The sequence below is a fragment of the Schistocerca gregaria genome, chromosome 3 (assembly GCF_023897955.1).
Source record: "Schistocerca gregaria isolate iqSchGreg1 chromosome 3, iqSchGreg1.2, whole genome shotgun sequence".
NCBI classification, from domain to species: Eukaryota; Metazoa; Arthropoda; class Insecta; order Orthoptera; family Acrididae; genus Schistocerca; species Schistocerca gregaria.
Genome location: NC_064922.1, coordinates 279,609,794 through 279,681,882, shown reverse-complemented (window position 1 = coordinate 279,681,882; position 72,089 = coordinate 279,609,794).

Below are 72,089 nucleotides of genomic sequence, written 5' to 3'. Positions count from 1 at the left end.
GAAAGATGGACAAACACAGAAAAATTTTCGAATGGTTGGTTGATTTGGAGGAGCAGACAAAACGAGGTCGTGGGTTCCATCGGATGAAAGAAAGATAGAGAAGGAAATCGGTCATGCCCTTTGAAAGGAATCATCCTAGGATTTACCTGAAGCGATTTAGGGAAACCGCGGGAAACCGAACTCAGAATGGCTGCACGCGGGTTTGAAACGACGTCCTCCCGAATGCTAATCTAGTGTGCCAACCACTGCGCCAGCTCGCTCGCTAAAAATTTTCGAAAAAGTTTGAAATTATGTCTAAAGTAAGCTTCGTTTTCATATCTCATTATATAAAATATTTATCTACCCATCATATTACGCATTAATAATGGAAGTTTCAGACCAACTACTAAATGCGCAAGATGTAGAGGCCTAAACCGGTCGTCGACTTACATGAAGTACTGGGGCGGCCTTTCATTAACTAAATGTACACCTGCGGGATAGCAGCATTTCCAAACATGGACAAACTAAGTATCTGACTGTTTTATCTCTTTAGTCTTTGAATTTTTCGCTGAGTGGAAAATCTGTGTGTAAATTTACAAAGATTTCGAACAAAAATTAGTTATTTGTAACTATGGGTCAATATTTGATAGGAATAAGAAAACCGATTTCAATTAACTGGGACTCCTTCTTTGTACGCAGACCTGCCATGAACATTGATGGACGTGTCTCGACACGTGGCGAGGCAGTCTTGAGTTGCAGTGTAACAAGTATAGTACTGGGGGAAACAAATGGAACACCCTAAAGTACTGTTTCAGTGGCACCTGACTATAATGTGTGAACACTGAGAGGTTATAGTGTTAATGGCTCATTTCTGACGGCCATGGGCGATCAGTTATGTCTCAGGAGGGCTGTCTGTACAGCCTTAGTATTGACTCTGCAGGCAGTAACTGTGCTGAGTTCAGAGGTGAACAGTGTTTGCAAAATTCATTCTGGGATTCAACCATGCCCTGCCGACGAGCACGTGCTCCTGCTCAACAGCTTCAGCGATCTGAATGGGGTCGCACTGTGGGCCTCCCCGAAGCTGGACGGACGTATCGGCGGATTGCTCCACATGGTGGGCGCAAGGCATCGGTGATGTGTCGCTGCTTCCAACGTGGTATCTTGGACATTCCCATATTTATACACTCCTGGAAATTGAAATAAGAACACCGTGAATTCATTGTCCCAGGAAGGGGAAACTTTATTGACACATTCCTGGAGTCAGATACATCACATGATCACACTGACAGAACCACAGGCACATAGACACAGGCAAAAGAGCATGCACAATGTCGGCACTAGTACTGTGTACATCCCCCTTCCGCAGCAATGCAAGCTGCTATTCTCCCATGGAGACGATCGTAGAGATGCTGGATGTAGTCCTGTGAAACGACTTGCCATGCCATTTCCACCTGGCGCCTCAGTTGGACCAGCGTTCATGCTGGACGTGCAGACCGCGTGAGACGACGCTTCATCCAGTCCCAAACATGCTCAATGGGGGACAGATCCGGAGATCTTGCTGGCCAGGGTAGTTGACTTACACCTTCTAGAGCACGTTGGGTGGCACGGGATACATGCGGACGTGCATTGTCCTGTCGGAACAGCAAGTTCCCTTGCCGGTCTAGGAATGGTAGAACGATGGGTTCGATGACGGTTTGGATGTACCGTGCACTATTCAGTGTCCCCTCGACGATCACCAGAGGTGTACGGCCAGTGTAGGAGATCGCTCCCCACACCATGATGCCGGGTGTTGGCCCTGTGTGCCTCGGTCGTATGCAGTCCTGATTGTGGCGCTCACCTGCATGGCGCCAAACACGCATACGACCATCATTGGCACCAAGGCAGAAGCGACTCTCATCGCTGAAGACGACACGTCTCCATTCGTCCCTCCATTCACGCCTGGCGCGACACCACTGGAGGCGGGCTGCACGATGTTGGGGCGTGAGCGGAAGACGGCCTAACGGTGTGCGGGACCATAGCCCAGCTTCATGGAGACGGTTGCGAATGGTCCTCGCCAATACCCCAGGAGCAACAGTGTCCCTAATTTGCTGGGAAGTGGCGGTGCGGTCCCCTACGGCACTGCGTAGGATCCTACGGTCTTGGCGTGCATCCGTGCGTCGCTGCGGTCCGGTCCCAGGTCGACGGGCACGTGCACCTTCCGCCGACCACTGGCGACAACATCGATGTACTGTGGAGACCTCACGCCCCACGTGTTGAGCAATTCGGCGGTACGTCCACCCGGCCTCCCGCATGCCCACTATACGCCCTCGCTCAAAGTCCGTCAACTGCACATAGGGTTCACGTCCACGCTGTCGCGGCATGCTACCAGTGTTAAAGACTGCGATGGAGCTCCGTATGCCACGGCAAACTGGCTGACACTGACGGCGGCGGTGCACAAATGCTGCGCAGCTAGCGCCATTCGACGGCCATCACCGCGGTTCCTGGTGTGTCCGCTGTGCCGTGCGTGTGATCATTGCTTGTACAGCCCTCTCGCAGTGTCCGGAGCAAGTATGGTGGGTCTGACACAGCGGTGTCAATGTGTTCTTTTTTCCATTTCCAGGAGTTTAGATCAGTAAGTGGACGTTCGCGCAGTACAGACGCACATCAATAGCACTCCGTTGTCTTCAGTGATGACAGTAAGTTCTGTATGCATGACAATTATCCTAGATCTGGTTAGCTGCCCATTCCGGTGAGTGTGGTCACAATTACAACTCGCTGTCACATATGCTTTTCCTTAAGGGTAAAGTAATCAGTGCCCGCTACACTGCACCGAGCCAGGTGGCGCAGTGGTTAGCACACTAGACTCGCATTCGGGAGGACGACAGTTCAAACCCACGTCCGGCCATCCTGATTTAGGTTTTCCGTGATTTCCTTCAATCGCTTCGGGCAAATACCCCGACGGTTCCAATGAGAGGTCACGGCCGTCTTCCTTACCCATTCTTACTTAATCCGATGGGACAGATGACCTCGCTGTTTGGTACCCTCCACGAATCAAACAACCAACCGCTAGAATGAGATTTTCACACTGCAGGAGTGTGCGCTGATATGAAACTTCCTGGCAGATTGAAACTGTGTGCCGGACCGGGACTCGAACTCGAGACCTTTTCCTTTCGCGGGCAAGTGCTCTACCAACTGAGCTACCCAAGCACGACTCACGGCCCGTTCTCACAGCTTTACTTCTGCCAGTATCTTCCGAGTTCGAGTGTCGGTCCGGCACGCAGTTTTAATCTGCCAGGAAGTTTCATATCAGCGCACACTCCGCTGCAGAGTGAAAATCTCATTATGTAAACATCCCCCAGGCTGTGGCTAAGCCACGTCTCTGCAATATCCTTTCTTTCAGGAGTGCTAGTTCTGCAAGGTTCACAGGAGAGCGTCTGTAAAACTTGGATGGTAGGAGACGAGGTACTGGCAGAAGTAAAGCTGTGAGGACGGGGCGTGAGTTGTGCTTGGGTAGCTCAGCTGGTGCAGCACTTGCTCGCGAAAGGAAAAGGTCCCGAGTTCGAGTATCGGTCCGGCACACAGTTTTAATCTGTCAGGAAGTTTCAACCAACCGCTACATTGCACAGACTGTTAAACCCGTGCTGGGGCCATTTCTTCGAGAGCAAGTTGATGCGGTTTCTCTGCAGCACAATGCGCGCGTACATGTGTCTCCTGCGATGCAACGTGCGCTTCGTAGTTTGCAACTGACCTAACCAGCTAGACCACCAGATCTCCTACCAGTTGAACAATATGGTTCAAATGGCTCTGAGCAGTATGGGACCTTCTGAGGTCATCAGTCCCCTAGAACTTAGAACTACTTAAACCTAACTAACCTAAGGACGCCACACACATCCATACCAGAGGCAGGATTCGAATCTGCGACCGTAGCGGTCGCGCGGTTCCAGACTGAAGCACCTAGAACAGCTCGGCCACTCCGGCTGGCCCAGTTGAACATGTATGGAATATTATGAAGTTGAAACTTACGTGTTTTGTAGTGCCTCTAAGAACCATTGCCGAGTTGCATCGAAAGCAGCAAGATGGGCGGGGCAATTTAATACATGATGCCATTCGTCAACTTTATGATCGTTTTCATGTGAGAATCTAGGCCTACGTTGCCATTAAAGGGGTGAAGTATGTATACGACTGTCTGGACACCCTTTACTGTGACAGGTTTTTTTTTGATTTGGTCTCAGTTCGTTATCACATACTCTAGAATGGTGAACTACCTTGTAGCTCGCTTTTTAATGAAATGACCTTGTCCTTAGGGATGTTGCAATTTTTTCCGACAAAAAGGAAGGACAGAGGGAGGGGGGCAGAACTACAGCTGATAGCAAATGGTGTTCCCGGTGCTGGAACTGCTCCGTCGAGAGATGTCTCAGCAGCGAGCGACCCGTGGAGCAGGTACGCGCCGGTGGGGCTGTGCGGGCTCCGTTTGTGCGGCTGCTGCGGTGAGCGCGCCTCGCCTTTGACGGCGGCCCCTGCGTTGTTGCGGCGTGCTCTGGCAGCTGAGGCACAGGGCGGCCAGGCTCCTGCGGTGTCCGCGCCAAAGACCAAAGACTCGCCCTGCTCCTGACGCCGTAATTACAGACTACACGGCCAGAGTTTGTCCAGGGCGCGCACCAATAAAAAAAGAAGTAGTCTGGCTCGTAGCGGTGTCGCATGGCCTCTTCATTTTACTCCAGCCTGCCCCTACGGCCTAATCGGTATAGCACCAGTTTGCACGGTAGCCTATATCACTGCCAGGAGGGCATCCTAGGGGACGGGGGTGGGAGGTTATGAGGATCATAACCAACCAAAAGTTTTTAGTAACGCGATTGTTTTTATTACGTCCATAAATTTCGAAAATTTCCAGCTTATTTTCGGAGAATAAGGTATAATGAAAACTAAGAGTCCCAGATGCGGCAAATGGCAAGGAACTAAAAAGTACGAAGTGCATCTAAACCAGGAAACGTTTTAGTTGTAATTCTTCATGCTTTCCCGGCGATCTGATGACATCTTGGATATTCCGGAATCCCGCCGGATATTCGCGTCGTTCTCGCACGATATTTCAACAGCGAGGCTCGCTGTCTTCTTCAGGTGCTACCTGAGACTGGTCCTTGGGTCGATCGAGTCAAGTATTTATGCCTGGAAGGAGCTGGGCGTTCCCTAATCGGTCCGCGCCGAATAGAGTGCTCCTGCTGTGGTCCGCGCCCGCCAGACTCGGCTTCAATAGACGCCTCCAATCGCGGAAGTTCCGACTGCCGTCCCCGCCCGTTTCTGCCGTACTCAGCGGTTGTGGTCGTCATCTGAGGTGTGTCAGACCCGATCTGAGACGTTGGGTACTCTGTCTCATGACTGTTACTATGATTTCCACGTTTGTTTCGTGCTGGGCGCTGCCTAATCGGTCCGCGCCGCGTCGTGTGTTCCATCTGAGCTCCGCGCCCGCCAGACGCGGCTACATTGTCCGTCTCTTGTCGCCGGTGTTCACCCCGCCGTCCGCGCCCGGCTTGGCCGACTTCTGAAGTCGAGTCCATGATCTGGGGTGTGTCAAATCTGGTCTCTAATGTCAGACACCTTGTGTCACGGCTGTTCTCTCGGTCTCCTATTTCTTGTAGAATCCCGGAGTGTCCTGCGTTGAGTTTTCACAAGCTCAAGCGCTGGATTCCAGGCAGTGCTGGTTTGATATCCCGAGTCACGGTTGTTTAGATTATCTGTGACCTTAATCTCAATGGCTTCTTTAATGACACTGTCCCAAAATCTTCAGGTCTTTATCACGATCTTGATGTCATTGTAATCCATTGAATGACCAAGTTTCCGACAATGCTCTGCAATGGCTGATTTAGTTGCCTGTCTGAGTCTGGTAAATCTCTGGTGTTCTTTACACCTGATGTCCACAGTTCTGATGGTCTGGCCAATGTATGACATCCCACACTGGCATGGTAAATACCTAGCTTCCGTAGCCCCAGTTCGTCTTTTACATTCCCCAGCATAGCCCCAATTTTGGTGGGTAGGCAAAATATGCTCTTGATATCATATTTCTGGAGAATCCTGTTGATTTTGGCAGGCTGGATTCCCGAATATCCAAGATGTCAACCTTTTATTTGCTTGCACGGTAGCCTGGTAAAGCATTCCATCCAGGGAAAGATACACATTCACTAACTTACCACTCCCGCAACCAACAACGAACACAGAGACAACTGGGAAACCACGGGAAGTAGAGGAAGGGAAGACTGAAAGCGAAATATCCTCGACAAAGGTAAAAAGTCACAAATTGTCAGAGCTCTCCAACGTAGATGGAAACGGCCACAGGAAACAGTATTTCTCTGTTACACACATTCATAGCCATGACCTGCTGACTTGAGTTCACAGTCGTTATGGTAAGAGAAATACGGACAATGGTGAAGCAAGACTTCTCTTTCATGTTCAATAGATAATGAGATCAAAGTCACGAGAGTTTGTTTCTCATATAGTTCTTAAATTAATAAATTAACTACATGACACACTTACTTCTCAAATTTGGGAACGAATGCTTTCAAAATGGTCCATTTCACTCAAATGAAACTTCTTGGAACTTGTAGAATATCAGTTGTATAATCGCTGAAGTAAATAAATTATTGTATTAAAATATTTTGTACAGAGTGTTTGAAAATTCATGTTAAAGGCTTCTATGTGTTGTAAAGAGGCTTAGTGGATAATTTTTTGGTAAGGACTTCATCTCATGAAATGTAGCGTTTGAATATCAAATAAGGTTCAAATTCGGATCATTTTCAAATATCCCATACCACGATACTCACAAAAACTGAGAAGAGGCCACATTCCCGTGTCCTTGTGGTAATTATGTTATCACAGACCATTTTCGCCCGACCACAAGAACGCCTGCAAGAAATTGGTACTTTTTCAAGTAATAGAGTTGACTATGCTTCTCCATGGACAGGCTGCATTTCGGAATATGAATACGACGCCTTTCGACACGTAAAAAGGAACCCGTTAACAAGTAATCGAGACATTTGCCCATGCAATGAGTCCTGTGGATTACACAGATCACAGCTCATTTTTCTGCTGAGCACGTACCAGAAAGCGGGAGGTTTGAAAGTCATCCGACCTTTAAACATATTTTACATCTCAACGGCAAATTTACAGACGTAAGTTCCTCGTCAGAACTTTATGTAATAAGTCTCTTCTAAAATTCTTTGAAGCATGTGAAACATCCTGTATATTTTACTATCGTTATTAGTAAACACACTAAAAAAAGGTTGACTGTGGATATTGTATCACAGACACAGTCACTTTGTTCAGAGATGTCACTAAACCCGCCCAAAGATGTAAACAACCATGCAAGAGCAGCGCCTATTAGACGGAGCGGATCCGACAGCCTATCAGTTCCAGTCATTCCACCAGGATGGAGGTACACGGCTCCTGCTGTCTGTAGTTCAACCATGCCTAGACGGTAAATACCGAGGTTCGACCGCGTCCGCATTGTTACTTTGTGCCAGGAAGGGCATTCAACAAGGTAAGTGTCCAGGCGTCTCAGAGTGAACCAAAGCGACGTTGTTCGGACATGGAGAAGATACAGAGAGATAGCAACTGTCGATGACATGACTCACTCAGGCCGTCCAAGGGCTACTACTCCAGTGGATGACAGCTACCTACGGATTATGGCTCGGAGGACAATGACAGCAACGACACTATGTTGGTTAATACTTTTCGTGCAGCCACAGGACGTCCTGTTAAGACTCAAACTGTGCGCAATAGGCTGCATGATGCGCAACTTCACTCCGAATGTCCATGGCGTGGTCCATCTTTCCAACCACGACACCATGCAAAACGGTACAGATGTGCCCAACATCATGCCGAATGGACCGCTCAAGATTGGCATCACGTTCTCTTCACCGATGAGTGTCGCATAACCAGCCAAGCACCGGAGACGTGTTTGGAGGCAACCCGATCAATCGCTCGAATAGACTGGGCAGCATATTTTCCAGACATGAGCCCTATCGAAAATGCCTGGGATAGATTGAAAAGGGCTGTTTATGGACGACGTGACCCACCAACCACTCTGAGGGATGTACGCCGAATCGCCGTTGAGGAGTGGGACAATCTGGACCTTGATGAACTTGTGGATAGTATGCCACGACGAATACAGGCATGCATCAATGCAGTAGAGCGTGCTACTGGGTATTAGGGATACCGGTGTGTACAGCAATCTGGACCATCACCTGTGAAGATCTCGCTGTATGGTTGTACAACACGCAATGTGTGGTTCTAGTGAGCAATAAAATGGGCGTAAATGATGTTTATGTTCATCTGTATTCCAATTTTCTGTACAGGTTCCGGAACTCTCGGAACCGAGTTGATGCAAAACTTTTTTGGATGTGTCTATTATATCAAGGTAAGCCTTAATGGTTTTACAAAAATTAGAAGAAAATCTTCTAACGTAAAAATTTACTGACGATCCGATCGAGTTAATGGGCTGTGTTTATCAGCAGGCCTTCTGTACTACTAATATGTGTTACTTCCGATTCATTTCATGAATGTGTTAGAAGACAGAGGTGGTGTTCTAAGTTAAAGGTGGCCTTGATAGAACAGTCAAAAATAATCATTTATTAGGTGTGGTGACTGTTGTATTGCACACAAAAGCTATTTTCTCAGTTATTCGAGGTGGCTACATAACTACAGACTGACAGACCTGAATCAAAGTCACCATATTTATTAACATAAAGCACGCAGATCAACTAATGGTCACTTGTTTGCAAAGTCCTAAAGAAAGTATTTGATCATCCCAGATTCTAAGTTCACTCGAGGAACGTTGGCATTTAGGGCGTCATCTAAGAAGAAGAGACTCGTAGGCCACAGTAGAGCCCTCCGTGACACAAGCATACAGCTCGTAATAGACTCGTAGGCAACTAGTACATAAGTCCAAGAAAACTAGGGAAGAAGTCGTAATCAGCTCATAATAAACTGGTAGACATCTTGTAGACCATTTTTAGACATCTCGTAGAGAATTGATAGCAATCTTTTAGACAAGTCGTAGATAAATCTAAGCCAACTCCTTTTTTATTTACATCAAATATTGACCGGTTTCAGTCACAGACCGTCCTCATCGATTAGGTTTAAAACAGTTTACGCTACATCACATATGTCATTACTTAAATAATGGCCACGTCTAATATGTAGAGCATGTCGTGAATTCCAGTATAACACACAAGAATTTTGAAGGTAAACATATATGACTTAATAGCTCCTGTGTGCTATAATGGAATTCATGGCATACTCTGCATACGTGGCCGGAGTAATGACAGGTGTGATGTTGTGGCATAAATTGTTTTAACCGTAATACGTGAAGATGGCCTTGATTAAAACTGGTCGATATTTGTGTCTTAAATAAAAAAGCAGTTTATGCGTGAAGATGGTCTTGATTAAAACCGGCCTATATTTGTGTCTTAAATAAAAAAGCAGTTTATGGTCAAACATGCATTTTATACATTAACTGATGACTGTTAGTAGTCAACTTCCAGAAACACTCTAAGCCAACTCGCTGTCACTGGGCGGCGCGGACCATTAAAAACCCGACGAGTGGAAGAGTACTGTCACGCTCTCCTTCTGCGCACGTGACTAGCGGCCTAAAGCAGTGCTTGTCTCGGGCAGAATTGGTGCTATCTGTGAGCCTAACGGGAGCTATGATTATATGCTGTGGTTACGCAGTTTACGCCTGGAGAGCAGGCAACCCTGGACGGCTGTACTGCTGGAGATCGCAGCGCTCCTTGACTACAATCCCAGTCTTACACTGCCGGCATTTACATCCATGGCAATTTCTGTTGTATAGGCACTAGGCCGCGGTTTAAGGCATGTTTCTGTCCGTGACGTTTCGTCTCCTGATGCTGCAGATATTATCAGAGGCTATAAAGATGTAGATAGTTTATTTTCTAATTTAAACAAGCTTATCTATCTGAAATGTCACATATAAGCAGTTTGGCTTGATGAGTTTGCTTAACTTTAAATATCAACTAGCTACGAATATGTAACCTTCAAGAATGTGTCCAACATTAAGAGATGAAACGTTAGGCACTGGAAAATACGTTACATGACAACCTAATGCTTACAATTGGGACTACCAACAATGAAAAATAACTGCTCTGATACACGGTACGAACACAAGATATCATTACATTGCCAGCTGGGAGACTCTTCATCTGCAGCAAATCGACGGCCACGAATGTCATCCTTCAGACCTTCAAAATATGGAAATTGCTTAGAGAGATATCGGGACTGCACGGAAAATGTGTAAGGGCTTCCCAACGAAACTTCCGCAGCGTACCCGAAGTAATCTTGACCACATGCGGGAGGATGAAAACATGCACGCCTGTGTACTATCATGGTTCCGTAGGCAACTGCAAACATTTTCTCATCAAGAGATTGACGTTTTTGCCCCAAAATGGATAAGCGTATTAAGAGTTATGGCGCTTATTTTGAAGTAGTAAATGGTTTACTTGCTTTTTTTTCCCGTCTGTCTCGTTTTCATTAGACTTCCCGTACAGTATAGAAGCAGAGGAGAGAAAAATTCGGGATGATGAAGATGCTACATGCAGTTGCAAAAAGGAATGATGCTTAAAGTATAGTAACTCACATTGCTTACAGTCTTCGATATGTAAAAAGCGGTTAATACAGAGAGAGAGAAACTGCATTACCGTTACAAGTGGCAATTAGCCTCAACTGGCCGAGCTGTCGATCGCTGCTGGTCGATCGGAACTGAATTGGCGGAATTTTCTTCTCTCTCGAAAGAGCAACACGGGAAACAGGGAGACTGTTCAACCTAAACTTTGTCAGAGCAAACTAAGTTACTTCCGATTCCGCGTCTAAGAGTGCGAATTGCGCTGACCGTTTCGCAGCAATGTGGCTCTTACCCAAGCTCTACATTCCCGGAAAAAATAAAACGCCTCTGAAAGCAATTAATACGTAAACTCACGGGATAAACCAGTAAAATCCCCACCCTCGATGTTAGATGAACGGTGAGCTCTGAAACACTTGTGCCTGCATTGGCATTGTACTCTGTCGTCATGACCCACACGACGACACATGAATTACAAGGTTGGCGAAGCGACGTTCTGTGAAAGGGGCGAAGGGGGGGAGGGTGAAGGAATAGAAGTCACACACCTCGTCGTTTACTCGTGTTTTCAACCTCATTCAGCTGCCATCCATAGATGCTCACAACAGTAACAGGTGAACAGCCGATCGGGGTTCGCGTTTTCGAGATGCTCGTTCCCAAGAGCCGGGACATAGGAATTTGTTCGTAGGCAGAACTGTTTATATCTGTGGATTTATCCATTTACATCCCGTATCGTCGCTTTATGGTTCCTCATTCGCCCCTGGTACAGGGTGTCTATAAATTATCTTTACAGCTTAAGACTTTAACTCCTTTTAAACTATACTAGATAATAACAAATGGATTTCAACATGCGATAAGATATCTCACAAAGTTTTGTTTCTCATTCGTACACATCAACGTGTGCGCTCTTCGTAGCGCGGATAATCTCTAGACGGAAGTCTATTCCTCTTCACGTACGATTCAAGGTCTCGACGATGACATGCTCAAATGCACTACGAATGCGTGCATTCAAGTCCTGTTGACCTCTAATCCTGGTCCAGTACACCAGATCGTTTACAAAATCTCGCAGGTAGATGTCCAGTGGTGTCGGGTCAGGGGATCTTGGGGGCCATCGAATTGGACCATCTCATCAGGTCCGTCTGTACGGAAATTTTTCGTCTACATATTGACGGGCATTTAAAGATCACTGGGGTGGTGCTCCATCCTGATCGAACATAAGATGAGGTTGCAGGTGTTCCAGTTGAGACACAGCAAACTCTTGTAACATGTCCAGCGGACCACTACCGTTAATTGCAGAGTTGATGGAAAAAATAGTCCGCATTGAACATACACCTTGGGACTTTTTCTTTCCATTTCACGTCTAACATGAGGAACGTTATGACGATTATCTGCAACGAATTGACTCATGGTGCAGGGAATGGCAATTGAATGTCAATGTAGAAGGCGTAATGTGCTGCGAATACATAGAAAGAAAATCCTTTATCATTTATCTACAATATAGCAAGTCAGCGACTGGAAACAGTTAATTCCATAAATTATCTGGGAGTAGGCAATAGGAGTGATTTAAAATGAAATGACCATATAAAATTAATCGTCGGTAAATCAGATGCCAGACTGAGATTCATTGGAAGAATCCTAAGGAAATGCAGTCCGAAAACAAAGGAAGTAGATTACAGTACACTTGTTCGCCCAGTCCTTGAATAATGCTCAGCAGTGTGGGATCCGTACCAGATAGGGTTGATGGAAGAGATAGAGAAGATCCAACGGAGAGCAGCGCGCTTCGTTACAGGATCATTTAGTAATCGCGAAAGCTCTGCAAGAGAGACACTCAGTAGTTCAGTACAGGATTTTGTTGAAGTTTCGAGAACATACCTTCACCGAGGAGTCAAGCAGTATATTGCTCCCTCCTACGTATATCTCGCGAAGAGACCATGAGTATAAAATCAGAGAGACTAGAGCCCACACAGAGGCATACCGACAGTCATTCTTTCCGGGAACAATACGAGACTGGAATACAAGGGAGAACCGATTGATGTACTCAAGGTATCCTCCGCCACACACCGTCAGGTGGCTTGCGGAATAGGATGTAGATGTAGACGTAGATATCGGAGAAACAAATCTTTTCCAAAAAGTTATTATTTGCGTGAGCCTTGCATAGCATATCCTCTGCAAACTGTTCAACGCTGAGGTTGGTCTGTAACAGTTTCACCTTGTAAGGACATAGCTGCAACCTCTTAGACAAGACATTGTTCACCATCGATCGCCTCATTTCCAGCTCTCTGGCTGCCGTAAGCGCCGATTTTGTCGGACTCCTTCCAAACGCCTGCCGTAGCTTGTCCACGTAGGCGTCTGCAACAGATGGGCGACCCGTCCACTTCTAATGGAGAACACTACCTGTTTCCAGAAGTGGCGTATGCCAAGCCCGAATAGTTGGTCGGGACGGTGACGTCTTTCATATCGTGTTCGAAACTTTCGTTGCACTTGGGTATCGGACGTCATCTGTTTGAATCAGGCTGCACACAGAGCTTTCTCCTGTGGCATGCATATTCTGTCACGTTTTCAAGTTCAGTTTTGCGCCAAAATTGCGTCACCTGGAAGTACAAAAACCTTATGAGTTATCTTATCACTTGTTGAAAACCAGTTGTTAACATCTAGTATAGTTTTAAAGGTAATTAAGTCCTAAGTTATAAAGATAATTTATGGACACCCCGTACTTTCCTTATCCTTTCACGTGCCCGAAAGTCCACCAGACGTCATTCATTCTCTCGGTGGGCGGCGATCATAATATTTTCGTTCGTCTGAATACAATTCTTGTGTGAGTAGTGTTATCAGCTCTCCATCTGCTCCTACCGTCTAATAGAAGCTGTGATCACATTAATTGTGGATGGACAACGATGTGGGGTTAACTACACCTGTTGAAAGGAAACCAATGCTGCTGCCTAGGTCGCGGTCAGAATAGGAAAGCTATTACGCTGGTTCCCACTTTAGCAGGGCTTCACAGCACACGGGAGAGAATACTGGCCTTCAGCGAGTATAACACGGCCGGTTTTTTCCCCTTTGGTACGTGTGTTGAGCCCTATCACGTTTCAGTGTCAATGCGCGAGTGCACCCAACTGTTGACTTTGGGAAACAATGAACAGACTGAGCACAGGTCACTGCATATGCGTGATTTAACGCCACTTCAGCTTTCTCTGAGATTGTCAGGTGAGTGGTTTTCATCATTCTAATTGCTACCAGAGCTGACTGCTCGAATCAACGATGCGTTTTGCGACAGAGGACAGAATCGCGCCGTGAGCGGTGGAATTGGATGGTCATCCCTGCGAAAGTATCACGCATGTACTGAAGCTCTGGACAGACATGATTTTAACTGCACTCGACATGGCTTTCACAAAATGTACAAACGGCATTATTCGTTCCAGAACCTTTAGAAATAAAATGTGCAAAACTTGTAAATGATGAATGGCAAAGAATATGTTCCGTAACAAAAACCGATCTTTTGTGTGCAACTTACCTTTATGCTACGTATATGTTTTGCTAACTTCAATACATGTAAATAAAAGCAGCTCTAATCGCTCATTTCTGAAAGGACCTATTCTGACACAGGGTAGTTTTGAGAAAAACACAGAACTCTCTCAGAATCAAACTATTGGTCACAGACCAACTTTTGTAATCACAGAATACAGAATAAAGAAAAATTCGTGCACTCGAATTTCGCAGCGCTATTCCCTAACACAACAATACGAAAATGTCTCTCACAAAATTTCGTCCTCCGCATATTTACGGCAGTAAATGGACGTTAAAGAACGGCAACCTGCAACTCTGTAATCACATGTACCGTAACCACCTCAGCATGTAGAAGTAGTGATGTGCAGCTGGTGCAGTGGACAGCGTTTTGGGTTTGCATGCAAGAGGACGACGGTTCGATTCTTGATCCAGGCGTGTTTCTTTTTCTTTGCCAATTTCATTCTACCATATAATACTGCAGTCTACACCGTTTCTTAAGCAGCACGCATCCGTCATTTACACAGTGCAATGTTTTATAATAGTGAACATAAAAAAGTCAGACAAGTCAGAAATAAACATCTGAAACAAATAACTCGTTTTAGGGCACAATAACTATTAATTTCGAGTTGCTAAAGGTGACTGTACAGTTCAATAACACAAATGTACTACTAATTTATACTACATGCAGTACGTCCTATCAGATGTAACATATTAGCAACCGGTGACAATAATAATTTCCCTATTAATGACAACGTGACGCTTACAGTCGAATACGTTGCCCTAAGAGCAGATGCTCAAAGCGACTTCCGTGCACGTCCATTTATTTCCCGACACGCTGGATCATACAGCTCCGGGATCTTCGCAGCAGTACGGCTGCATCCACAGATACAAAAGCAGCATGAAGACACGCTATATTTTCTTCTACATTTTTCGGCGAAGCAGAATGCACCTGCTCCCTCAAATGTTCCCACGGGAAGAAATCCAGGGAATTTAGGTCGCGTAAATGCAGAGGCCATACAACTGGACCTCTTCGTCCGGGCCATTTTCGTTGAAACGTTCTGTCTAAATACCCAAGCACATTAATTCCACAGTGTGGAGGTGCACCATCATGTTGAAAGCATAATTTCTGACGAACATGAAGTGTAATTTAATCTAGTGCGTCAGGCAAATAGTTCGAGAGGAATGCATGATACCTTCGCGCAGTCAATCAATCAGGCAACAACCAGGGACATAAACTCCTGTCTTAAAATGTTCCGGCCCAGACGTTGATACCCACGACCGCAGGTGACGTGCTGGTTAACGTCATACCAACGGTGGGCATTGTGCATATTGAAGACACCCTCACGAGTGAACGCTGCTTCATCTCACCATGTTACGGCGTTTAGAATTCGCTTTTGGCTTCTTCTTGTTGTTGGTACCACTCACAGAATTGCATCCGCAGACGTCTGTCTACAAGATGCAGGTTTTGCGTTGAAGACTAATGGTAGGGGTTCAACCCATGCTCGTGCAGCACGTCAACGAAAGTGCGTTGCGAGACACGCAGCTGCCTTGCTTCGTTAAGTGTACTCCACTGAGGTTTATGGTGTACGACCTCCAGAATAACTACCTCGGTAGCTGAAGTGTGGCGAGCCCATGGACGACCTCTGTCACGCAATGGTGGAAGGAGAGAACCTGTCACCCGAAGGCGAAGCTCCAGACGACGAATCATATTTTTATCTGGATGATGTCGACCAAGATGTGTAGCAGCATATTCACAAGCGGCAACTCCAGCCCGATTGACAGATGTACCAATCCACATATTCATCGTCTGTGTATGCCATACGTCTGTCGCACTGTTTTAAAATAGCACAAGAGGAAAAAAAGATATGTGTACGAATGTATGTGGAGTCTGCAACGGGTGCGTTACTCCGCTAACAACTAGTCCCTGTCTGGTGAACAGCGCATACAGTATAAACACGTCATTAGTCGCTGCGGGCTGTTCCACTTAACACACATCACATCTCTTACAGCTTTTGTTCTGCGTTATCCACCCAGACACTGCTAAATGTGAAATGTTCGTTTTCGAATTACACAGTTTCCCTAATGCAACTGGACGTGACGTTTACACATTTCCGTCGATTACAATAATAATAACTCATGGAGATACAAAATAAATGGCAGGCACTTATCAGACTCAGTGCTGAAAGCCATAATTACTGGTTCCATTGTGATAATACGTATAAATGGTAACCGGGTTTGGAAATTATTTACAAAGCAATTTGCTAGTGCTACTGGTGACGTAAGGTCACAACGAAATGTAATGGACTTGGCAAGAATAATTGTTGGTACTAATCGATGGGAGCAGTGGGCGAGGGTACACAGAAAACTGCTTTGGAATCTAGTAGATGCAGTGGCGCTAAACAATTCGTGTTCACGACATGCAAAAGGCTCCTTTAAAAGTTGACCAACGAAAGCGATTGTACTTCCATTTTTTTGTTCGTGGTCCGTAAGTGCAAATGTTTAGAGGAAAACCCACTGTGATCGATGTATGATGATGAAGACGCCAGATACCGTACTACGCAGACTACGTGTAGCAAATAAAAGCAAATGCGCCTCTACGCTGAATCGAACCCTCGACCTTTAGCATGGCAATCTAAAATGCTATACACTGCACTAACTGCACAGCAGTACTCTGAATACTGACAGAGGTAGATACGCTACATGTGATAACAGTGTTCCAAGAGTGCCTGTCTTTAACGGCCTGGAACCGCGCAACCGCTATGGTCGCAGGTTCGAATCCCGCCTCAGGCATGGATGTGTGTGATGTCCTTAGATTAATTAGGTTTAAGTAATTCTAAGTTCTAGGGGACTGATTATGTTAAGTCCCGTAGTGCTCAGAGCCATTCGTCTTTAACGTCCATTTTCTGAGCTGGACGAAATTTTGTAACAGAAATTTTTCTACTGTTGGTATGTGGGGAATAGCGCAGTGACTCCGAGCGCCCAAAATTTTCTTCTCCCTGTATATGCTACATCTTTTTTTTGCATTCAGTAGGAAGAAAGATTCCAAAATTATGAGAAAGCAGGCAAAATTATGAGAAAGCAGGTGTTGACAGGAGTGAATATACCGAACTATCATTTTAAAAGGTGGTGGTTGCAAAATACTGACACGAATTATTTACGAAACAACCGTCTACAACCAGAACGCAGAACTTTACCTTTATGGAAAAAATACTGACCCTACGCCATACCTTAGGAGATAGGTTAAAGAAAGGCAAAGCAAAGTTTATAGCAACTGCAAACTTAGGAAAAGCTTTTGACAAGGTTGACTGAAGTACACTCATTGACGTTCTGAAGATAGCAGGGATAAAATAGTTTGTAACTTCCTTTGTACGCTTTATGGTTCTTCATTGGATACAGGAGCGAGGAATAGGAACGGTTCGTGGTCAGAAAATTCAGATATTAATTTATTCTGCATCTAATATTAAATGGTAAAAGTAATACTTAACTTAGTCTGCTGTAGTTGCAGCATTAGTTGCTAAATGTAGATTTGAAAGTTAAAATACGAGAGTTACTCGGAAAATAAGGAACGATCAATCGCGAAATGGAAAGCACAGTGAAAAATTCGATGAAGTTTCGCACAGGTGTGTCGGGCAATGTCTCTCGTATCCCCGTTGATCGCATTACGTCGTTCGTTTTAGTTCTGAGCACACAGGGAGCACATAAAGATACCTAGAACAGTTGTGTCTCCCGCCAAATACGAGGGCCTGGAGAGAAATTTCACCTGAAGCTATGCAGCCAACATTACATAACTGTCGTGCGTTTTCTTCTTCAAGACAATTCTCAGCCGCATTCTGCAGGGGCAAGATGCTCCTGCATCGTTTTCAATTGGAAATATTTGATTACCCACAATAGAGCCCGTAATTGTCTCCCTCTGAGTTTCATCTCTGCTCACATGAACCTCTGACTATGAAGACAACATTTTGGCACAGACAACGAGCTGTAGGCCAGCGTAGAGAATTGGCGGAGAGCGCTGGCGGCTGCCTTCTATAACGAGGGTATTGAAAAGTTGGTACAACGCTACGACAAACGTCTAAGTCGGATCGGCGACTATGGAGATAGGTAACTGGAAGTTGCAGCTAACTGTTGCAAATAAAACAGTTTTGATTTTCACTGTGGTTTCCATTTCGCGACCTATCCTTCCTTTCTTTCCGAACAGCCCTCGTATGTATAGATACACTACTGGCCATCAAAATAGCTACACCAAGAACAAATGCAGATGATAAACGGGTATTCATTTGACAAATATACTAGAACTGGCATGTGATTACATTTTCACGCAATTTGGGTGCATAGATCCTGAGAAATCAGTACACGGAACAACCACCCCTGCCCGTCCTAACGGCCTTGATACGCCTGGGCATTGAGTCAGAGGTTGGATGGCGTGTACAGGTAGAGCTGCCACATGCAGCTTCAACACGATACCACAGTTCATCAAGAGTAGTGACTGGAGTATTGTGACAAGCCAGTTTCTCGGCCACCATTGACCAGACGTTTTCCATTGGTGAGAGTTCTAGAGAATGTGCTGGCCAGGGCAGCAGTCGAACATCTTCTGTATCCACAAAGGCCCGTACAGAACCTGAAACATGCAGTCGTGCATTATCCTGTTGAAATATAGGGTTTCGCAGGGATCGTATGAAGGGTAGAGCCACGGGTCGTAACACATCTGAAATGTAAGGTCCACTGTTCAAAGTGCCGTCAATGCGAACAAGAGGTGACCGAGACGTGTAACCAATGGCACCCCATACCATCACGCCGGGTGATACGCCAATATGGCGATGACCAATACACGCTACCAATGTGCGTTCACCGCGATGTCGCCAAACACGGATGAGACCATCATGATGCTGTAAAAAGAACCTGGATTCATCCGAAAAATGACGTTTTGTCATTCGTGCACCATGTTCGTCGTTGAGTACACCATCGCAGCCGCTCCTGTCTGTGATGCAGCATCAAGGGTAACCGTTGCCATGGTCTCCGAACTGATAGTCCATGCTGCTGCAAACGTCGTCGAACTGTTCGTGCAGATGGTGGTGTCTTGCAAACGTCCCCATCTGTTGACTCAGGGATCGAGACGTGGCTGCACGATCCGTTACAGCCATGCGAGTAAGATGCCTGTCATCTCGACTGCTAGTGACACGAGGCCGTTGGGACCCAGCACGGCGTTTCGTATTACCCTCCTGAACCAAGCAATTGCATTTTCTGCTAACAGTCATTGGATCTCGACCAACGCGAGCAGCAATGTCGCGATACCATAAACCGCAATCGCGATAGGCTACAACCCGACCTTTATCAAAGTCAGAAACGTGATGGTACGCATTTCTCCTCCTTACATGAGGCATCACAACAACGTTTCACCAGGCAACGCCGGTCAACTGCTGTTTGTGTATGAAAAATCTGTTCGAAACCTTCGTCATGTCAGCACGTTGTAGGTGTCGCCACCGGTCTCAACCTTGTGTGAATGCCCTGAAAAGCTAATCATTTGCATATTACAGCATCGCGTTCCTGCCGGTTAAATTTCGCGTCCGTATCACGTCCTCCTCGTGGTGTCGCGATTTTAATAGCAAGTAGTGTACAAAGGTTTACAATTCAGTCAGCCTTCAGTGCAATGACTCTTCCGTAAATGACGCGCACTGACCGCTGTAAGTGATACAAAATATCAGAGACACAAAATGGGCTTTGGTTGAACTTAAGCAGACCCATCGCTGGAGTTCCGGAGGAGGGATACCTGCATGTCGTTGGCAGCGGTACAAGCGTTTAGGCGGTGGCGGGTGTAGGAAGCTCGGCGGCGTGACTGGCGAGGTGCGTGCTTGAAACAGTGGCCGGGCGGATGGCGGCCGATACCGCAAAATACAGAGACCGTAAGGTTATATTTCACTTTTACAGAAACCAGACGGCAGTTACAACAGTCGAAGAGCTGTAAGGGAAGCCGTAGTTGAGAAGAGAGTAAGACAAGACTGTAGACCATTTCCGATGTTATTCAATTTGTATATTGACGTGGCAGTAAGGAAAACTAAAGAAAAATTTGGAGAAGCTTGGAGCAGATTAACGGAAGGGACAGTATCTTCAATGATATAGTGTTGTTGTTGTTGTGCTCTTCAGTCCTAAGACTGGTTTGATGCAGCTCTCCATGCTACTCTATTCTGTGCAAGCTTCTTCATCTCCCAGTGCCTACTGCAGCCTACATCCTTCTGAATCTGCTTAGTGTATTCATCTCTTGGTCTCCCTCTACGATTTTTACCCTCCACGCTGCCCTCCAGTAATAAACTGGTTATCCCTTGATGCCTCAGAACATGTCCTACCAACCGATCCCTTCTTCTAGTCAACTTGTGCCACAAACTCCTCTTCTCCCCAATTCTATTTAATACCTCTTCATTAATTATGTATTCTACCCATCTAATCTTCAGCATTCTTCTGCAGCACCACATTTCAAAAGCTTCTATTTTCTTCTTGCCAAACTATTTATCGTCCATGTTTCACTTCCATACATGGCGACACTCCATACAAATACTTTCAGAAACGACTTCCTGACACTTAAATCTACACTCGATGTTAACAAATTTCTCTTCTTCAGAAACGCTTTCCTTGTCATTGCCATCATCAGTTATTTTGCTCCCCAAATAGCGAAACTCCTTTATTATTTAAGTGTCTCATTTCCTAATCTAATTCCTTCAGCATCACCCGATTTAATTGAACTACATTCCATTATCCTCGTTTTGCTTTTGTTGATGTTCATCTTATATCCTCCTTTCAAGGCACCTTCCATTCCTTTCAACTGCTCTTCCAAGTCCTTTGCTGTCTCTGACAGAATTACGATGTCATCGGCGAACCTGAAAGTTTTTATTTCTTCTCCATGGATTTTAATACTTACTCCGAATTTTTGTTTTGTTTCCTTTACTGATTGCTCAGTATACAGATTGAATAACATCGGGGATAGGCTACAACCCTGTCTCACTCCCTTCCCAACCACTGCTTTCCTTTCATGCTCCTCGGCTCTTATAACTGCCATCTGGTTTCTATACAAATTGTAAATAGTCTTTCGCTCCCTGTATTTAACTCCTGCCACCTTTAGAAATTAAAAGAGTTTTCCAGTCAAGATAGTCAAAAGCTTTCTCTAAGTCTACAAATGCTAGAAACGTAGGTTTGCCTTTCCTTAATCTTTCTTCTAAGATAAGTCGTGGGGTCAGTACTGGCTCAGGTGTTACAATATTTATGATACAATATGAACATCAACAAAAGCAAAAGAAGTCTAATAGGATGTACTAGCAGAGTTAAATTAGGCGACGCTGAGATAATTAAATTACGAAAAAGAGACACTAAATGTGGTTGATGGGTTTCGCTATTTGGGCAATACAGTGATGATGTACACTCGTGGCTTACATCAGCGAGCAGATAGTTATACGCTCCACCATAGCGTCGCGTGTGTTTGGGAGTTTATCACTTCAGTAGTGTTTGTTCGTTTGCTTGTGTGTGACATGGTCGATGTCTCGTCTCGTCCGTCGTTATACGTGTGTGTGTGTGTGTGTGTGTGTGTGTGTGTGTGTGTGAGAGAGAGAGAGAGAGAGAGAGAGAGAGAGAGAGAGAGAGAGAGAGAGAGAGAGAGAGCGGCCTAGTCCGCTCCTATCTGTTTCTCATGGCTTCCTAGGATGTTCTACGTAGTGGTATTGTGATATTTCCATTTGATAAGTCGACACGTAATGTGCAGCCCAGATCTTTAGAAATCCATGACTGATTCGTTGATAAGCAGGAAGAGAGAGAGAGGCTTGCACTCCATAGACTATGGTGTAGAGATGCATTACCAAGGGCCACAACAGCTTGTCACAGCGTCTCCTGACTGTTTATTCACTAAATTTTAGTGTTTAGATAATGAGGAAACAATTATGCATACGGCTCTATCTCGCCTAGAATACAGACACATTGAGGAAACAAAAGCTGCTGGAGTTCCTTCTGGCCAGAAATGCTTGGCGTCTCGCAGCGACTCCTGTTCAGAAACTCGCCGCTTTCAGTAAAAAGAAAAGAAAAGGAAAGAAGAAGAAAGGGAAAAAAAGAGAACAACCGGGAGCGGTGCCTGGGCGCTGACTCACATAAATCGTTATTGGAATGCTTCCAGCGCCATCTGCGACCGACACAGCGGCCGACCCATCACGGTTCGCCATTATCACCCCGCACAGAGCGATCTGCGGATGGCCGAGGTGAACACGGTGCCGTCTTCCTGGGGCGTTCAGTGGGCTTCCCGTTACGGCAGAATATTCCTCCATGTCGGTTCCCCAGCATTATGCACTGAAGCGCCAAAGAAACTGGTGTAGGCATGCATATTCAAATACACAAATATATCAGACAGAATACGGCGCTGCGGCCTGCAACGCCTAAATAAGACAACATGTGTCTGGCGCGGTTGTTAGATCGGTTACTGCTGCTACAATGGCACGTTGTCAAGGTTTAAGTCTGTTTGAACGTGGTATTATAGTCGGCGCACGAGAGATGGGACACAGCATCTCCGAGCTAGCGATGAAGTGGAAATTTTCCCGTACGACCATTTCACGAGCGTACCGTGAATATGAGGAATACGATAAAACATCAAATGTGCGACATAACTGCGGCCGAAAAAAGATCCGGAAAGAACGGGACCAACGACGACTTTCAATGTGACAGAAGTGCAGACATTTCGCAAATTGCTCCAGATTTCGATGCTGGGTCATCAACAAGTGTCAGCGTGCGAACCATTCAACGAAACACCATCGATTTGCTCTTTCGCACCCGAAGGTCCATTAGTGTACCCTTGATGACTGCATGACACAAAGCTTTACGCATCGCCTGAGCCCTTCATCACCGACATTGGACTGTCGACGATTGGAAACTTGTTGCCTGATGGGACGAGTGTCGTATCGAATTGTATCGAGCCTGACAGGTGACATGTACGAAAGCATCCTGTCTGATCACCAGCATCCATTTATGTCCATTGTCCATTCTGACGGACTTGGACAGTTACAGCAGGACAATGCTACGCCTCATACGTCCAGAATTGCTACAGAGTGGCTCCAGTAACAGTCTACTGAGTTTTAACATTTCCGCTAGCCACCAAACACCCCAGAGAAGAATATTATGAAGCATACCTAGGATGCCTTGCAACGTGCTGTTAAGAAGAGATCTACACACCCTCCTACTCTTACGGATTTGTGGGCAGCACTGCAGGATTCATGGTGTCAATTCCCTCCAGCACTACTTCAGACATTAGTCGAGACCATGCCACGTCGTGTTGCGACATTTCTGCTCGTGGCGGACCTACACTATATTAGTCAGGTGCACCAGTTTCTTTGACTTTTCAGTGTATAAACTGAGCAGCTATATGTCACAGGAATGCTTGTCACACTTGAAGCTGTGTGAGCCTTGAGCGACGTGCGCATGTTGCGGCTGCAATCTGTTCCGGAATTACTGTACGGTTAAACAGCTATGTAGGAAGCCAGTCCCACGAGACCTGTAGCTGCAGCAACTACCAGCAGTCGCCAAACTGTCGTCCCACCTCACTTTCCACCTGCACTTTGCTTCAGGGTCAGGCAAAATGCTGTCTTGCGTGATCGTTCGTATCGGATGATGATTTCGTTTCATATCGTTTTACCGTTGCGGGAGTAATTGTTTCAATTTGTGTAACGCTGAACACTGTCAGACGAAGATTACTCGTATGTTATGAAAAGAACTATTCGACTTAGATTCCTTAGTCTGGACGCTGCATACGAGGTCAGTTGAGAGAAAGGGTTTGCACTGTCGCTCCCCGAACGTGAGTGTTGCTTGAGTCTGGACGATAGGATTCTGGAAGAAGGGAAATAGTGAGTTGTCCTAAGAGAGAGACAGTCTTCTCCGGACTACGTTGTTAAAATTTTCTTATTACTGGAGGTAAGTCTTTGCATGTCCGCAGCTCGTGGTCTTGCGGTAACGTTCTCGCTTCCAGCGCACGGGTTCCCGGGTTCGATTCCCGGCGGGGTCAGGGATTTTCCCTCCCTCGAGATGACTGGGTGTGGTTGTGTCGTCTTCATCATCATCATTCATCACCTTTACGGTCGGAGGAAGGTAATGGCAAACCACCTCCGCTAGGACCTCGCCTAGGAGGCGGTGCGGGTATCCCGCATCGTCCCCTACGCTCCTCGGAGTTTGGGACCTTATCATCATCATCATCATCATCATCATCATCATCAAGTCTTTGCATAAGTACTGAAATGACAAACATTATGAAATTATTCAGAAAACTGAATCAAATCCTGATATGCTGCCTCTGAAGAAACTGTACCCACGAAAAGAACAAGTCATTACACAGAGTCGGCAATTAACACAGTCCCGTCTACTGAAAATGGAAACGTCAGCACATGCTGAGCTGACGCGTGCAATACGACAAGCAGAAGTTGCTAGCTAAACGACGGGAATGCCATCAGCTGCGCTGCAACTACTGCAGATAACTCTGCTTTGCCCTGCCTGGCTAGTTCCTTGAGCTGCCTCTGGTGATACCACCAGCAGCTTCCTACTCCTACTGCAATAGACTTCTCAGAGTACCGTGCTTCCGAGCTTTATTCAGCTTTTGCCTTCGCCCCCACCAGTACGTGACATCTCGTGTTGTCTAACGGCCCTCACCAATTCATTGACTCCAACTGTGCACTATTCTTCGGAGGATGAGTGGTGGGAGGGAGTCGTCTGCCGTTAAATCATGGCATAGACCAGCGGTAGATATTTCATGACGTATAGGCGCCCCTGCGAGAGACTCTCTCCCTTTATCGTTCTCAATTTTACTCCTTTTCTGCAGTTACCGGGAACCTATAATTAAAATTTCTCTATTTAACACGTTATAATACGGAAACTAATAACCATACGAGCACCAAACTTCGTAACATTAATGCCCACAGTACGGGGTGCATGGATTTCATGCGTCACAGTGCCATCGTCCAGTTCCAATATAGCCACCAAGTACCGTGATCAGTCATCATGATTCATAGTGTCACACACCTGACCAATCGCAGTGCAGTTGTTGACGTGTCAACATGAGCTTGGACAAAAGGAGTAGGGTATCATTGGTGAAGCTCTGTTATCAAAACAACAGTAATGCTGCAGCTGGAGTTCGAGAATATCGTCAGCTGAAAGGATTACGGAAGGGTCCTCTTTCTCCGCCTGCTGTGCGGAGCATGATGAAGAGCTTCGAATCAACTGGAAAACTGGGCATCGCACCGGAATGAGGCTGACGACCCGTTGCACCACAGATGGTTGATGAAATCGCTGTTGCAATGGCAGACAATGCTGCGCGCAATTCTCGATCGTCAGGCAGTGCGCTTACTGAGTCACGACAGATGCACATACCGTGGTCCACTGTACTGAACCATTCTCAAATGATATCCGTACAAGATCCATATTGTACAGCAGCTTGCAACGCACAAAGACGTGTTGACTTCGCTCTCCACTTTCTCGCAAGGATTGAAGTTGACGAGGGCTGGTCCTGGACCATCCAATGGACAGAAGAAGCTCATTTTTCTCTGACGGGTGAGATGAACACACAGAACTGCCGCGTGTGGGGATCTTCATCTCCAGTCACTGTGCATGAATTTCCTTTGTATGGTGAACGTGTCAGTGTGGTGTGGCGTCACAGCTACGATCATCATTGGCCCAGTCTTTTTTGAACAGTTTTGCGCTCAAGGGCAAAAGATACGTAGCGTGATTGGCTAGCGTTACTGCGATATGCTTCGCCAACATGTCATACCCTACCGGAGAAGGACACATTAAACTCAATAGTTTTCATGCAAGACGGAACCCCACCACACATCGCTCGTGAAGTTCACTACACATTTGGAAAAGATCGAATTTTCAGCCGATCGTTTCCAAATGCTTGGCCGGCATGATCAGCTGATGTCACTCCCTGTGATTTCTGGTTGTGGGGCTACAAAAAGGGCAGTGATTACCAGGTGAACATTCACACATTTGCTGATCTGAAGTCCAGCAAGTCAAGAGAGATAACCAGCATACCTACGTACACCAAACTGAGCCCCTTTTGTAGCAGTAATGTTACCGGTATGTAATGGTATGATGTACCTTAGCAGCACATTAAAAGTGTTTCAGTTGAATTTATTCTGCATTATTTCTCTTCCCCATGTCCTTGACATTAATGTTACTAAGTTTGGTACTCGTACGGTAGTTAGTTTCCATGTTACAACGTGTTGAACAGGTAAAGTTTGATTCTAACCAGCCGGTATATCACTCTTGTTTTTACAGCTGATAGCGTTGTCGCTATATGCGACCGTTACCAGCCTGGAAACTCTGGTCAGTATTTTCTGCCAGATGCCTTTATTAGCCGCTGACATTTTATCCACCTCCGTCCACGGTTGCCTGGTGTCGGGCTTTGGTGAAAAGCATCTCTTGTCTCGTAACTTTCGATTTGTAACGTTTCGGACTCACAAGCTTGGCCGTTTCCCATGGGTACTACAGCATATTGCGGGTCTATGTTGAGAAAATAAAAATTAATCGCATCCTACGTTTCTCCATTAACACTGTGATACAACGATTTGCAGTAACTTCAAAAACAGACACAAACAGTATTGTAAGGACTGACAAGGGATTCAAATGGCTCTAAGCATTAGGGTCATCAGTCCCCTAGACTTAGAACTACGTAAACCTAACTAAGCTAAAGACATCACACACATCCATGCCCGAGGCAGGATTCGAACCTGCGACCGTAGCAACAGCGCGGTTCGGACTGAAGCGCCTAGAACTGCTCGGCCGCAGCGGCCCGGCTGTGAGAAGGGAGTAGGAAAATCATCGAAGATGAAAACTTGGGGAAATTGCAATATGGATAAGGGGATTACCAATACAGATTCACTCGCTGAGGTGCGGTACGCCGTCACATTTACTGCTATATCGCAGAAAGTAACATGCCACACTCAGCAAAATGTCACTCTTATGGAAGTAGGTCTGTTTCAAGAATAACAGAGCTTCTATAAGCTAGCGCGCTGTTTCTCGTAAATAAACCCATGGCGTGATTGTTTAGCTGTCGATGCTACAGCGAGTGGAGCAGTATGTGTCAAATTTAATTTAAAGTATCTAGTTTTACGTATCTGTGGCAGTGTTCCAGTATGTGTCAGACGAAAATATGAATTCTTAAGATTTATTTCGCACGATATGTCTACTTCAATGACAAAAATGTTATGTTCTTCTCGAAAATTCTCTAAGGTCGTCTAAAAATGAATTACAGTAAGTTTTCCGCCATCATCGCTAAAATGAAAACGTAGTGCATCTCCACCAGAGCGCACCGATTTCAATTCCATATTTGTACACTGATTAGTTTGAGAGTTTCAGCGAGTTGAATGAAACGTAACGTTATGTGTCATTTCCCGCTCTGCCCACCCAACTATGGCTGTCAAAGTGTCAATCTTAATGTAGTTTTGACAGAGTATAAATGCGGCGTATGGAAAGAGAGTGAATACGACAACTGAGCACTCTTGATACACACTGTGTAGTGAATTAGGCAACTCGTCGCAAGTTGGCTACCTTCGAACTCGGACGGTAATCGCTGAAAGACGCATCCGTCAAAGCGTATGTGAGGTTACTCAAATTGATCTACAACATCGCCGGACAGAGTTTCCACACTGTAAGTCGCTAGGCAAGATGACCACAAGTGTCTTACAAAAGGACGTCACGTTACCATTGCATGGAGCCAACGAACTTGTGACGTCACACTAGTCGGCTTGTCCGCCACACTTCGCGAACGCTCGGCTCCGTACATGGTCCACGGGAACTCAATATTTAATTGTAAAGGTGCCCACTAAAGGTCTTCACTTTGTCGTATGCCATCGAGGAAATGAAATGCATTTAAAAACGCAGTCTAGTTTCATTATTAATCTCGTCCGAAATAGTTACTCGTTCCCCGCCGAAGATCATAGCTGGCACTCGAAAAACCTGTAGTGTCACTTGCTATGACATAAGCGCCACGGCCGGTCTTTCTAGCGGGCCTCGGCCATCGCAGAGCCGTACAGGGTTATCAACGTTCTGTTGTGAGTAAGTTCGCTTCCGATTTGCGTCTGGGACGTCAGGTCGTCATTACTACTGAGACTATATGGAGACTAATACACTGCCTAGGCACCAGCGGCCGACGACCGGCTCGTGCCCTTCTGCCGACACCTCAAACTACAGATCAAGAATTGCCATATGCCGGCAAACGGCCTCCCTGGAACATGGAACACTATCGGCGGGTAGCGAGGTCTGATGGATGCCTGTTTCGGTTGTCTCGATCTGAAGGACTTGCGAAACTATGACATAGACCCCACAGAGCTATGGACTCTGTGTGTGAGCATGGTTGTGACCAGGTGGGAAATGGATTCCTTATGGTTATGACCGTACTCACACGGTGCCACAGACGGCTACAGGAGCCAAAAGGAAGTGCACATTGTGTGAACACTTCTACAGATCATAAAAGCACCCTAACGGAGATGCCGTCTTTCAACAGGAGAATGCCGAATATCACACTGAGTCCTGGTGGCTTAATGATTACTCTGGTTAACAGCTTCCATCACCCCCCCCCCCCCCCCCCTTCCAAGATCACCAACCGGACCCCATGCATCAGGTGATGTATACGCAAATTGCGGATATGGGGCCTCACAGCTATACAATTTACTGGAAAAAAATGAAAATTTCTGCCGGACCGGGGATCGAATCCGGCTTTCCCGCTTTACGCGAGAAGGAATAACATCACTGTGTGAGCACTATGAGAAGCAGACACTGGGAAATATGGAAGTCCGGGTCTGTCTGTTTTTACATCATAGTTCTATTTACTCACACTGTCAGAATTTTAATGCTGTTAGTCATACTGTAATTGTTTTGTCATAGGTAACTACACTCCTGGAAATGGAAAAAAGAACACATTGACACAGGTGTGTCAGACCCACCATACTTGCTCCGGACACTGCGAGAGGGCTGTACAAGCAATGATCAGACGCACGGCACAGCGGACACACCAGGAACCGCGGTGTTGGCCGTCGAATGGCGCTAGCTGCGCAGCATTTGTGCACCGCCGCCGTCAGTGTCAGCCAGTTTGCCGTGGCATACGGAGCTCCATCGCAGTCTTTAACACTGGTAGCATGGAGACGTGACGTCTTCAGCGATGAGAGTCGCTTCTGCCTTGGTGCCAATGATGGTCGTATGAGTGTTTGGCGCCGTGCAGGTGAGCGCCACAATCAGGACTGCATACGACCGAGGCACACAGGGCCAACACCCGGCATCATGGTGTGGGGAGCGATCTCCTACACTGGCCGCACACCTCTGGTGATCGTCGAGGGGACACTGAATAGTGCACGGTACATCCAAACCGTCATCGAACCCATCGTTCTACCATTCCTAGACCGGCAAGGGAACTTGTTGTTCCAACAGGACAATGCACGTCCGCATGTATCCCGTGCCACCCAACGTGCTCTAGAAGGTGTAAGTCAACTACCCTGGCCAGCAAGATCTCCGGATCTGTCCCCCATTGAGCATGTTTGGGACTGGATGAAGCGTCGTCTCACGCGGTCTGCACGTCCAGCACGAACGCTGGTCCAACTGAGGCGCCAGGTGGAAATGGCATGGCAAGCCGTTCCACAGGACTACATCCAGCATCTCTACGATCGTCTTCATGGGAGAATAGCAGCCTGCATTGCTGCGAAAAGTGTATATACACTTTACTAGTGCCGACATTGTGCATGCTCTGTTGCCTGTGTCTATGTGCCTGTGGTTCTGTCAGTGTGATCATGTGATGTATCTTACCCCAGGAATGTGTCAATAAAGTTTCCCCTTCCTGGGACAATGAATTCACGGTGTTCTTATTTCAATTTCCAGGAGTGTATAATGTAGGAAAGGTACTGTGTGTGTGGAACCTTGGGCCGATGTAAGAGAGGACCTAATTGCCGTAATCAGATCAGATTAAACAAGTAAATAAATAAATAAAATAATTTTATAGTTGAGTAAAACCGATCTCACCTTAAGCGCGTATTTAACGTCTTCACTTGTTCGCGTAGATTAAAAAAAAATCCATCGTCTTGATGGTAATATTCGCGAATAGCAAACTTTTTCTTTTTGTCTAGCAGAGATTACTATTTTATTGCGATTGCGATTGCGGTATCGGAAAATAGAGCAGACAGTGCGCAGCCATTGATAAATGCCGAATCCATGGGGGTAATTGGTTTACAACCCAACTGCAAGCTATTGTCCACTCGGGTACACAGGTCTTAGTATCAGAGAAAATGATACACTACAAAGGCACGAAAAACTAAGAATAATGTAATTCTGTACGAGGTGATTTTATGTCTTTATTTGATTACTCTAATGTGTCAGAGACAGTGCGCGACTTTTGTAGCTCACGTGTTACGTTTACGATGCCAGAAAAACAAATACGAAAAGTAGTCGAACTGTGTTTCGGTTCGTTACGAGGAAAGATTCCGCGATAACAAAATAGGAAAATGCGGAAGTCACACATCGATGAAGAGCACTTGCAGACGCGTTCGCATTAAAAACTTGTAGTGACTAAAGAATGCTTATAAAGAGAGAGACAGAGAGAGAGAGAGATATGAAGCCTTATAACATGACAGAATGTCTCTTCAGAAACAAAGATACACAGTTGTTAATTACATCCCTCTGTTTGATCTCGGGGGCAGTATTATTAAACAGATGGCTACAGATAAAGGTAACAGACCTCATAAATCAAACATGTTCATAAAAACAACAAAATTATACATCAGTTAACAAAATAATTAATGGCTTTCCTGCGACGCGCAAAATAATTTCAATTATCGCCAACTGGGTTTGTCATATTATAATTAATTGTTACAAACGGTGAATACAATGCTTTCTGCTACTGCTACTTACTCAGTCATAAACATACCTGTTTGCGGATAATAAATGTAACTTGACTATGACATTAAAATACTGCACAATAGATTGATAGCTACAATCCATAAAGTTTTGCTATTTCTACTATTTTTCTTCAGAGCAGGAAAAGTGGAAAAAAAGATTCGCTGTTGTCTGCTTATCCGGTGGCGATGATACACATAGGTCTCCAACATAGAGGAAATTATTTAAACCGACAAACGCTAGGAGGTTGCACTGTACACCGAAACTAATACTTTTCTTCCAATGTCATATTTCCCTGTGAGGATTGAGAGAATTTTTTAAACCTGTAGAGGGATTTTTGTCTGGAAGAAAATTAATTAAACTAACAAACTCCGGTAGGCTGTATGGGCCAATGAAAACACTTTTATAATGCGTCCGCCTATGACGGCAGAAAAGTAGCACATACAAGTTTTAATTCCGTATGACCAAGAGACAACAGTATTAACACACAAAATTACTTCAATTACAGTAGAGGTCCGATTTTTAAACAGAGGTTATACCGGTGGGCCATGTTCGGTCTAACATGGTCAAAGACTGCAGAAGTGTCCTTAATTTATGATGCTGCTATTACTGCCCCAGCAACCACATTCTCTTCTGATGCAACGGGGGTTTTGTAATCAAGGCTGCACATCTCTCATACAAAATACTCCAGAGGGGTCAAATCAAGGAGTCAAGTAGGCCACGCTGTAGAACCACCGCTGCCAATACACTTCTTCTGGAAACTGTCGGCTCAAGAATCGACGCAGAGGACGGCTGAAATGTGCCAGTGTCCCATCATGCTGGAACCACATGCGCTTTCTCATGGCGAGTGGCACGTCATCCAGAAACTCTGGCAATGTTCTGGCGAGGAAACTGTAATAATGCCTGCCATTTAATAGCCTAGGTAGGTGATATGGTCCAATTCAATAGTCACTGATAACATCTGCCCACACATTCACATAGAGCCGCAACTGATGAGCGCGGGGAATGTGGCATATGGATTAACATCACTCGGAACGTGTGAATTGTGTACAGTATGTTGAAGACCCCATCACGCCCTAACGTTGCTTCATCTGCAGACAGCACACAGGACGAAAATGTAGGGTGCATTTGATACTGTTTCAGGTACCACTGCGAAAACTGGTCTCTGAATAGATAATCACTTGCTTCCAGATCGTGCACATATGGTAAGTGAAATGGATTAACAATTGCTTATGAACGACGTTTCTTAAATTCCACAATCTATCCGAAATTGCACAAGTGCTAAGAGCTATTACGGAGCAGAGTTGTTTAACCATATATTCCCATGCGGTTTGCACTGTCAGTACAAGAACAAGCCAAATAAAGTTTGTTGTGCTTCGCAAGAAAAATAAATGTGTGCAGTACCTCCTTCCATCTAGCTACCAATGAGTTTAAGATACATCGTCAGAGCCTCTCAGCGTAGCAGATATCTACAACCAAAAAAATGGCTCTGAGCACTATGGCACTTAACATCTGTGGTCATCAGTCCCCTAGAACTTAGAACTACTTAAACCTAACTAATCTAAAGACATCACACACATCCATGCCCGAGGCAGGATCCGAACCTGCGACCGTATATCTACAACAGCTGCCGCAGCCAGAACCTAACGGGAAAACTCCTAAGAAGCATTGGTCGTGCGTGAAAAGCATGAACAAGTCGAAACGTTCCGTCCACTCCGTTGTAAATGTGATGAACTCGAAACTGAAGACAATATACAGAAAGCCGAATTGTTGCATTCCGCATTGAAATATGTATTTACACAAAACTATTCTACTACCATACCGCCTTTGGCTTTCTCATCAACTCAGACGTGGCTAATAGGGAAACAGACATAGCCGGCGCAGAAAAACAAGACTAATCAAAATGAATAGTTTCTAGTGAAATTCCTACTTTATTTCACACTGCCAACACAACACAACTGGTCAATTTACAAAAAAACATTATCACTATCTTCTTGATAGGCCTGTGGTCCATCTTTGGAACGCATACAGTAGCGATTCTGCTTTCCATGGATTCGACAGGTCTTTGTTACGTTTCCGGAGGTATGTGACACCAGATATCTATTGACTGTACTGGACATTTCTTTAAATTACGAACTGATTGTTTGCGGGTGCGGAGCTGTCGCCTGATAACGTCTTCCGCTGGGTTCAGGTCAGACGAATATGGTGGCCCAAACGTGAACATGAGATTATTATCATCTGCACAAACAACAGTTGCATGTTTCTGGTCTTGTGACGAGGACAGTTATTCAGCTGCAACAGTCCAACGTCGTCGGCGAAGACGATAAGACGATAAAGCAAGAAGTGACACAAGTGATTCCATCAACAAACCCTCACGTGAATGTCTCCGATAGGATAACGCTACCCTAAGCGGCCCGCATCCACAGCGCGGTGCATTCGCCTCGATCACGACGTGTTCAGATACGAAAACTGTCCAACGAAGCGACAAGCTGAATATGTTGTTGTTGTGGTCTTCAGTCCCGAGACTGGTTTGATGCAGCTCTCCATGCTACTCTATTTTGTGCAAGCTTCTTCATCTCCCAGTACCTACTGCAACCTATATCCTTCTGAATCTGCTTAGTGTGTTCATCTCTTGGTCTCCCTCTACGATTTTTACCCTCCACGCTACCCTCCAATACTAAATTGGTGATCCCTTGATGCCTCGGAACATGTCCTACCAACATATCCCTTCTTCTGGTCAAGTTGTGCCACAAACTTCTCTTCTCCCCAATCCTATTCAATACTTCCTCATTAGTTATGTGATCTAATAGGGCAGCTTTAAATGCAACTGACGTTGCAAAATACCTAACGATTTCTCACTGATCGTTTCCACTGACTGATTTGCTGAATATTAAACTGGAGAAACAAATGCATCTAATCCAGTGACTTCATTAACGTCCACTCTTCTCTAAAATAACTTCCCTCTGTGTGATCTGGCTTCAAGATGTCACATGTTTTTTCACCAATTGATGTTTTTCAGTCGCAGCAGCTAGCCTCACTTCCCAAGCCCTGAAAAAGTTAAAAAATGTGCATGAGGCTAGCTGCTAATGCTGACGCTTCTTCATGTTTTTTTTTTCTTCTTTTGGAAACCTAGAGATTATTGTCTCCTGAACTCACTATTCAGAACATGGGAGGGCTGTAGCCTCCTACTGACACAATGTCTTTTTCTTAATACCACAGTTCTGCACACCTGACCAGACTGGAAACATGCTAGCTAAACAAAAGTGTCGTTCACTAGGGATCTTAGGCGCTTCAGTCCGGAACCTGCTACGGTCGCAGGTTCGAATCCTGCCTACGGCATGCATGTGTGTGGTGTCCTTAGGTTGGTTAGGTTTACTTAGTTCTAAATCTAGGGGACTAATGACCTCAGAAGTTAAGTCCCATAGTGCTTAGAGCCATTTGAACCATTTTGAACTAGGGGTCTGGCCAACACGCATCGGCCTACATGTGAGCTGCCCTGGTGCCGTTTCCATGAACGACTGTGTCCCTGCTGCATACCTAGTCGTATTTTTCTGCCAGACCTCACATTGCCTCTGTTGAGTTCATCATGTGTGCAGTTCCCAAACTCTCTCAGGAAAGTTAAGAACAGTTGCACAAAACGTTAAATGTTGAAAATCCTAATTAGGCCAAGAAGTTACTAAGTGTTCAGTTCATACAGTCACTACAGCCTCATTTACGCTTCAGAGCTATTATTGCCACACCCTACCTTCTCATTATCCTCATATTGAAATTGATTATCACATTGAATAAAGAGAGACAATCTGAATGGCTTTCCACCTTTCATAACACGCCAGTGCCTTATATGTAGATATACGAAATCCTTATTATAACTTTTGACTTTTCATAAATCTCTCTCCCTCTCAATTTTTTTCTTCATGAAGTCTATTTATTCTATCCATTTTGTTCTCGTTTTCTTTAGAGTTCTGTTCCTTGACAGCCCCTACCTGTCAATTTTCGTTTCTATGACTATGTCTAAAACTTATGAACATTTTTACTGAGTTCTTTCGAGGTTTTTTTTTATTTTACTTTCTGAATTTTCAGGTAGGTGCTTTCCTTTCTGTACTTCAAGACTTCCTTATTTTTTGGACCCATATCACAGTACCGACCTTGCCGGCATCTTTTTTAATGATTGGGGAATTGAGACATTCCTTCAGCTGTGTCATAAGACTGTCAAGAAAAGCTACAAATACGAGCAGTGATCATAAACTTTTAATTATCAGCTCTAAAAAAAAACTTTATTTCGCAGATACATGTCTGCAGATGTGGTGGCAAATACTGAAATCCCTGCGCCACATCATCGTAGCCTGCCTGCAGAGGAGCCAAAACAAGATACCAAAACCCACCCCACTATGCCAATGGGCTTCTCCCTTTGATTTCAGTTATTTGCAGCTGTTTCTATGTCACCAGCATTGAGTAAGTCGCACGTCTCGTTATGTGTGGTTGCGACAGAGTTGTCACCTGACGATAGCCAAAAGCCAGTTCATGATCGAATAGTCTGACATCAGGAAAGTTCTCCGTTTTTAATATTACTGTCACATTCTGTCATGCACCAGTGGAGAGGCCAGTTAATGTTAATTTGACGCCTTCAACTGTTTCTCAGCGTATCTCCAACAACAGATGCAAAATAGTAAAATCAGGTTATTATTTTTTAAGCAACCTTTATACGTAGTTGTAGATGAAGATGCAAAACAATAAGTGCTTCGTTGGGTACAGTTCAAAGCTGTACTGTGGAATTACAGATTTTAACAAAGAAGGTTTACTTATTACAAATGCAAACTACTCCTAAATAATACAATGCACTGATGTGCAGACACGAACTCAACTCGTAAACTGTCCAAATAATGCATAGCACAGCCTACAGACCTGCTCGCAAATTAATGCAACAGACACGCAAACAACGTGCCCAGGCTCTGTGCACTGCCCCCTGCCCACTGGAAGACACAGGAGGCTAGCAAACACGCTCCCAGAATTCGGAATGCACCGGCAGCCCCGCAAGAAATGATGCGGCCATCAGCTGGGAAGCCACTCACAGGTGCCCATTCGGGTCCCTCAAGTATGAGGTGGCGGCATCCCTTTCATACTTGACACCTGAGAAATTCCTCTCGAAATACGTTGTCACCTAGGCACCGTTGCTGATGTGACCGGTTGGGAGAGTGCAGACACTCCAAGAGCATGCGCGCATCGATGCCACCATGAGCCACTGATGGACACAGGCCAGCGTGAGCCATTGCTCTCATGCCACTGCTGCCTACAGCGAGCCGGTGAAAGTTGGGTCTATTTTCGGGCATACAGTTAGAGTTCTTCGAGTGTTATACTGACGTCACAGAACTCCAAGGTGCCCACACACCAGTCCCATATGCAGGTCGCCTCTGGGCAGCACGTGTGTTTACTGTTGCTGATGCAGTACCTGCAAATACTGACATCACAAATACCACAGGGTGCATTCCTCCTAGCGATCCTAACAGCGCATACGAGCTGTGTCTGGCAGTGCATGTGTACCCAGCGTCGCTGACTCATCACGTGAAATTATTGCGGAAAGTTATTGCAGTCAATTGGGAAGGTGACCACACTTTGAGACACGAAGTACCACTTATAACTCAAGAGTTTGTGGCGATTAAAACGCTCCCTTACAGGATCCACAGACATGGAGCTGCAAGAATCAGATAATGTCTCAGCAGTTCGCACTAAAAGGACCTAACAGGCGCCGAATGCCTCTTTGGCACGGCGCGCGGACGAGGCGGCAGCTCCGAGTAACGACCGCAATAAAACGCCGGAGCGGCGGCGGCGGTGGGGCTGCGGGGAGGAGTGAAGCAGGCGGCTGGAATCGGCATGCGGGCCGCGCCCTGAGGTTCCGGTGCATTATTCAGGGCCGCCGCCTTCCAATATTAACCAGCGGTGCCGCCGTGGGAACTGGCGCACCCTCTGGTAGGGGGAGCACAGAGGCCCGGCTTACCTGCCAGCTACGGGTGCCAAGCGAGCACTGATTGGCTACACATTGAACACTGACCTTCCATTACTTCTCCACTAGTTCGCGTTACAGAAGTGAACGGGGACGTGGCTTTTCACTACATGAACTTACACAGGTTGCTTAACTATTATACAATGAAGAGTCAAATAAACTGGTACACCTGCCTTATTTCGTGTAACGCCCCCGAGAGCGTGCAGAAGTGCCGCAACACGAAGCAGCATAGACTCGACTATTGTCTGAGGTAGTGCTGGAAGGAACTGATACCATGAATCCTGCAGGGCGTCCATAAATCCATAAGAGTTCGAGGGGGTGGAGATCCCTTCCGAAACGCACTTTGCAAGGCATCCCAGACATGATCAATAATGTTCATCTCTTGAGAGTTTAGTTGCCAGCCGAAGTGTTTAAACTCTGTAGCAATTTAGGATATGTGGGGTGCCACACTATCCTTCTGGAATTGCCCAAGTCCGTCGGCATGCACAGTGGACATGAAAGGATGCAGGTGATCAGTCAGAATGCTTACGTACGAGGGCTGTCCAGAAAGTAAGTTACGATCGGGCGCGAAATGGAAACCACAGAGAAAACCAGAAACGCTTTATTTGCAACAGTTAGGTACACCTCCCACCTACTTCTCTACATAGTCGCCGCTCCAAAGTCAAGTTTTGTCGTATTGTTGTATCAACTTCCCAATATCTTCGTCATAAAAATCAGCGGCCTGTGCTTTCCGTCAGTTAGCTGCACTGGTATGCAGCTCGTTGTCTATGGAAAAATTTTGTCTTCATCTCCAGTGGTTCTTGTGGGCACAGATGAGACTCAGGGGGAGCCAATTACGGACTGTATTTTGGGTGGTCAAACACTTCTCATCGGAAACGTTGCAGGAGCGTCTTCGTTGCCCTTGCACTGTGCGGCCGAGAATTGGCATGAAGAAGGAACTGCTCGACAGTTGTGTTATGTGGGCTGCATGACACAGGCGAAATCACTGACCAGGCCCTCACACTTGGCGGGAGACGCTATTCCCTATGCATCTTTACGTGCTCACTGTTCACTCAAAACTGAAAATAGCAAAGCGACACTATCGATGGGCGTACTAGAGACACTGCCCAACACATCTGTGCAAAGCTTCACCGGATTTTCCCAGTGGTTTCCATTTATCGACCAATCGAAACTTACTTTCTGGACAGACCTCGTACATGTCACCTGTCAGAGTCGTATCTAGAAGTAACAGGAGTCCCGCCGGTGGCAGTGGCCGAGCGGTTCTATGCGCTACAGTCTGGAACCGCGCGACCGCTACGGTCGCAGGTTCGAATCCTGCCTCGGGCATGGATGTGTGTGATGTCCTTCGCTTAGTTAGGTTTGAGTATTTCTAACTGCTAGGGGACTGATGACCTCATAAGATAAGACCCATAGAGCCATATTTTGAACAGGAGTCCCATGCCACTCCAACTGCACACGCCCCACTCCATTAAAGAGCCTTCACTAGCTTCAACAGTGCCCTGCTATGCAGGGTCCATGGATACATGAGGTTGTGTCCGTACCCGTACACGTCCATCCGCTCGACACAATCTGAGACGAGACTCGTCCGACCAGACAACATATTTTCAGTCATCAACAATCCAGTATCGATGTTGACATGCCCAGGCGAGGAGTAAAGCTATTTGTCGTGCAGTCATCAAGGGTACATGAGTGGGCATTCGGATCCAAAAGCCCAATATCGATAATGTTTCGAGGGACGGTTCACACCTTGACGATTGTTGATGCCCCAGCACAGAAACCTGCAGCAATTTGCGAAAGGGTTGCACTTTTGTCACGTTGAACGATTCTCTTCAGTTGTCTTTGGTGCCGTTCTTGCCGGATCTTTTTCAGCCCGCAGCCATGTCGTAGACCGGATGTTTTACCAAATTCCCGATATTCACGTTAATCTCGTGAAATGGTCGTACGGGAAAATCCCCACTACCTCGGAGATGCTGTGCCTATCGCGCCGACTATAACACCAAATTGAAACTCACTGAAATCCTGATAATCAGCCATTGTAGCAGCAGTAATCGACCTGAAACCTGCGCCATATACTTGTTGTCATATATAGGCGTTCCAGACCGCAGCGCCGTGTTCTGCCATTTACATGTCTGTATTGCAATACGCATGACTATTATAAAAGTATATGACGGTAGTATCTGTTTCCGAAAGAACAGTTACTGTTGATGACCATACAGCTTTGCTAGAACGAAATGATAATTAAATGGACACCCTCGCTGCAAACAAGCGTTTACATACTTCATTGGGGACATGTTGAAAATGGTCAATAGCCAGAACAGATACTACCGTCATATATAGTTAAAATATGGTTTCCCGGCCATTGACCTTCTTGTGCGAACGCACACGCTGTGCCCGAACTCGTACGGGACTTGGTAGATTAATCTGCCACCAGTAATGAGTATGATGGGCAAACATCTCTAAGGCGCACTACGAATGTAGTGTTGTGGACATGTTGGGAATGTGGGTCTCACGGGGAGCGTGCAAGGGATAAGTCCCTGCAGGCGCACTGTCTTCTGCGCCCTGGGTGGCTCAGATCGATAGAGCGTCTGCCATGTCAGCAGGACATCCCGGGTTCGAGTCCCGGTGGGGACACACATTTTCAACATGTCCCCGATGAAGTATATAAATGCCTGTTTGCAGCGAGGGTGTTCATTTAATCATCATTTCGCGCACGCCTATACCAGTTTCTTCGGCGATTCAGTGTATAATAAATATATCACATTTATTGTGTACCCAGTCGTAATTTTACAGTTAGTATAACTCTCTTGTTACTTCTAACTTCATAAGAAAAACATTCGTGTAGTAACATTCGACAGACATGGGCAGATAAATGAAAAAAAAGAAATAAAACGGAAACAGTGTTTTGAACACTGGGAGGGGGGAGTGACAGGCTGTAAAACTAGCCACTATACCACAATTTCTGTTGAGATACTTGTACGCTTAAAGGCAGCCGAATGGTCTCGAAAACTTTGACCGTCGTTTTCACAGAAACGGTTGAGTATGTACGAATAAGCTGAGATACGTGTTCGCTCATTTTGACTCCTTTTCCACTGAGCGCAGTCTCTGGGAAATCGGGTTATGGCACTTGCTGTGTTCTCCTGGTAAGCTGTACTCATAAAATTTCCCAGTTCTACATCTACTCATCTATATTTATACTGCGCAAGCCACCCCCAACGGTATGTGGCGGAGGGTACCTCCCTTTCCTGTTCCAGTCGCGTGTGGTTCGCGGGGCGAACGACTGCCGGAAAGCCTCCGTGCGCGCTCGAATCTCTCTAATTTTACATTCGTGATCTCCTCGGGAGGTATAAATAGGAGTAAGCAATATATTCGATACCTAATCCCGAAACGCACCCTCTCGAAACCTGGACAGCAAGCTACACCGCGATGCAGAGCGCCTCTCTTGTAGAGTCTGCCACTTGAGTTTGTTAAATATCTCTCCGTAAAGCTATCACGCTTACCAAATAACCCTGTGACGAAACGCGCCGCTCTTCTTTGGATCTTTTCTATCTCCTCCGTCAACCTGATCTGGTACGGGTCCCACACTGATGAGCAATACTCAAGTATAGGTCGAAGGAGTGTTTTGTAAGCCACCTCTTTTGTTGATGGACTACATTTTGTAAGGACTCTCCCAATGAATCTCAACCTGGCACCCGCCTTACCAACAATTAATTTTATATGATCACTCCACTTCAAATCGTTCCGCGCGCATACTCCCAGATATTTTACGGATGTAACTGCTACCAGTGTTTGTTCCGCTATCATATAATCATACAATTTAGGATCCTTCTTTCTATGTATTCACAATACATTACATTTGTCTATGTTAAGGGTCAATTGCCACTCCCTGCACCAAGTGCCTATCCGCTACAGATCTTCCTGTACTTCGCTACAATTTTCTAATGCTGCAACTTCTCTGTATACTACAGCATCATCCGCGAAAAGCCGCATGGAACATCCGACACTGTCTACTAGGTAATTTATATATAGTGTGAAAAGCAATGGTCCTATAACACTCCCCTGTGGCACGCCAGAGATTACTTTAACGTCTGTAGACGTCTCTCCATTGAGAACAACATGCTGTGTTCTGTTTGCTAAAACCTCTTCAATCCAGCCACACAGCTGGTCTGATATTCCGTAGGCTCTTACTTTGTTTATCAGGCAGCAGTGCGGAACTGTATCGAACGCCTTCCGGAAATCAAGGAATATAGCATCTACCTGGGAGCCTGTATCAAATATTTTCTGGGTCTCATCAACAAATAAAGCGAGCTGGGTCTCACACGATCACTGTTTCCGGAATCCATGTTGATTCCTACAGAGTAGATTCTGGGTTTCCAAAAACGACATGATACGCGAGCAAAAGTTAGGTGGGTCGACAACATATTCCTGTCATGTGACGCACATGCCGTCACCAGTGTCGTATAGAATATATCAGATGTGTTTTCCTGTGGAGGAAACGGTTGACCTATGACCTTGCTATCAAATATTTTCGGTTCCCATTGGAGAGGCACGTCCTTTCGTCTACTAATCGCACGGATTTACGGTGCTGTCGCGAAACACACCCTCTACTTATTGCAGTGAACGGAGACGTCAATGAACGAACGGACAGATCACACTTTGGGAAAATAAAGAAGGTAAACATTTAACACTCCAGGAAGAACTTGAACCAAGGGACCTCTCGTTCCGCAGTTGCTCACGCTAACTACGGGACCACGGCGCTCCTGAGCTCAGATTTTCCTTGATGTTACCTATCTTGCGCATGGACTACTCAGTTTGTACATTTTGCTTATTTTTTTTCATAGTTCCAAACAATTTCTTCCTGTTTTCTCAATTGATCTGTGTTCAGTTTTTTAAGACCTATTCATTGTCCCAACTTATAACTAAATCTGAGAGAGGTGAGATGGTGAGGTTCCCTTGTGAGATACGTGTTTGCTTAGCCGACCGTTGTGGCCGAGCGGTTCTAGGCGCTACAGTCTGGAACCGCGCGATCGCTACGGTCACAGGTTCGAATCGTGCCTCGAGCATGGATGTGTGTGATGTCCTTAGGTTAGTTAGGTTTAAGTAGTTCTAAGTTCTAGGGGACTGATGATCTCAGATGTTAAGTCCCACAGAGCTCAGAGCCATTTGGACCATTTGAACGTGTTCGCTTATTTTGTCTCCTTTTCCGCTGAGCGCAGTCTCTGGGAAATCTGGTTATGGCGCTTGCCGGGTTCCCCTGGTAATCTGTATTCGTACAATTTCTCAGATCTCGGATGGGTCTGGGTTCCTTTCGCTTCTGGAGCTCGCAGTTCTCGATTCCTTGTGGCTCTCGATCCGGCCCGTCGGTAATTTGCGACGCGGATTGGCCGCGGTGTCTCGAGGCGTGGAGGCGGGCTAGTTAGCGACAGTGTTGCAGCTCTGTCGCAGCAGCGGCGTCGGCGGTGGGGCCGGCGGGGGCGGCGGCGGCGGCGGCGGCGAGTAGGGCGCAGCGGCGGGGGCGGGCTCGCTGCCAGCGCCGTGTCGCCGGGATTTACGGCGGCGCGGCTCTGCGGCAAACAAGGGGCTGCGCCCAGATTCATGGCCGCCGGCTCCCCCGCTCTGCACTGGACTCAACGCCGGGCACTTCACCGTCTTGCCAAACTCACGCGTCGCGCGATTTGCGCGTCACGGAACTGGTGCGTAGGCCTCGACAGAGGCACTTCGCATTCCTATTCACATTGGCCAGTGTCTGGCGTGTCAGACCGCCGAGTTGTTCGAAGCTCCCCACCAGAAAATTCCAGTCCAGTTGGACCACATTCACCAACGGATGAGAAAATACCGGGTGATCAAAAAGTCAGTATAAATTTGAAAACTGAACAAATCACGGAATAATGTAGATAGAGAGGTACAAATTGACACACATGCTTGGAATGACATGGGGTTTTATTAGAACCAAAAATTATAGAAAAGTTCAAAAAATGTTCGACAGATGGCACTTCATCTGATCAGAATAGCAATAATTAGCATAACAAAGTAAGACAAAGCAAAGATGATGTTCTTTACAGGAAACGCTCAATATGTCCAACATCATTCCTCAACAATAGCTGTAGTCGAGGAATAATGTTGTGAACAGCACCGGAAAGCATGTCTGGAGTTATCGTGAGGCACTGGCTTCGGATGTTGTCTTTCATCATCCCTAGAAACGTCAATCGATCACGACACACTTGCGACTTCAGGTAACCCCAAAGACAATAACACGGTCTGAGGTCTGGGGACCTGGAAGGCCAAGCATTACGAAAGAGGCGGCTGAGCACACGATCATCACCAAACGACGCCATCTATTGGACATTTTGTGAACTTTTTTTTGTTCTAATAAAACCACATGTCATTCAAAGCATGTGTCAATTTTTACCTCTCTATCTACATTATTTCGTGGTTTATTAAGTTTTCAAATTTATACTGACTTGTTGATCACCCGGTAGAATGCTGGAGAGGGGGGAGGAGGAGGGAGGGATAACCCAACTTGTGCATTTGGCCATTACGGCTGCAGGTCAGATATAACTACGAGGGGAGATGAATAAGTAATGCTACACATTTCTTTTTCCTAAAAACAGATGTTTTCAGGATTTCAATGCACCATATTATTTTCCACTCTTCTGGCTACAAAACCCTATGCTTCCCCACTGGTCGACATCAGAGCCAGCATTTTGCTGCATCAACAACCTCCTCATCTTCCACATACTGCTTCCCACGGAGTGCTACCTTCATTGGGTCACACAGATGGGAGTCGGAAGGTGCGAGATCCGAGCTGCATGCTGGATGAGAAAGAACAGTTCAGCGAAGTTTTCTGAGCTTCTCTCGGGTGCACAAGCTTGTGTGAAGCTTCGCATTCTCGTGGAAAAGGAGAAGTTCGTTTGCCATCTTGTTGTGATGAACACGCCCAGATTTGCTTACACTTCAGACTTGATCGTTACACCATGAAGCGGGCTGTTGAGGCCGAGCGGTTCTAGGTGCTTCAGTCTGGAACCGCGCTGCTGCTACGGTCGCCGGTTCGAATTCTGCCTCGGGTATGGATGTGTGTTATGTTCTTACGTTAGTTAGGTTTAAGTAGTTCTAAGTCTAGGAGACTGATGACCTCAGATGTTAAGTCCCATAGTGCTTGGAGCCATTTTTTTTCTTTTTTTCTCCAAGAGGAAGAACATCAAACAAAATAACCCCTTCAGACTCCCAGAAGACTGTCGCCATGACGTTACCGGCTGAAGAAACGGCTTTGAAGTTTTTTTTCGGAGGAGAGGGTCTGTGGCACCATTCCATGGATTACCGTTTTGTTTCCAGCTCGAGGTGATGAACCCACGTTTCATAGCCTGTGACGATGTTCGACAAAAATTGTCACTATCAGCCTCGAAACGCGCAAGCAATACTGCACATAGGTTCTTTCGTTGCACTTCATGGCCTTCTGTTAGGTGGCAAGGAACTCAACGGGCACTCACCATTGAGTGGATGACTGTGTCAGCAGTACCAACAGTGGCGGCCATTTGAGTAGCGAGGTCCGTTGATCACCTTAAATGAGAGTGTCTGGAAGTTCCAACATTGGAGAAGTCACAGCTGTGTGCGGCTGGCCGGCACTCGGGTTCAGGCGGCCGAGTTGTCATGATGAAAGACGCCCTGCCCAACGGATCACAATGCTTTTCGTCACTGCTAGCTCTCCGTAAGCATTCTGTAAGAGCCTGTTAATAACTGGGATGCTCTGATTTTCTGCCAAAAGGAACTCAGTGACGACTTTCGGCTAACATCGCACCTCCGTCAGACATGCCTTTTTGAAAGCTACTAATTACTTATTGAACGTCCTTCGTAGTGCAATGAAGTCTGAGGAGGGGACCCGACAAAATGACGTACCGTCAGAACATGGAGCGGTGCAGGTATCACCTAAACTAAACGGCACCTGATCGCTTTGTATAACGCACAGCGCGCTAGCTTGCGAGCGGGGAACACACTCATGACTGGTGCACAATAAAGCTCGAGGGTGATTTTCAGATAGTTTCCCACGCTCGGCTAGGTAAATGCTGGGCTGGTCCCCAATTTCTGCCCAAAAAATACTATGGACAAAAAGATAAAATATGATCTCCCAAAGAACAATTCACAGACAGATGGCGCATGCGATTTCCCCCTCATAGTAACTGACCGTTGTTGTGACATTCAGAGCATTCGGCAGCAAAGATAAGTATCTCCCAAATCCTGAGTACAGTAGAGCCTTTACTAGATGTAGTTAACGCTAACGGAAAGATTAAGACAAACCAAACGGCATCTACGAACATGAAGCAGTAAATCGCAAGAGGAAGAGTCCTGGTGAGTGAGAGAGTGTGTCTTCGCCTGTAAAGTGGGAGCGTCAAGGTTGGAGTAGCGGTCCAACCTTAACGGCTGCGAACTACTAGTTTACATTCACATCCTGAAATTCTTCCATCTCGAGACTGTGGTGCAATGAATCTTTGAAGTCAGTACGTTGCAATCGTCATCTCATAATTAAGTCCACGACTTGGTATATACTGCCTCCCCTCATTCCTCCTCCTTACTCTCATCTCCAAGTGTCATAACACGTGACCGTTTTGGTTGTACCCACACTGCACAGTCTTACACTGTCTCTAATCTTCTCTGCTGTAACTCTATCCTTACCCCGTGCAGATCTTTTTAACTTATCAATGTACATTGTGCATCTGTAGAATATCTTCCCAGTACCCATACCATCTGTTTCCAGTTAAGAACAATGGAAACAGTCAACAGTGATGATATTAAATACCACCAATTATAGTCAACTTTTGAATGATTCTTAAACCACATGTAAGTCTTTCACTTTTGTTATTATATTTTACCGATCTACACGTTTTAAAAACACCTGACTGAAGCGAAGGATGTTGGTGTCGCTGACAGTCATATATGGAGCAAGGTGGATGAAACAATAACAAACGTAAAAACTCTCAACTGTATTCATTATGTGAAATTTTAGCATATATAATCTAATTGCGTCGGTGGAGCAAGCGCCGACATTCAAGACAGACAAATAACAACAGCTTCATGAAAGTCCGTAGTTGCCCATAGACAGATAGTTGCGACTTTACATATGCCGCAAGACATAAATCAAATGTTGGTAGTACAAGTATTTTGGCTCCCTGGTATTCTCTAGTTTCCTTCTACTCCTTCGAATCCTATGGCGGTAGATTCTCTGCCCCCTCTTATGCAGGGTGAGGCAGCTAACTGAGAGCACCCAAAATATTTTCAAAACGCGCATATTTATCGAGCTGCGGCTTTCGCTAAGCTATACACAGGGAGCTTTCCATGTAATCCATCACGTTCTCTTCACCGATGAGTGTCACATATACCTTCAACTAGACAATAGTCGGAGACGTGTTTGGAGGCAATCCGGTCAAGCTGAACGCCTTAGACACACTGTCCAGCGAGGGTAGCAAAATGCAGGTTCCCTGCTGTTTTGGGGTAGCATTATGTGGGACCGACGTACGCCGCGGGTGGTCACGGAAGCCGCCGTAACGGCTGTACAGTACTTGAATGCCATCCTCCGACAGATAGTGCAACGATATCGGCAGCATATTGAAGAGGTATTTGTCTTCATTGACGACAATTCGCGCCACCATTGTGCACATCTTGTAAATGACTTCCTTCAGGATAACGACATCGCTCGACTAAAGCGGCCAGCATCTTCTCCAGACATGGCCAGCACCTTCTCCAGACATGAACTCTATTGAAAATGCCTGGGATAGACTGAAAAGGCCTGTTTATGGGCGATGTGACCCACCAGACACTCTGAGGTATCTACTCCAAATCACCGTTGAGGAGTAGGACAATCTACACCAACAGCGTCTTAATGGACTTGTACATAGTATTCCATTACGAATACAGGCATGTGTCAATGCAAGACGACGTGCTACTGGGTATTAGAGGTACTGGTGTGTACATCAATCAGGACCACCACCTCTAAAAGTCTTGGTGTATGGTGGTACAACATGCAATGTGCGGTTACCATGAGCAATAAAAACGGCGGAAATGATGTTTATGTTGATCTACATTCTAATTTTCTGTAAAGGTTCGGGAAATTTCGGAACCGAGGGGATGCAAAACTTTTTTTGGTGTGTATATTAGAGTTAGAAAGAATAAAATTGTTATGAAGGGTCAGTGTGATATAAAAACATTACCTATGTGACCCCATTAAGATACCTCGAACAGTTTTCGAGTAATTTACTGTTAGCTAAATTCGGAACAAAATCGTCCTTGCTCTAACAGTCCACGGTCCATATTGTACAACGGGCACAATATTTTGGCGATCAGACATGTCACCATCGTCAGGTGCGCTGGTGAACTGAGCTCCTGAATGCGGGCGGCAGTCTTAAATCCCCACCTACTGCGAGGCGTTCTCTCAGCGGTCAGCGGCCGCTGGGACGCTGGCGACGGCGTCTGTGGTGACGTCGGTGTAATTGCCTCGTCCGCCCTGGTCGCCCGTTCGTTTTCCTTGCTGAGCGTCTCTTTAATTAGACCCAATGCTGTTTACCATGTCCTGCTGAGGTTATAGCCGCAATCTCGGCTGATGAGTCCGTTCCTGATACGAATTTTCATAGCCTCTGTAACGACACTGCCCCAGTATTTCGATGTCTGTGTCCAAGACCCTGGTACGTTGATAGTTCATTTCGTGATTTTCGGACAAACAGTGCTCTGCGACCGCCGACTTGTTGGAGCACCCGTTTTTCCGGAATACAGTTTTGAGTTGTTCCAGAAGAAGAAACAGCTAACATAGAAAATGTCAGTTTAAACCCCATAAAATAATACGTAAAATTTTTGTTTGGAGTTTTGCCATATATGGTTAAGAAGGATGCCTAGTTGCGGAGCCAGAACGGAAAAGCCTGCATCCCTCAGAGATATGGTGTTATGGAAGGATCTTGAAGATTTCATGGACAGACAGAGTGACGGATGAAGAAGTATTCAACAACGAGAGGATAAATCATTGTAGAGGCCATTCAAGGAACGAGGGGAACGATGTAATGGACACCTACACAGACGCTGCCCCTTCATTGTACGAGTAAAACGGATGGAAAGAAAAATACCTGGGAAGACTGCACAAGGCAGACAAAGACTCAAGTAGATCATCATGAAAAAACAAGATCGGAAATTCAAGAGAATTGCCGAAGATAGGGAATTGTTGAAGATAGGGAAAAATATGAAAATAAAGGGTAAAACGTTCTGTGAAGTGATTTGTATAAACGGAAGAAAGAAAACAGATTAGAGAAATAGTTGACGTGCTTTTCAATAATGGTCGAAATCGTATACAGCAAATGACGAGCGTCAAATATTTCTCTGATCTATTTTACTCTTAGTTTTAGAAAAATTATTTCAGAAACATTTAACAGTCGTTTCTGGTTTTCACGTTTTATTCATAAATCATGAAAGTCACTTACATACCGATCGGTATTCTGTTACTGTTATGTGTATACACAACAAGAGATAGCAGAGAAGCATCAAATTATGCCGTAGTTTGCTATTCATTTTAGTTTTTCAAGATTGAATAAAGAATTCCACAATTGCTACACACTGTAACTTTTGATGCGTAATATAGCTAGGTCTTGAAGAGATGAACTTCCACAGTTTACACAGCTAGAACCAGCTGTTCCTGAAATATTTCAATTATTCGTCAAATCACTAACTTTTTCTTAATTTGCGTAATTATTTTCAACCAATTATATCTTTTTTGTTGCAAAACTAAAGCTCAAAATGTTGAGACTGGTGAGTTTGATACCCATTTATCCATTTCCAACACTTCGAATCGCTATGAAACTTGCTACAAAAATTTTCCCTCCAGTCACTTACTATGTTTATCGTAATTACCTGGAGTAGTTTCAGGTAATTACATCAAATTTTGCAAAATGTGGTTTCAAGCATACAAATTTGATACTCCATTTGTTCACTTCCCACGTCTCGTTCCGGTATGAATATTCCGAAAAAATTCCATTGTGTAATTTCTAGGACGTCTTGTTTTGGGTAAGCTCAAACATTTGACCAAAAAGGCGTAATTAAGGGGTACAGTCTGTCTCTCCTGTTGTTCCACTGTACATCGAAGAAGTAATGAGGAAAAAGGTGAGACTGAATTTCTAGGTGAAAGGACATGAATGATAAAATTCGCTAATAATGTTGTCGTCTTCGCCAAATGGAGGAAGAATTGCGGGATCTTTTGAACTGAATGAACACTCTAATTAGCACAGAATGGGAACTTGGAGTAAATCAAAGAAAGGCAAATTTATTGAGGAGTAGCAGAAATGAGATCAGCGATAAACTTCGCATCACAACTGGGGATCACATAGTAAGTAAACCGAAGGAAATCTGCCATTTTAGAACCAAAATAACACATAGCGTAAGAAACAAGGAGAATGTAAGAAGCAGATTACGACAGGCAAAGATGACATTCTTCGCTAAAAGAAATCTAACAGTATGAAACACACGGCTATGAAAATTCGAACAAAAATTCATTGTGTTGTTTCTAGAGAGTTTCTTGTTTTCATTCCGCTCAAATATTCAACAGAAAATGAGAAAAAGAATTGCTGCTAAGGAATCTGCAGATTGAGAAGAAAAGATGAAGAATTAGAAGAAGAAGAAGAAGTAATGCCATCGAAGACAACGTAGCGAAGTCTTCTTCTTCGGCTCAGCTATTGAGTAACAATGTTGAAGCATAGTAAATTGACTGCAGACAATCCGGCCTGCATTGGGATGCGAAATGCTAATCATACACATTTATTTTCAAGATTTTTTTCATCACTGACGAAGAAAAATATACAATTAGTTTAAAGTTATTGTTCTCGTTAACTTTACTTTGAAGACCTTTTTATATTGAAGATATTTTTGTATAGAAGTTGCCGCCTATTGGCAATCTGTTTACCATGCTCGACAGCTGTTGCAGTGGCTTAGATTCTTTACGCAAGAGTAGTCTGTCACGCGAAAGGGTCATATACGTCGATGATAACAATTTAGAACGCATCATTATAGCTGGTCTAATTTTACTATTATGCACAACGGAATACAGACTTGTTCACTTTCTTTAAGCCAGCGTTGTCTACTGCGCAAATAAACTGAATTACATCAACTGAATTACATAATTGATTTATCTTTCCACTTATCATTACTATACAGCGTTTGCAATGTTAAGCTACAGTTCTCCTACACTTATATCATTAATCTACATATTTATTTTCATAACTTGATTCATTACTTTACTGCGTTTGCAATGTTATGTTACACTTGTTCCAGCCTCAATACCATTAATACGTCCGCCCCCGATAGCTGAGTGGTCTGAATTCTCGTGAAATATACCAAGTCAATCTGATACTAATAATAAAAAAAAGTGATCAGCGCGACAGACTGTCAATCCTAAGGGCCCGGGTTCGATTACCGGCTGGGTCGGAGATTTTCTCCTCTCAGGGACTTGGTGTTGTGTTGTCCTAATCATCATCATTTCACCCTCATCGCCGCGCAAGTCGCCGAAGTAGCGTCAAATCGAAAGACTTGCACCAGGCGTACGATCTACCCGACGGAAGGTCGCAGTCACACGACACTGTCATTATACCATTAATATGCATCAAAATTCCTAAACACTGTTATTGTAATTAGAATAGTTTTGCTACAACTATAATCAATGATACAGAAGTAAATGAACAAAATGTTTCACAGTCCTGTTCAACTGTGATTCTACATCGAAAAAGTGGTAATTGTACAACAGCTAATAAATATGTCATTCTCAATATACTACGTGGAGAAGCAATGGTTTATCTAAGTTCTGACTCTGTCCAAATAAACAACGTTCAACTGTACTCAATAGAATTTTTAAACTCTTTAAACCCGTCCTGTTAACCACCTCACCAATTTATTTCAAAGAGAAGTGCTGTTATGTTAATCTGAAATCTTAACGTTAGTCTGGCATTAATTAATGACGTAAGATTAGCGGTAACTCACTTAGGCGACTATATCATCACTGCTAAATTCGTTGACTCCGATAAAACTCATACCCGGCAATAACCTCACACATTCTGATCCAACCATGCCTTTCTAAATAATAAGACAATTCCAAATAAAAGTGACTTTAGCTATGACCATTAATTAAGCATAATGTGAAACGCGTCAAAAGGCTGGATTGTATTTAGCAGAACCAGTTTCTTCGCATGGTCAATTATACGTGGCTTTTTCACGAGTTCGCACATCAAGTGATATTTATATTCGTGCTAAAGACACATACAGCCAGAAAGTAAACGATGATCATATTATAGCCTCCAATATTCTTTTCAAAACGTTTTGTAAAATAAGGGTATTTAAAAAAAATAGCAGTACTCCGACAGTACAATATTTCCTTTTTATATGTTTTGGATTTAACCATATCGTACCTAAAAATGTCTGTTTTGTACAGTGAGACCAATATTCAACACTGTCAATATTATGAAAATGGTAGATTTCAACTCACCGTATAGTGGAGATGCTGAATCGCAGACAGGCACAACAAAAAAACTGCTAAACATGTAAGACTTCTGAGTCTGGCCTCAGCAGTTAGAGACAGTGGTCATGTGTGTGTGTGAGTTGCGTTTGAGTGAATGTGTGTGTGTATGTTGTGTAATTCCGGAAAAGTCCTTTTAACCAAAAGCTTACTAGTTTAACAGTCTTACTCTTGATACTGTCTGCAAGTCAACATCTCTACTATATGGTGAGTAGCGATCTATCAAATGTTCAAATGTATGTGAAATCTTATGGGACTTAACAGCTAAGGTCATCAGTCCCTAAGCTTACACACTACATAACCTACATTATCCTAAGGACAAACACACACACACCCATGCCCGAGGGAGGACTCGAACCTCCGCCGGGACTAGCAGCACAGTCCACGACTGCAGTGCCTTAGAGCGCTCGGTTAATCCCGCGCGGCAGCGATCTATCATTTCCATAACATTGTTGTTATTCCAACCTGGATTTTCCGTTATTTAAGATTTATTACTACTGCTCAAGGCACAATACCCCTTATTAATAAATACGTACTAGTATTTACTTATGTCTCCAGTACTGTATTACCTCTTGTGGACTGATCGTGTTAGTTTGTGAATTATTTTCGCGCGTCAGCTAGTAAAAGAAATGAAATTTTTGTCAATTGAAGTGTCCAGGTTTGCAGTGTGAAGATCAGCAAGGACAGGTGTTGTGAGACCGAGTAATACACGTAACTTGGCAGGTGGGCGACGCAATCAGAGCAGAATCGGCAGTTCCGGCACAACCCCGCGACGCCTGGGCATGCGTGCAATCCCACCGGCGCAGTCCACGCGTCTCTGGCATTCCAGTCGCCACCCCCTCGGCCACCACCTGTCCCCGACACCCACGCCAGGGCCCACTGCCCTTGGCGTCCTCCTATTTGCCGGCTCTAGTAGCACTCACCTATCTCACTCCTGCTCCCTGCTCCCACCTACCTCTGTACTAAAACTCCCGCGTAAGAGAGGGTGCCCCAGACATTTACCGTCGAAATTATACAGGGAGTACAGCATCCACATCGACACCTACATGCACTGAAATGATAATTAAATCAAGACTCTAAGCTGTCGACAGGCGTTGATATTCTTCAACGGGGACAGTTTAGAATGTGTGCCTCGACCGGGACTCGAATCCAGGATCTCCTGCTTACATGGCAGAAGCTCTGTCCATATTTTTTTTTTTATTTCCTTTTTTGCTCTATATTGTTCGTTGACTTTGTTCGGGGCGGACGTCCGATGACACCCGTTCAGGTTCTCTATTCGTCCGTTCACTCAGTCTTTTATTACACAGAATAGCTAACCATCTGACCGAGCACACTGAGCTACCGTGCCGGCTGTCCATCTGAGCCACCGAGGGCACAGAGGATAGTGTGACTGCAGGAATTTATCTCTTGCACGCTCCCCGTGAGATCCACATTCCCAACTTCATGTCCACACACTACATTCGTAGTCAAAATATCCACGGGTGTACTGCCGGTCTATAGTGTCCAACGGACACAATATTTCGGCGATGAAACATGTCGCCATCATCAGGTGAACTGACGGACTGAGCTCCTGTGAACGTGCCGGCACGGAGATCCGTACGCTATGACTGCTCGGGGGAACTGGGTTCGTACGCGGCGGCGGAAGATTTAAATACCCTCCGCCCGCGGCACGCTCCCTCCGCCGTCCGCGCCCCGCGCCACGGTAGCGCGGTGGAACAGATTGCGATGGCATCTTAGATGACGTTGGTGTGATGGCTCTGTCCGCCGTGGTCGTCACAACTATGCGTTTGCTCGATTTACTCTTGATTAACCGAATCGCTGGTTCCCAAGCCTTGCTAAGATTATAGCCACAGTCACGGTTTATGAGGTCGTCATTGGTGCGAATTTCGATGGCCTCTCTAACAACGCTGTCCCAGTATCTCGACGTCTGTACCAGAATCCTCGTGCGGTCATACTCCATAGCGTGATTTTCCGACAAACAATGTTCAGCGACCGCCGACTTGCTCGGATACATCAGTTGAGTGTGCCTCTGCTGTTCACGGCATCGATCCTCGACGGTACGCATCGTCTGACCAATATACGACGTGCCACATTGACACGGAGAGTTTGCGTCGCAATCGCTCTTACCGACTTACATCGGGACTCACCTCACCAGCCGATCGTTTTCGAGTCGTCTACGGTCCAACGGATGTGGTCAGGAGCTGGAGAGGGCGCAAGTGATGTGCTGGTAGCTAAAACCACTCGCATCGGCTGTCTGCTGCCCTACGGTATTAACACAAAAATACGCCGCATTCTTCTGACGGATACGTTCGTCATACGTCCCACATTGGTTCCTGCGTTTATGCCAAGCAGTGTTGCTCTGTTAGCGCTGAAATATACGTAGATTTTTACATAATATTGGCTCGTGTTGTCACTGGTCAACGCCTCTGACTGCCATGTGGCGGAAACAATTTCGATTTTCAGTTCAAATGGTTCAAATGGCTCTGAGCACTATGGGACTTAACATCTGAGGTCATCAGTCCTCTAGAACTTAGAACTACTTAAATCTGACTAACCAAAGTACATCACACACATACATGCCCAGGGCAGGTTCGATCCTGCGACCGTAGCAGCCACGTAGTTTCGGACTGACAATTCCACTTCATATTCCTAAAAACTATTACATCAGGTGGTTGTATGAGTCAACTGATTTTAATTGTTAAACACTGATATTGTAATCGTACTATACAACAGTTTTTCATTTTACGAAGCACATAATTTTACTTTTCCGAACATTTAAAAAAAGTTGTCAATCTTCGCGCCACTTTGAAACCTTTTCACGATCCGACTAGATATTTTTTATTTTTTAAAGACGGTATTGTATTATATATAATTACATCAGCTTCGAAAAGTCTCAGAATGCTATTAATATTGTCCGCAAGATTCAACATGACGTGAAAGGGTCCCAACAAACTTCCCTGTGGCACGCATGAATTCACTTCTACACCTGTCGATGACTGTCCATCCAAGATAATACATTCGTTATCTGCCTACTAAAACGTCCTGAACCCTGTTAGAAATTTTGTTTGGTATTCCATACAATCTTACTTTTATCAATAAGTCTTGCTGTGGTACTAAAAAGGAAATCTTTGCAAGTAACACAACCCGATTTCCCAGTAACTTCATTCAGTGGAAAAGGAGTCCAAATACGTGGAGTTTATCGACTCATCTGCAGATACTTGCCCGTTGCTGAGAAAATGGCGGTCAAAGTTTCCGTAGTACCTTATGTGCCTTTTAGTGCGCGACAATCTCAGTCGAAATTATGACACAGCGTCTAGCTTCGAGGGTGTTTCAGTGGTGTGTCCCGTGTTCGAAACCCGATTATTTTTTGGAATTATTTCATTTATTTATTTTCTTTTCATTTAACTATCCATGTTCATAGAAGTTTACGACACGAATGTACCTTATCAAGTCAGAGGATACTAGATGCTTTAGACATTATTAGTTGTAAAATTACAGCTAGGTTTCACAATAAGTGTTAAACATCTATTATGTAATGTATGTACGTGTGGTTGCTTCCAGACGTTACAATTTTAGATTCTCATATTCTTATATTTGATTCTTATATCAATGCTTATATTAATTCGTATATTTCATTCTTATGTCTTTTCTTCAGGAAGATTTCGTACACACCCTTGGATGATATCAATCATAGAGACAGACGAAACGTAAAATTTCTGAATACCACGAACATCGCGTGATGGCAGATTCGTCAGAGCGGCATTTCTTAGTATTAATCTCACTAGACAAAGAAAGGTCGTTAATATTGTTGATGATTTCAGGCGTTGACAACAATTTCGTAGCAATCCATGGATAACGTATCATTTTACTGAAAAAATGGGCTTGCAATTGATTACGAATCAAGATGCACTACAGGGCTTTCACAGAGAAGAATTTCAAACAAATTTCTCATTTTTTTAATTCGTTCACCGGAAATACTATTAGTATATGAATTAGGACAACGTTTTTTCCTTATGGATTGCAAACCATTGTGGAGTAATCTTATAGAAACTTGGGTAGATAAATGGAAAATAAAAATAAATATAAAAATAATATTCGGGTTTCGAGGACGCAGAGCAAAACTGTGAAGCCGTGACACTATCCACCGTGCCACCGCTTCAGTTTAACTATTTACTCGCAGAAACGTACATAAAATAACTAAAAAATTTTGTCCTTCCTTTTCTCAGAAACGGTCAACATCTACGGATAAGTCAAGACACATGTTCGCTTATTTTGACCCCTCTTCCACTGACCGCAGTCTCTGGGTAATCTGGTTATAACACTCGCCCCATTCTCCTCGTTTGTCAAATACTTATCAGAAGTGAGTAAATACTGCAACTGTCTTATTTCCTTGATATATGGCTTTCAGCATGTCATGTGAGAGAAGCCCAAGTTTCGTCTCCCATGATCAGTGTTTCCGGAATCGACGCTACATGGTGTTAAGGAGCTCAATGTGTTCGAGGCACCTAATTATGTTTGACCTCAGGATATGTTCTAGGATTCTAAAACAGATGGACGTCAAGGATATTGGACGGTTGTTCTGTTACACTTCGTGCAGTCAGGCGCGGCACGTGCCTTTATGAAGTCTGGTAGTTCAGAGGGGCCGGCCGGAGTGACCGAACGGTTCTAGGCGCTTCAGTCTGGAACCGCGCGACCGTTACGGTTACATGCTCGAATCCTGCCTCGGGCATGGATGTGTGTGATATTCTTAGGTTATTTAGGTTTAAGTAGTTCTAAGTTCCAGGGGACTGATGACCTTAAAACTTAAGTCCCATAGTGCTTAGAGCCATTTGAACCATTTTTGAGTTCAGAGCGGTCCTCGGAATATTATAATTAAAGTGGGAGCTAACTCAGCTGCAAATTCTGTTCAACATCTGACAAGAACCCCGCTCCCCCGCTCCAGCCTTGAAACTTTGTTCAATTCTGCGAATTTAGCTGGTGCCCAACGCGACTGACTTTCTGACTTTAATATCTATGGCATTCTTTGCAGCAGTGGTGCGGGAAGTTAACTGTGGCGGCGCATCTATATATTCCTTAGCAAAAGAACGCTTGAAAACGGGTTTCATTGTTTCTGCTTACGGATTGCTACCCTCTATTTCAGTTCGTTTCACATCCTTGGATGCCTGGACAGTGACTTTTGCGCCTCCGACAGCCTTTAAAATATGGCCAGAATTTCTTTGGATTTAGAGAGAGATGATACATTAAGATTCTGCTGCGGTAGTCATTGCAAGGCCCCACGCATTGCCCTCTTGAAAGGCGAACGCATTACATTCAGTATCTGTCTCGTTTCAACATTTTGATCCAGAGAACTAATACACAAGGTGGTCGGGTACAATGTGTAAAGCCTGTACGAGTGTTGCGTGGTTGGTTCTGCTGAAAAGTTATAAAAAAATCTGTACATTGCATGGTTTCCGAATTAATTAGCACTGAAGTTAGTCAATCAAACCGTTGTGAGCAAGTTGAAGCGGCTCGCCGGAGACGTGTCATCAAACGCATTCTCCGTTTCGTTTCCTAAAACCGAACAAGAGACCGATACAAAAATCGGACACGGCAATGTAGCAAGGATCGAACACGAGCCAAAGGCTCAGAAGTCTGGTGCGCTACCATCTACGCTCTGAGAACAACTGAGTCTAATTGTTAAATGGCGGGCCGCTTGAAAATGAGTGCGCAATGGGCTGATTGGTTAACTCAAGTAACTCGGAATTAATGCAACGCATCTAATTTTCTTCTTAACAACTATTTTCCAGCACAACCTAACCTGCAACACCCTTACAAGCTTTTCAGACCGTTTCTAACCACCCTGTATCAATAACACTACAACATAATTAGTTACTAAATTTTAAGTTATTTTTAATAATTTGATTTACAACATTTTCCGGAATTTTCGCTTCATCATCAGGCCGCAGTTTTGGAATCGTTAACTCTGGCCTAATGCATTATTCAAACAAGCGGGAAGCACTTTGAACCGGCAATATTTATTCTAGCAATTGCTACTTTTAAATTTATAGACATACTGTGTATCTGTCACTACATCTATTAAATGCTCATTTCTTCCCTTGTCCACGTGCTAGCCATCTTGTTCTTTGTGCAATATGCTCTGTACTGAATTACTCGGGTTCAGCCTGTGACGTAAACAGCAATCTTGAATCTTACTGACCACAGTAGTTCCATTGTAGGAAAATTCTGACCTGTCTGATTCGGCCTTCCGCGTTTGGAAATGTTCAGCAACGTAAATTCCACATTATGAAGTCAAAAACTTGACTATCTCTGTGTGCACGGTCGCTTTCACGTCCCGTGTGAGGACGGTTTTGGCATAACTGACGACAGTGCCAACAAGGACATCCAACCACAAATTCAGATAAAATAAAGTTGCCAATTCACGGAAGCGGTAGACCCCGTGCGATGAGATGACTTCTAGGAAGGGGAGAGACGGTAAATCATGATAGCTAAATGTCAGCACCAGAGGAAAGAAGGTCAGCGTTGACGTCTCATCGACGATGCGGTTATCAGATATGAAGCAAAAATTTGAAAAAGGCAAGAATGCGGAAGCAATTGACCTATAGCAGGAACCATCCCGACACCCGCCTCAGCTGAATAACTGAAATCACGGGAAAAACAGATCTGCATAGGCGCATAGGAAACTGAAGCACCTTCTTTCGAATGCTAGTTCAGTGCACCGACTGAACAATGGTCTGTTTAACTGTGTAAGAAAATAGACGATCCATGTTTTACTGCGTTGTTCGTTTTCTAGTGGACTTTTCACTCCCTAGATGTTAGACTCTAGTCTTCCTCTGTAAGCTGGAAACGAGTAAGTGGGCCCACACAAATATCAGTCCTTCGTTTCACCACCATTGATTTCCATTTGCTAGGGGAACAAAGAGTTAATATAATTTAACATTTAGTACCTAATTACCATCTTGCCCAAAAATTCACAAGAGTAGCACAAAGTATGTTGGACCGGCCCATGTATCTGGCGTAGTGGTAACAAATTATGTACACAAACCTTCTCCATGAATCAATATTTCTCTTAGGAGAACCCGTATCAAAGACTCTACAGTATTTTCTGAGATTAACCTTCACATACAGATAGGAAAACGTGGAGAAACTGTTCCGTTTAGCCACGCGGGATTAGCCGAGCGGTCTAGGGCGCTGCAGTCATGGACTGTGCGGCGGGTCCCGACGGAGGTTCGAGTCCTCCCTCGGGCATGTGTGTGTGTGTGTGTGTGTGTGTGTGTGTGTGTGTGTGTGTTTCTCCTTAGGATAATTTTGGTGAATTAGTGTGTAAGCTTATGGACTGATGACCTTAGCAGTTGAGTCCCATAAGATTTCACACACATTTGAACATTTTTTATTTCGTTTATTTACCCTGAACTGTTTTGGGTTTAATTTAATGTAAACTGAACAGTACGTAAGTGGATCTAACCTGGCAACAAATTCAGTACAAAAAAAAATATTGGTGACATCATTCATCTCAAACGAACGTCATGTTTCCGACGCATTTTAGATATCACGTTTTAAATTACATTCGCTATGTATCAATTATCAGGTAATTTACGCAGGTGGACACTCGCAATCAGAACAAAATTTATATCGAAAATTTTATGCATGAAATACGGAATGGGGTGACATATTTTCCGTGATATTTGATACAGAGTTCTGCCGATAACCGCATGAAAACAGTGGCTACAGAACGAGCGTTAAATATGGTTGCCTGACGATGCGCTCCAATCGCATGGCACTGTACACGAAAGTAATGTACGACTAACAACGGAAATTCACGACCGTGATTCAATGAGTGTGCTATTAGCTGTTGATGCTGTTGTCGTTGTTAAGTGAACTGGGCATGTACGTATGAGGAACAGAGACTTGGTAATACCGTTAGCGCTCATAGTATTCCGGATGCAAGCGTTACTCTCAGGAAGTTTGCAGATTTAGCGGTCATTGTATCCTCTATGCATACGGACCAACTACCGTTCACAAAATTATTGTAGAAGAAGCTGAAAAATATTTTTTAGTTTAAATACTTGATTCACCCTCCATGTAAGCGTGTTAAACGACAAGAATGCCTACTCTATACTAAATAAAAAAGCAATCCTTAGAAAGATAAACAATACGCAAAAATCGGATGGAACTCTCGCTCTGGAAGCAAACCACAACCAGATTGAAAATGTAACAGTATCTTCTTTCACATTGAACTTCACTACGAAAATATATACTTTTTTTAAATATTACTTCGGAGTTCCAAATGATTTACGAAAACAGGTATACAGGAGTAAAGTTTACCATTACACGCTCTGTTCCATCATTAGTAATACAAATAACGTAGGAGGCAGCAAAAACTCAGTTTTCTGTTTGAAGCGTAGGTGCAATATAGGAGACACTAAATTACGTCAGCGGATTATATTCCTCGTTACTTATCCGAGAATTAGTTTTAGCACTATATTTTATCATGGGGCGGACACAAACCTGTTTGAATGCTGGCAGCTACTGCAGAGACTTCACTCGCCGGCTTCTGGAGGTGTTCCATAGTTTGAATTGTAGTCTTACCTGCAAACAGGGAGGACAAAAATTAATGAAAAATTTCGGAATATGTCACACAGGAAGTCAAGACAGTAAAGCGAGCAAAATGTGATGATTACTGAAGTAATGTGAATGTAAGTGTTAATGAGTGATGTATAGTGTCTCACAATCTCTATGTCGTAATATACGCTTATAACTAGCTACAAGAAATGAAGGAAACGTCAAGTTAACGTCTCGTCGATAAGAACTTTACAGGCTTAGCACTAGCTGTGGTTAGACGAATGTGGAAAAGGAAATTGGCTGGGGCCTATACACAAGAAACATCTAAGCATTCGCTATAAGCAAGTTAGGGAAACCAACGAGAACACACATTCTGGTGACCAATTCATGTAATTCCAAGAAAAAAGGAAAACGACTCACCACGAAGGAATTATCCAAATGGGACGGAAATAATAAAAAATATCTGACATCCCGAAAAATTACAGGACTCATAATCTCGGTGAGAAAAAGTAGAGTGTTCTTAATTAGTTGTTTCTACCCATGGGCTCTGACGTCAGAATCACTTGGAAAAGCCAGGTTGATGGAAATTTGGCAAGAAACAACTAGTTCTTTAACACATGCTGCTGCTGTTGTTGTGGTCTTCAGTCCAGAGACTGGTTTGATGCAGCTCTCCATGCTACTCTATCCTGTGCAAGCTTCTTTAACTCCCAGTGCTTACTGCAACATACATCCTTTAGAATCTGTTTAGTGTATTCATCTCTTAGTCGCCCTCTACGATTTTACCCTCCACGCTGCCCTCCAATGTTAAATTTGTGATCGCTTGATGCCTCAGAACATGTCCTACCAACTGGTCCTTTCTTCTTGTCAAGTTGTGCCACAAACTTCTCTTCTCCCCAATCCTATTCAATACCTCCTCATTAGTTATGTTATCTACCCATCTAATCTTCAGCATTCTTCTGTAGCACCACATATCGAAAGCTTCTATTCTCTTCTTGTCCAAACTACTTATCGTCCATGTTCCAATTCCATATATGGCTACACTCCATACAAATACTTCCAGAAACGGCTTCCTGATACTCGATGTTAACAAATTTCTCTTCATCAGAAACGCTTTCTTTGCCATTGCAAGTCTACATTTTATGTCCTCTCTACTTCGACCATCATCAGTTATTTTGCTCCCCAAATAGCAAAACTCTTTTACTACTTTAAGTGTCTCATTTCCAATCTAATTCCCTCAGCATCACCTGACTTAATTCGACTACATTCCATTATCCTCGTTTTGCTTTTGTTGATGTTCATCTTATATCCTCCTTTCAAGACACTGTCCATTCCGTTCAACTGCTCTTCAAAGTCCTTTGCTGTCTCTGACAGAATTACTTTGTCATCGGTGAATCTGTAAGTTTTTATTTCTTCCCCATGGATTTTAATACCTACTCCGAATTTTTCTATTGTTTCCTTCACTGCTTGCTCATTATACAAACTGAATAACATTAGGGATAGGCTACAACCCTGTCTCAATCCCTTCCTAACCACTGCTTCTCTTTCATGCCCCTCGACTCTTATAACTGCCATCTGGTTTTTGTACAAATTGTAAATAGCCTTTTGTTCCCTGTATTTTACCCCTGCCACCTTCAGAATTTAAAAGAGAGTATTCCAGTCAACATTGTCATAAGCTTCCTCTAAGTCTACAAATGCTAGAAACGTAGGTTTGCCTTTCCTTAATCTAGCTTCTAAGATAAGTCGTAGGGTCAGTACTGCATCACGTGTTCCAACATTTCTACGGAATACAAACTGATCTTCCCCAAGGTCGGCTTCTACCAGTTTTTCCATTCGTCTGTAAAGAATTGGCGTTAATATTTTGCAGCTATGACTTATTAAACTGATAGTTCGGTAACTTTCACATCTGTCAACACCTGCTTTCTTTGCGATTGGAATTATAATATTCTTCTTGAAGTCTGAGGGTATTTCGCCTGTCTCATACATTGTGCTCACCAAATGGTAGTTTTGTAAGGACTGGCTCTCCCAAGGTCGTCAGTAGTTTTAATGGAATGTTGTCTACTCCCGGGTTTGTTAGAAGTCGCTAGGGCTATCACTGTGAAACACTAGATGTGAATGCTAGTGGTTTACGCATCTCAGTGTTTTAGACGGAATATCTTTTTAATTATGTGTTGAACAACGATATAATTTTTGCAGGTGGGTTCAAAGGCATACGTCGATACTGTATGCAAAGCGTGTTGCGAGTAGAGTTAGGAATAAAGAAGTACTAAATTAAAACGTGATGCGTGATGTTGAAGTTTCACTGCACTGCTACTCCAGTGCATATAGAGGCAGTTAGGCTAACTGACATCTGTGGTAGCACAGAGGAGTGAATCTTAAACTAAATTGGATTATATTATTCACCGCGATTAGGGACGCCGTAAGACATGCTTGGTAGCTACAGAAGTCTACCTCAAAGGTCAGGGCCCTTAGTTCACCGTACGGACCGTCATAAACATATGCCAGATTTGGCAAATAGCAAAATATGCATAATTTGTACCACTGTACGTGTCTCTGGCGTGATGGAACATAAGAAGCTGTGAAAATGGATGAGAATTCATTTGGACAGAGGGAGCAGAGGGCATGGGGTAGATGTAAAGGGTGTACGAAGATAAGGAGAGTCTAGATGTATAAAAAGCCGTTGCCAGGGTACATTATTATTAAGACGGTTAACAAAGATACAACGGTGCTACAACAAGTGTGTGCAGTCACGCGATCGTTAATTCACGCCCACGCCGTGGCGCGGAGAGGTACACACTTGAGAGGCCTATCGCCACGAGTTCAGCAAACACACACACACACACACACACACACACACACACACACACACACACACACACTGGATAGCCCGGCTGGGCGGGGCCCCGCAGCATCCAGGGCGCAGCATGGCGCCACCCTAGTCGGCGGCGCGCGTCGCCATGGCAACCGTTCAGTGACGTCACGGCGACGTCACGGTCGCGCCGCTCATTATGGACAAAGAGTGCTCCGCTCCGCATGAGCTCAACGGGCGCGCCGCGATGCGAATGCGTGCTCCACATCGGCGCGATGAATGCCCGGCCAGACAGGGGCGAACCGCAGGTAGGCTACAGAGCAGGAGCCTTTCACAGAGCAGCCGCAGCTCGCGCCCACGCCGCTCTGATCGATTGAAATTACGTCCCGGGGAGAAATAACGGCGACTCGTTTCCCCGCTGGCGTTCGAAACTTAGTCTGTGTATTGCCGTCCAGAGTATTCGCTTAAATCGGGGTTTGGCTATTGAGGTAGAAGCGGCATGTATTTGACAATCATGTGCAGGGCAGAGAGTTTATATATCTGGGCGTCGCACATCGAAAGGATATTATTTAAATCTGAAGGAAAATCGTAGTTTAGATTTATTAAGCTGTTATGAAATTTAATCACAGAAATATAGTTTCCTGCAGCTGCAGCTCACTTATCGCAGAACAACAGGAGGGGATAGGTGTGGCATTAAAATTGATGAGAATATATTTCCTAAACCTGCAGCAGATCGTAGACAGTGCTCAATAAAACTCCCAGGAATGAATGCAAATGTATGTACGCTGATTGGAAACTTCCTGGCGGGATATGACCCTGCGACCTTTCCGTGACTGCTGCTAAATTATATTGTTTGTCAAGTGGAGTTTGACACAAAAATCATTCAACAGAACTAGATGTGAAAATCTTCATACATAATTCTTTCAATATCGTACACGTATCACTTTTGTACCTGTGCCGTCGAGTCCTTCGGGATCATGTGACGAACAAGTCTTTTGTCATCGGGTATGACGGTCAAAATGTGCTTTTCTCACTGACCACGCGCCTTTTCGCAGTATTAAAAGAATTTAGACCGAAAATTCGATATTCTTCTTTTGAAGCCCCAAATCCCTTTGTGAAAGCATCGAAATCTGGTAAACAAACGTCTATGTCAAGGGTATTAGAAAGGTTTTTTCGTCTCCCAGTGAGGGAGAAAAATCTGTATTATTGTTATAGTCTTAGGGCTGTTAAAGTGAAAGAACTGTATAAAGCATCGCACATCAGAAAAAGGTCCATGTTCATCTGGCGATCCCAAAGTGCTCGACAGCACAGTTACTGTCTTTAGATGTATGAGGCTATATGTTGGAAGAACATCGTGAGAAAATTTTCAGTTCTCGTTCTGTTTAAGGATTCTGGTGTCAGTCTCCACTTGCGAAATAACTTAATAAAGCTGCAGTCACTAGTACGTAATCAATCCTTTTCGTCACGGCTTACAAACATAATGAAATATGCATGGTAAACAGCCGGCCGATGTGGCCGAACGGTTCTGGGCGCTTCAGTCTGGAACCGCGCTACCACAACGGTCGCAGGTTCGAATCCTGCCTCGGGCATGGATGTGTGTGATGTCCTTAGGTTAGTTAGGTTTAAGCAGTTCTAAGTTCTATCGGACTGATGACCTCAGATGTTAAGTCCCATAGTGCTCAGAGCCATTTGAACATTTTCTTTTTTTTTGCGTGGTAAAAATATTTAGAGACTCAGCCGAGACAACTTGAAATTATGATGAATTTTGTTTTATATTGTGTTCCCTGTCGTGTATTTGATATGAAGAAATTTTGTTCTTTTTATGAGTATTTATTTACAGTTTATCATTAGTGTAAATATTTTGTATCAAAATAATGAGTTATTTATTGTTGGTTCAATTAACAAAGTACGTATATGTGAAATGGTGAACTGAAAAGAGCTATGAATGAATCTAAAATGTAAAATAATCATTTAAAACATAAAGCAAATATATAAAAAAATAGACTAATCATGAATCTGCAGATAAATATTTAACGCAATAAGTGAAGTATTAAAGTTAATAACTATTTACGCGTCTTGAGGCAGCATAACTCACTGCGCGCAAATTACGCAGACTGATCTAGTATTTTGAGAATGGGAGCACTTAGCTATTTCCCAAATCTTTAATCACTATTTCAAACGTTTTCTGAACTTTTTCTCGCTTACGTGCTTAATGTCAAATGTTTAACACAGTAACTAATTTGTAAAGTAATCAGATGTTTGAAGCAGTTTTATCCGCAGATGTCCGATTATTTAAATAATTGTATGTTGGGCGAGGGGTGGTTAGTGGTTGCACAGAAAGCATTACGTAGAGGCACGACCTGACGGAGAGGTAGAAACCGTACGGCTGTTTCCGAAGCAGAGAAATATTTGCGAGGCCGAGGTGCGGAATAAAGACGTGCGAGCGAGCGAGGCGCTACGGTGACGGGTGGCGAGTTTGGCGCTCCATTGAGCAACGGATTGGTGGGCCGTACGTTACCACCGCAGCGGCCGGCTCGCAACTTACGGCTGCGTGTAACCCGGGGTGCGACAGCGACGAGGCACTAACCGTGTCCACCGGGGAATTTCACGCAGCAAGCATTTCAGCGGGAGATGCAGCACCGTGAACGGAATATCGGAAGCAAAGTACGAAATTTAGTGTTATTTTATGTATGCTGGATCCTGCTGAGCCCCATGGTTGCCATTCAGTTAAGAGCTGTTCATGGGGAACGCAACCAGCCGCGAACGTTTTTAAAACAGCTTTATTTTACGGCTTAGATCGGTTTCGGGCTGTCGTGCCCATCTTCAGGAGGCCACACTCGATTTACTATAGTGTTACACTGATGACGCGAAACATCATGAGCACCTGCCTCATAGCTTGTTTCCCAGTTTTTGGAACGAAACACATAACTGATTCTGTATATCAGTTTGTTGAGGTATGTAGCGTTAGATGTCTACAGACAGGTCACGTAATTCTCCTAACGGGACGGTGATATGCGTACGTGGTCACAGCGCGCGTTAGCGACCCAGACGGGTTCCATAGGATTTACATCAGGCGAATTTGGTCGCCGAGACATCAACATGAGTTTGTTATAATGCTCCTCAAACCACTGTCGCGCGCTTTTGACTCCGAGACACGCACAATTATCCTGTTGAACAATGACATCGCCGTCGGGGAAGACATCAAGCATGATGTGATGCAGGTGTATCGCATCTGTCAGCATGTCTTATACTACTACAACAGGTTCCATACAACCGCAGGAGAATGTCTCCCACAGCATAATACCGCTCCCACCAGCCTGCGTCCGTGGCGCGCTGCACGTTTCGAGCACTCGTTCACCTCGATGACGGCTTCTGTGGAGACGACCAGCGGCCTAATATAGCAATAAGAAGAGGCGACAAGTTTCCATTGATCGACGGTCGAATCTCGAGGGTTCCGTGCCCACTGCAATTGTAACTGACGATTCGATGGGTGAGCACGTAGGGCTGATCTGCTGCGGAGCTCTGTTTTCATCAATGTACGATGAACGGTGTGCTCCGAAACACTTCTGCGTGCACTAGCATTGTGTTCTTTCGGCCGAGATGCCACAGATCGCCATTTATCGTACTATACAGAGCAGGCAAGCCTCCGAAGCACACGTTCTGTTAACAGTCGTGGACGTCCAACCATATAGCGCCTAATGGTAGTATCGCTGTCCTTCTATCTCTAGATTAGATTAATACTTGTTCCATAGATCATGAATACGACACTTCGTAATGATGTGGAACGTGTCAGGTTAATAAAAGATGTCTGTACAAGATATTGCATTACACAAAATACTGCATGACACTAATGTTTAAGCTAGTTTTTTTTCCCTTCTCCTCCCCTAATTTATATCTAAAAATTCAGCCAGTGAGTAGAAGGAGTTGTCATCTAGAAATTCTTTTAATTTATTTTTAAATGTTGGTTGACTATCTGTCAGGCTTTTGATGCTGTTTGGTAGGTGACCAAAAGAGTTTTATGGCAGCATAATTTAGCCCTTTCTGTGCCAAAGTCAGATTTAATTTTGCATAGTGAAGATCATCCTTTCTCCTGGTGTTATAGCTATGCACACTGCTATTACTTTTGAACGGGATGGATTATTAACAACAAATTTAATAAGTGAATATACATATATATATATATATATATATATATATATATATATATATATATATACTGCGAGGTTATTGTGAGGATCCCTAGATCCTTAAATAGATGTCTGCAGGATGACCGTGGGTGGGCTCCAGCAATTATTCTGATTACACCTTTTTTGAGCAATGAATACTTTTCTACTCAACGATGAATTACCCCAGAATATGATGCCATACGAAAGCAGTGAATGAAAGTAGGCATAGTAAGCTAATTTACTGAGATTCATGTCACCAAAATTTGCAATAATCCTAATAGCATACGTAGCTGAACTCAGACGTTTCAGCAGACCATCAATGTGTTGCTTCCAGTTTAACCTCTCATCAATGGCCACACCTAAAAATTTTGAAAATTCTACCTTCGCTACAGACTTCTGTTCAAAGTCCATATTTATTACTGGAGTTGTGCCATTTACTGTACGGAACTGTATATACTGTGTTTTATCAAAATTTAAAGAGAGTCCGTTTGCTGAGTATCACTTAATAATTTTGTGAAAAACATCAATAACAATTAAATCACTTAGTTCTTGGTTTTTGGGTGTTATAACTATACTTGTATCATCAGCAAAAAGAACTAACTTTGCATCTTCATCAGCATGGAATGGTAAGTCACTAATGTATATCAAGAACAGTAAAGAACCTAAGATCGAACCCTGTGGGACCCCGTACTTGATTAACCCCCCCCCCCCCCCCCCCCAGTTTGAGGAATCAGCTGTTGTTTTAACATTACATGAATCACTTATTTCAACTTTCTGCATTCTTCCAGTTAAGTGTGAATTAAACCATTTGTGCACTGCCCCCCTCAAACCATAATGATTTGGCTTATCTAAAAGAATTCCATGGTTCACACAATCAAAGGCCTTTGAGAGATCACAAAAGATACCAATGGGTGATGTCCGGTTATTCAGAGCATTTAATATTTGATCAGTGAAAGCGTATATACCATTTTCTGTTGAAAAGCCTTTCTGAAAACCAAACTTACATTTTGTTAGTACTTTATTTTTACAAATATGGGAGGCTACTCTTGAATACATTACTTTCTCAAAATTTTTTGATAGAGCTGTCAGAAGAGAGATTGGGCGATAGTTGTTGACATCCGTCGTATCCCCCTTCTTATGCAATGGTTTTACAATGGCATATTTCAGTCTATCGGGGAAAATACCCTGCTCCAAAGAGATATTACATACGTGGCGGAGAATCCTACTTATCTGTGGGGAATAAGCTTTAAGTATCTTGCTGGAAATGCCATCAATTCCGTAAGAGCTTTTACTTTTCAGTGAGTTTATTATTTTACTGATTTCAGAGGAAGTGGTTGGTGGAAATACAGTTTTTTCAAACTGCACAGGTATTGCCTCTTGTATTAGATGCCTTGCCTTTTCTAGTGAAGATCTAGATCCTATTTTCTCCACAACATTTAAAAAATGATTATTGAAAATATTCTCAATTTCTGATTGTTTGTTAGTACTCTTGTCATTCAGTTTTATGGCACTAAAGTCTTCCTGTGCTCTTGGTTGCCCTGTTAGCCTTTCCATAATATTTCAAATTGCTTCAATTTTATTATCAGAGTTACTGATCTCAGATATGATACACATGCTTCTGGACTTTTTAATAAGTTTTCTTAGTACCGCACAATAGTTTTTATAATATTGAACAATTTCGGGGTCAGTACTCCCTCTTGCTGTTAGATACAGTTCTCTTTTACTGTTGCAAGATATTCTTATTCCTATAGTTAGCCAAGGTTTTGTATATGTTTTCTTGGAATTATGTTTAACTATTTTCTTGGGAAAACAATTTTCAAATACCCTTAAAAATGTATCGTGAAATAAGTTATATTTCAAGTTTGCATCACGTTCCTCATACACTTCATCCCAGTCTAGCTGCTTTAGGCTTTCCCTAAAGTTTGCAATATTCATATTGTTAATTGAACGCACTGCTTTGAAATTCTGATTTGGTATACTGAATGGAGCCATGCCATGTACTGTAACTAACTGTGCACCATGATCTGAAAGACCATTCTCAACAGGATAAGCATTTATGTCCTTAAATTTATCTTGGTCTATAAAAAAGTTATCTATCAGTGTCCTGCTGTGCTTTGTTATCCGAGTAGGAAAATCAATGACGGAGCTCAAATTGAAAGAACTGAGCAATACTACACGGTCATTCTTCCTATTACACTCTTTCAGGGAATCAACATTGAAATCCCCACAAATGATAGTTTGCTTCCCCCTGTCTGACAGATAGCACAACAAAGCATCCAAGTTTTCTAGAAATAGCTGGAAACTCCCTGAGGGAGTGCCATCATTTAGTTTTAGTTCAGTTTCCGTAAAGGTTCACGACAGTAGCACGCGAACATTCGATCAGCTGGCAGTTTTCGACATGCTTGTTCGCAGTCCCGCGTATTAATAATCTACCCTTTTGTCAAAGTCACTTACCTCAGCCAGCCGCAGTGGCCGAGCGGTTCCAGGCGCTCCTGGAAAAACTAAAATCCGGATTGCTGTGCGAGGAACTGACCTTCGTACTCTAGAATATGAGTCCATTGTGACGGAACTTGTCGGGCCCCAACTCTTCTAAATGGGCGTAAGTAGCTCATGATATAGCGTCGGTTGTATCATACTGAAATATCCCAGACTGCTTGAAGCACGTTCGTAGTCTTTACAACTCTTATAGCATTGGATTACATCACCATAGTGAAAATCAGTAAGAGCAAGTGACCGCATGAGTTTACGTTTCACATCCTGCGGAAACATCTCCAAATTTCCGGTGGGCGAAGGGACAAATTAGATTCGCCCTGCACCTGGTGACTATTTTATTCCCAACTGAGGCACTTATCCAAAAAACCTCAAGTTCTTCGGTGTATTATAATACTGTACTGGGATATCATCGAGAAAAATCGGGGGCAACTCTTCACGAATCCGGTACTAATTAATTGAAGATAGGCTGCTAAAGATACTTGGAATTTCTTCGCATTTAATTTCTGCCCTGGGGTTGTGTTCATCTGAATTCTGAAATGGCTGGACTACTGGAATCATCTAATCTGGCTCATAAGATAAGGTGGAGGTCATCGGCATAGAAACGATTTATACGCGAGGGAAAACCAATTACGTGTCATTAATTGACATACAAGAAGAACAGTAGCGAATCCAGAACTGGTCCCTTTCACTCTCCTGACATACCTTAATGACGATGATGACGAGGTCCCATACTCCGAGGAGCGTAGGGGACGATGCGTGAGACCCGCACCGCTGTACTAGACAAGGCCCTAGTGAGGTGGTTTGCCATTGCTTTCCTCCGACCATAATGTGGATGAATGATGATGATGATGATGATGAAGACGACACAACAACACCCAGTCATCTCGATGCAGGAAAAATCCCGACCCCGCCGGGAGTCGAACCTGGGACCCCGTGCGCGGGAAGCGAGAACGCTACCGCAAGACCACGAGCTGCGATACGAAGAAGATTTTTCATTTCCACAGATAGCATCCATTGTCTACTTCGTAGATAGTTTACACTGAACAATGACGTGAAAAATGTCAATTGATACCTCCTAATATCGTGTAAGACCTCTTTTCGTCCGGTGTAGTGCAGCAACTAAACATGGCATGTACGCAAGTCGTTGGAAGTCCCGTGCAGAGATATTGAGCCATGCTGTCTCTATAGCCGTCCGTGAGTGCGAAAATGTTGCCGGTGCAGGATGTTGTGCATTAACTGACTTTTCGGTTATGTCCCATAAACTTTAGATGGGATTCATGTCGGGCAATCTGGGCGACCAAATCATTCGTTCGAATTGTCCAGAATATTCATCGAACCAGTCGCGGACAGTTCTGGCCTGGTGAAAATTCCATTGTTGTTTTGGGAACATGAAGTCCATGAATGGCTGCAAATGGTCTTCAAGTAGCGGAAAACAGCTATTTCCAGTGCATTTGGACCCGAAGACCCAATCCGTTCATTGGAAACACAGCCCACACCATTATAGAGCCGCAATAGATCGCGAAGTGCCTTCTTGAGAACTTAGATCCAAGGTCTGCGCCATAGTCGAACGCTCTTGCCAACTGGCATCGCGACTCTTCCCACCAGGCACAGTTTCCCAGTTGTATGGAGTCCAACTAAAATGGTCACGAGCCCAGGAGAGGCGCTGCAGGTGATGCCGTGCTGTTATCAAAAGCACTCGCGTCATTTGCTGCCATAGCTCATTAACGCCAAATTTCACCGCACTGTCCTACGGATACGTTCGTCGTACGTCCCACATTGATTCCCGCGGTTATTTCACGCAATATTTCTTGTCTGTTACCACTGACAACTCTACGCAAATGCCGCAGCTCTCGGTCGTTAAGTGAAGGCCGTCGGTTACTGTGTTCTCCGTAGTCAGAGGTAATGCCTGAAATTTACTATTCCGGGCACACTCTTGACACTGTGTATCTCGAAATATTGTATTTCCTAACGATTCTGGAACTGGAATGTCCCATGCGTCTAGCTGCAGCCCCATTCCGCGTTTGAAGTCAGTTAACTCCCGTCATGACACCACATACACGTCGGAAACCTATTCTCATGAATCACCTGAGTACAAATGACAGCAACGCCAATGTACTGGCGTTTTATAGCTTATGTGCACGATACAACCGCCATCTGTAAAGGTGCATATCGTTACCCCATGACTTTTGCCACCTCAGTGTACAAACCAGCGCAGTACACTAAGTGAATGTATCAAAGTTGGCGGCATGGAAAGCTCTGCCAAAGTCTTTCAGTACTAATAATAGTGCAGTGATTGTGCTATGGTGTTTACGAATACAGAACTGATATTTGTCAAATGTGTTCAATTTGTATAAGTGTTCGCTTAGTTGGTAGTGGCCAATATATTCCAGGTCTTTAGATACAGCGGATAGGCCGATATGTATACGTAAATACGAAGTAATTTGTTACGAGTTGTGAGACGTCAGACTTGTCATACAGATACGTCCTCGAAAACGGACCTGTTGTAAAGACCTGACCCGTTGCAATGAGTCAAAATCAGCTGAGTAGAGTAACATCGTGCTGTCGTGGTCTTCAGTGGT